The sequence below is a fragment of the Lissotriton helveticus genome, chromosome 11 (assembly GCF_964261635.1).
Source record: "Lissotriton helveticus chromosome 11, aLisHel1.1, whole genome shotgun sequence".
In the NCBI taxonomy this organism is placed as follows: Eukaryota; Metazoa; Chordata; class Amphibia; order Caudata; family Salamandridae; genus Lissotriton; species Lissotriton helveticus.
This window is the reverse complement of record NC_136072.1, coordinates 182,288,417-182,360,505: the sequence shown is the minus strand read 5'-3', so window position 1 is coordinate 182,360,505 and position 72,089 is coordinate 182,288,417. Positions and strand designations below refer to the sequence as shown.

Sequence of the window (72,089 nt, the reverse complement as noted above, 5' to 3'; positions counted from 1 at the left end):
AACTAGGTCTACTACTGTCGATACTAGACTTAATTTTTGGGTTTGCCAGCTAAGCTCAGAGTTCGCTAGAAACTTTCTCGAATGTTCAAGGAAGGAATTAACTCCCCTGATTAGACAAGAAGGGATTTAGTTTCTGACAACCATAGAACATGACAACTTTGCTCTCCCCTAATCAAGAGTCAATCTCAAGAGTCGTGTGAGCACAAGGCAATTATTTTACTCAGTCAGTACGTGCATTCTTAGTCTCATCAGAATGTAGAGAAAAGGAAGAGACGGGCGTGTTCAATAAAAGATGTTATTTATTGATCAGTCTCTTTTCTCGTACAAGAGAAATGGATCGATATTATTGTAATACTTATAGTTAAGTAAAGTGCATACATTAAAAGCAATAGTATAAAATAATACTGTAAAAACATTGATATGGTTTCTGAGCCATATGATGTTTAAAATGATTAAAATATATTTACATACACATATACATTTGACTAAACGTACTCAACTGGTGTTTCTAAATACGCCTACCCCGTGTACCTGACCTAAGTCTAATGCGTGGGCGGGAATAGAAAGTTACAGTTTAAGTTAAGTTTGTTTTTGCCAAGTGAATAACTAAAGAATTCTCTGTGAGGGGTTATTCAGTTCTGTACCTGGAATTTAGGATGGATGAGGAATGGTATCTCTTTCTCTGCTCTCGATATTCCAGGCTGCCTGCGAGGGCTGCCCAGAAGCGCCGGTGCTGGGTCTCTCGGCTTGAGATAGCAGCGCGTCTCTCAGCGCGTCAGGAAGGCGGGGCTGCTGCCAGCGGGGTCTGCTTCTGCTCTCGGCTTCGGCAAGTATGGCTGCTCCGTCTTGTCACCACGCGTGTGTTTGCATAGGGCAAGGTCGGCAATATTTATACCTTAAAGGTGCCGAGATTGACGTAAGGATGGACATAGGTACGTCAATAAAGATGTCATACGACTTGCTCGTTAGCACATTCTTTACTAAAGTTCTCTGTGAAATCAAAACAATGGCCGCACGGATTGTCCAGGTTGTCATAGGTTTGATTTGTTATGAGAACGTCGTATGCCTTATCAGGGGCTGGAGGAATGTTGCTTGTCTAATTAGATCTCAAGCGTTATGACCTAATCAGATAACACGTTCCTGTGCCGTAGTGTGACTGCGTCAGATAACGGTATCTGCATCATGGGGGTTTTCTTGCCTCATGGGCTGACTGTTAGTTAACTTGATAGTTAGTTTAACCAGAATAGGGTCAGAAATAGGGGGACTGATTCTGAACCTATAGAAATACACGACACCCACTCCACGCTAACTATGGTCATATCTACTAATCTATGCATAGTATAACATAGTACAACATACTATAGAGTATAGTGTATACCTTACCACCCCAAAATACATAAATGCATTTCGAAATTTTCAAATATACTGAAAAATTGCAGTCATATATATTGTATGCACTTAAGCTATGAATTAAATGCAAAAGTAAACACGCATTGTTATGCATTATTGCTTATTGGTATATGAGAAATACACATGAAATGGCTCTTAATATTGCTATACAGAAAGGAAGTTCGAGACCATTTCATCACATAATAAAATATTTGTGAACATCCCAGCGGGCAGCTAAAGTCTATAAAGTATCTAAAAATAGAAATTTTAGTTCTCTAGGAATAGTTTCTTACTTTAAGCAGAAGATCAGTGTCCCGGGAAAAAATATGTAGACATATATTTTAAGGGGCTTGCTGAAAAAAATTGCTGTCCGTGAACTGGAGTGAAAATTGTTCATGTGACTTTATTTTTAAAGTTGAAGGCCGAATTCAGGGAACGCCGTGTGCGAGTTTACTCAAAAGTCTCTATTTCTGTTCCGGAGAGAACATCATATCATTCAGGCTTTCGAAAAAACTGTCAACAGCTTCATGGGAAAGTTCCACTAAGTCGGAAATAGGGGTAACCATGCATTCGTGCGCATGATTGTCTCCATTGACATTCTGATTTGCATTGCTGACAGAAGGTCGTACCTGTTCGATGTTGCTTTCATCTTGAACTTCACTACTCTTCAATCGTAGTGGTGAAGATTCCAGGAATGCCGTCATCAGGATTGGCAGCCTTTGAGGGCAGCACAAAGCGTGAACCTTGGTAGGAACCAACAGTGTATCTGCATCCACTGGCGCATCCGATTGTAGCGTCAGACAGGTGTCTAACACGCATTCTTCTCCGCATAGCAGACACCTTAGTACAGGTAAAACACACCTTTGCCACATTGGTCGAAATGATAGAAACCAAGTCATGTTTAGGTCTCTAAGCCGGGAGAGTCCCAGGATTTTTGATATCCGGTCCCGGTATCCAATGGCTAGGATCGTATCTTCCATTGTCGCGAGAGTTTGATCTGTGACATGGGTTGCCATAACGAAAAATAAGGACTAGGAATAGGATTCCTGCAATTAGTCCCAGGATCAGGGGAAGTCCGCCAAAAATCGAATGGACGAAATCTGGAAAAATACCCAGTATGGCTTTGAATGGTGTTAATGCCATCGAAAATACTGTCTTAAATACCTTTGAGACCCCAGTGGTATCAGAAATATTTAAGATTTCGCTTAGGATTTCCGCGAAATGTACGGGGGAATTAGTTGATAATAATGTATGTATCTCTGCAGTCGTCCTTGCGACTTGTAGATCATACGTTTCTTTTGATGACGTGAGCCTTGTAGGCGTCTGAAGAAGCACTGTTTTCATTCTGCTTAAAGTGTCTATTCGAATAGAAGTAATTTTCAAACTGGGCCATGCCCTTGCCTCCCTGTCTGGAAAGGAGCTGGGGAATAAAGAACGTCCACAGCACTTGACCTTCGCCGTTGTAGTGACTAGATAAGGAGTCCCGGGCATAAGACTACAACATCTGCGGTCTACAATAAGAATGTAACTCCCATTATAGAGTCTTTGAAAGAATGGTTCTATTTCAGTTGCAGGTGCGCCTTGCTGGTGACATGAAAGGTTGTATGAATTCCCTTCACAGGCTCCGTGCAAACTAATACCGTTACACAGAAGCGTGCCGCTTAGTGACATAGCACAATTGTTGCCACTAAGAAACACTTTCTGTCCTTTATTACTGACACATGCATGTGAATAGGGCAGGTTCCAAGTTGTTTTAAGGTACCCCTTTCCCAATTTCTCGTACATGCCAGCCTGTATATATTTTTGGCAGTATTGAAACCTGAAGGTTGAGATTGGAATATTTATGATTCCGTGTATTATCCATTCACTGACAGGTCGTTCTGACATTGTCATTGGTAATCTTTCTAGTTTTTCAATGCTCAAGATTGTATAATCAGCACCCTTTTGCGCCATACCGATTTGTCTATCAGTAAGGTTAAAGATTTGGAATAGTGACGTTGTGTTGATTAAACGCCAAGGCACATAGCCTGAACGCAGATTTTGTAACGTCCAGCCAAGCTGTACAATGGAACGCAATTGTGACTGACCATGTTGTAATAACAGTAAGTCTTGCGATAATATATCGATTGCTGAAGACACAATGCTGTCCAATGAAAAAATTCTGGAGGACAGAGTCATTAACCCATTGTCCACTACAGAAAGTGATTTTTCCAAATTAATACGGTCAATTTCCCGTATTCTTTCTGCTGTCTCAATTTGAGTAACCTTCCAGGCCTCATTGTATGCTGCATATACAGAGGCTGCTATGAAACGCTTTTGACGCTGTTTGCGTGGTCCCAGTATGAAATCACGCAAGTCAGCACCATCAGTAAGTAAAGTTAGGTGTTGCTTAATTTCAGGCAGTGTGGAAGTCTGTAGCCATTGAAGGCATAATTTGCCCACACTGTAGGTTGTTATTATCCCTGGGTGATGTCTTTGGGGATATCTAGGGTCTGGCCTGGTCATTTTGAAACCCTGTGTTTTATTCAGGAATCTATCTTGACAGTAATTTGTATCTGTGGGCCAGATCAACCATTGTTTCCAATCAGGATGTGTTCTGTTTTGGTTTATTATATGGTTTACGTCTATCTCTTCATCTGTATCAGAGCTATTGCTAAACATTGTTGGCTTCGGAATAGACGGTTTAATTAAATCTTTGATTTTGGCTAAGCCAAGACAGGTGGTTTGTTGAACAGTGTCATTTAAAAATATCATTTGTTCTGGGATCATGCTGGCTCTAAACAAAGCTTCTATACCCTGTACTTGCCATTCTTTTGTACCCCAAACACTTTTCAAATCAACATTTTTGTCCCAATAATCAAATCCAAATGTATTCATTTTTTCGAAGAAAGAATCTGAATATATCAATTTTGTGTTGGTTATCATGGTTTTCATCCCTGTCTTGTTTGACAATTTAAAATAAAATGTTTCAGCATTACTTATGTTAAAACCTGAAAAATATGAATATTTGTCATACACGGTTCTAGAGCTCCCTTTTGGAGGTGTAGCACAATGTTCCCATTGATTATAATTTAAAACATTTCTAGGTTGTGCAGATTTATGTAAAAAATGGTTACCATAATGGTTATAGCAATACATACTATCATAATTTGTAGAACCTTGCAAATAATCATGTTTTGTAAATTTAGCAGACATTACTAAGTCCGACATCATATTGTTGATGCTTTCGAAGTCCCAATCATCAGCAAATGAGTTTGGTTTTGCAAAATCACTCAAGGAGATCTTGATTTGGTGTGGATATTTCAGGATCTCGACCGGACCATAAATTTCATAGTCAGTGTTGTCCCAGGCTACCCCACCAGGTATCGGATTGGCTGTGAAGTTGGCTGAAGAAAGTTCTGAAGAAAGTTCTCTTTTCTCGACGTGTGAAGATGTGTGTGGTTTGAGGACCAAGTTGATGTTCTGACTTGCTGTGTCCATTTTAGCATATTTTCCCTCAATGAAGCGTCCCAAAGTAAATACCATGATGAGCCAAAGTATGAGGATAAATGCACCAAAACCCACCCAAAATTCAATCCATGGAGAAACCAGATATGTTTCTTTCAGATGTTTCAAAAGTTCCTTAGCTTTGTCTTTAAAGGATTTTGATGATGGCTGTGTCTTTGATTCACTGAAGCCTTCAGAGGAATCATCGAAGTTGATGAAGTACCCGGATGCAGTTCTGTCAATTGTTCCAATTGCTTCAGGATTTTTGTTTCTTGCATTGTCACTTGGTACTTCATTGTAGATTGGTGTGTCTCTGCTAAATGTTTTTATTTGGGTTTTCAGAGGTCTTAGTTCTATTGCATTGTTGCATAGTCCTTGTTGTTCTTCTGTAGGCGTTTCGAATGTGATGAGCCTCTTTGTTAGGACCTCTGTACTGGTAGCAAACCTTGGTGTTCTGCTACTTATTGGGAGTCCACTTGGCCTACTGTTTGTTATCGGCCACATGTTGTGGTTTTACCAGGTCGATGGATACAACTCTGTTCTCCTTTTTTCCAGCAAGTGGCGGTAGTACAACTGATCTTGTCCCGTTGACAGACAAGACAGGAACTGCTTTTCTATAAGAAGGCCCAAATTCCTTCTTTACCGCGATCTTCTCCCTGACTAGATCCCCGACTTTTGGAATCCAGACAGGTCTTGCTGGGACAGGTGGTGATTCTTCAGTGGTTGTTGGCTGTTGTTTCAACTGTATGTTGCTCAGGTCTTTTCTTGTTTTGTTTAAGTCCTGCAAAATAGCCAAACGGTCTTTGACATCAAAGGTTTTTTCTATTACCACTGAAGTCTGACTATCAAGGTCAGAGATCAACATCCTAGTTCCGAATAATAATTCGTACGGACTGAATCCCTTCAGAGAATTTCTTGGCAAGTTATTTAGACTACGTTGGACACTTATTAGATGTTTGACCCACCCAGCTCCCGAACCTAATACCTTTGCCGTTATAGATTGCTTTATGTCACGGTTTTTTCTTTCAACAATTCCGTTCCCCTCAGGGTGAAATGGACAAGAGTACCGCAATTGCACGCCCATGCTGACCATGGCCTCCTTATAAGCCCTAGAGCTAAAAGCAGGACCATTGTCCGAATGCAGCATGCCAATTGCGTATGTGCCGATAAAGACTCGCAAATCTTTTATAACAGTTCTGGCGTCAGCCGTTCGCTGGGGCCACATCCATATGAATCTCGTGCATGAATCCACTGCGACCAAGATATATTTATAGTTACCATCCCTTTGTAAGGGACCGCAGTGGTCTAGATAAACACAGGCTAATGGTTTATCCGAGATTAGAAGGGGCGTCTGTGCTGGACGTCTCACCGTTGATACTTTCATTTTTTGACATATTTCACATGCTAGAACATAGTTCCTTGTTTGTCTTCTCATTTGTGGCCACCAGTATCTCTGTTTTAATAATGATACTGTGGCTGAGACGCCAGCATGAATAGAAGCAAGACCTTCGTGTGCCGCTATTATTAGTCCTAACCTATGTTCCATGTTTAGAATTGCCCTATCCCCCACTCCAGGGATTCGAGCAAAGGGAACATTGTTTGCATCAGTTATGTATGAGTATTTTACTGGAAAGCCTTTAGGGAGTGGTTCTATCGAATCCTTTTCTGAAGCGCTGACAGCTTGTAATATTTCGCTGTCTATTTTTGTTTTTGATCGGGTGACGGCAGCTTTGGAAGCCGTTTGCACAGCTGCCTTCGCGGCCTCATCGGCCAATGAATTCCCTGCAACGTGAACGCCATCACGTTGATGACTCAGTGTATGTATCACGTGAGTCTTTGGTAGTTCTTTTTGTAAAAGAGCTACTTGTTCCCAGAGCATTTTATGCTTGATTGTGCCACCTTTCGCATCCTTGAAACCGTTCTGAAGCCAGATCTGCAAGTATTCATTATAAGACTGAACGCAATAATACGAATCGCACACTATGAGTGTGGGGAATTCTCGATCGGTATTTTCAAGCGCCATCTTGAATGCTAGTAGTTCAGCTCGCTGAGCTGTACAATCTCCTAGGGATTGTGTTTTAGTGAGGGTTGGTTTAAATTTCCCTTCGTGCCAACGACCTTTAACAATCGCGCACGCAGCACTGTAAGCTTGTTTACCCCCTACTGCGGGTTGTGCTGATCCGTCTGTATATATTATACAGCCGTAGTGATCTAGAGGCAGAATTTCGGTTGGCGGAGGACATTCAAATTCATATTGGAGAAATTCTTGTGTTTTTAAATAAGGATCAAATTCGTACACCACGTCTGTTGCAGCAAGAGAGTTAGCCCATTGTATCCATCTCGGATGGAGTGCTTTAGCATTTGGAATGCTTGCCTTTGTTACCGCCTCTAAGGCTGGTATTGGTGTCACGATTACTATTCGTTTACCTTGTGCCAGGGCTCGTTCTTTTGCTATAGCTGTCTGTGTTGCTGTAAGAATTTTTTCCGTTGGGCTAAATTTCATTTCAGCCTTAGTGTACAAGTGTGAATTGAATGCAATTGGTACCTTTTCTCCCTCATTAGAGGTCAGGTACGTGAATCCGCATCTCCCTGGGATTACTCGGATCACAAGGTTGCGTGTGTTATCACGTGTTTCTAATTTTGTTTTAATTAGCATGTCTGTTTGTAAGGATCTCAAAATTTCTGTGTGTGTTTGAGTCCAATTGGATCTTTTAAAGTCTGGTTTAATTAGATCATAAAGGGGTTTGACCCTTTCTGCGTAATTTGCAATGTATGTTCTTCCGAAATTTAGGAAGCCTAGAATTGACTGTAGGTTTTTTAGTGTTTTAGGGGCTTGGATTACGGCACATTTCTCTAGGAAATTGTCTGCCAGGCTTTTGCCTTCACTTGATAACTCATATCCTAAGAATAGGACTGTCAGATGGGCAATTCTGGACTTTTTGAAGTTGAATTTGTAACCCTCTGCAGCGAACCCAAGTATTATGGTGTTCACTCTTTTCAAGTGAGTCTCCAAGTCATCATCTGTTAAGTAAATGTCATCGACATAGGATAATGCTTCATCATCATATAGTTGTAGTAATTCTGTTACTCTCGTTGAGAATACCCCCGGGCTGTTCTTGTACCCCTGGGCTAACCGACAGAATTGTTTTTGAGTGCCATTTACTGAGAATGCAGTTAAATATCTGCTCTCTGGTGCTATGTTTTGACAAAAGAATCCATTGGAGATGTCCAAGGTTGTTTTGTATTTTTTGCGCACTATGTTATTCATTAGTGCAGCACTGTGTGAGTTTTGCACTGCAAAAGTTTTGCAACATGTGTTAAGGTGTCGGTAATCCAAAACTAGACGATATGAATTGTCTGGTTTGGAGACCGGAAACAAAGGATTGTTCATTTGTGAGGTGCAAGTTTCAATCACCCCCTGGTATTCTAGCTGATCTAGTATTTCATTTACTTGTTTTTTAGCTTCTTGCTTAATTGGATACTGCCTTTGTGCAGTAGGTTGTGATTTTAACTGGATTTTGTGAGGAGGAGAATCCTCATCCCATCCTACATGATTTTTATATAAAGCAGGTGCTAAGGCCACTGCCCACTTTCTAGCAATTGTGTATTTTTTATGAATCGGGATTTGATTCGAGAAGGCAGGCATAATTACTTCTTCGCCATGAGGGCACTCCCTGACAAACTCTGGTGGCCAGTCTTTTTCAGCTAGAAGGATGTCATAACCCTTTGAGAGGTTATCCCAAAATAGTCCCCTAATTTTCCTAGTCTTATCTCCCTCTATACGTAATGTTATTTCGTATATCTTGTGGGGCTTGCTAACTCTGGTGTCAGCAGTTTCCACTTGAATGTATTCATTCGTGTCCACTGTCTCCAGATGATTCATAAGGACTTTGCGAGCTATGCTCACCTCTGCTGCGCTGTCTAGCATTGTCTGAGCCCATTCTCCGTTTTTCAGTTGTGTCCTCAGTATTCTCGGCATTTTTAACTACCTTGATACTGGCTACCTTCTTTTTTGGAAATTGTAATTTCTTTTTTTGTTGAGCAGGTTCCTTGTCTTTGGACTTGGCGTGCTCTTCTGATCGTCCTCTTCTTTCCGATTTCTGCGAGGAATTCTGAAAAGATTGAGAGGGACGTGTATCAATGTCTTGATATCTATCAGGTTTTTTAATATTATCCCTATTTCTAAGGTTATATCTATTCCCAGAGGGGTCACTCTGCGGTGACCTCTGTCTTTGGTTTGGAGATTTCTCTCTTCGCCTGGGAGACCTTCCTCTGGACTGGAATTTCTTTTCTTTAGGATTGGATTGTTTATTTCCATCCCAGTTCTTTTTTGGTGAATTATTATTATTAAAAAATATTTTTTCTGGACTTGTAGTCAGTTGCGGTTTTACTGGTATTCCACCTAGACTATCTCTGCCTAGTTCTTCATAGGATTTTTCTATGATTCTGGCAATTTCAGCTGGTTGGTCTGCTATATCTGTCTCTTTTAACCTCTGGCGGATGGCCACGTTTGCTGCTTCACCTTTTATGTTGGCTAATAATATAGCCGAGACCTGCTTGAAGTCTTTTAGTAATTTCATACCAAGAGTTAAAGCAGGTTCTGGACCGTATTCATCTTGAATTTGTTTTAGCACATCTGGTATTACCGAAATGGATGGAACACCGTGCGTTTTTGTGTAGATGGAAGTAAAGACTGTACCCCAAGTGTCACAGTCCTCAATGTGTGGTGCGATTCCCATTGGGAGACATATAGTCAGAATCCTGTGTTTTTCTAATGGGGTGGTGTCAGGAAACACCGCCTCTATTTGGGTAATTTTCTGTGCCAAACAGAATGGTATCTGTTCCCGTTTAGCTGGAACTTTACCTAGGCAGGATTGGATGTTCTGTGGTGTAATTTTATTTGTGTTCCCCTGGTGAGGGGTCAGCTGTGGAAGTTTAATCGCTGGCTGAATTGTTGAAGTCCGCATTACATACTGAACTAATTGTCTATGAATTTTTAGTAGTTGTTTTAGCTGTATTAACAGCTCTGCTGTAGACATTCCTTCGATGTCTGGATGTGGTGTGTATCCGGCCAAGACCGGCCACGTTGCTCCTGGTCTACCTAAAGGACCGAGCCTTGTAATGTGATTATTATGTTTTAGGGCGCCATCAAATAAGAGCAAATGCTCTTGGAATTTGAGTGGTACTTCCACCTCCTCGAAAGGAGTGTACTCATTAGGAGGTTCCTCTACTTTGTAATAGTGGAAGTACTTTGTTACAGCATTTGCTGCTGGAAAATGTATCCATGAATAGTATACCTCTGTCTGCCGATATTCGTGTGCCTCGATTACGAATATGACTGTGCCACCTCTAGGTGTCAGTCCATTTTAGAGTTATAGATCTCCTTTTGATGACCGGAATGAGTATTATTTCCGCGTCTGCTGCTTGCATGGTAGCATCAGCATCTGCGAGTTCAGTTGCTAATCTAACTGCCTCTCTTTCTTCATCACTGTCTCCCATTTTACAGACAGGATGGTATTATGTCTATTTGCAGATCAGGTTTCTTTATGGAACCAGAGATTAGATGCACAATATTTTGGAACTGTTTTTATCCTTCAACGTTGACTTGACCAAGAACCATACATAGGAGTTCCCTCCTGCGAGGTTTTGGAGGATATAACCTTTCACCCACTCCAGACGTCTTTGGAGTATTTGGGAAAAGGGGTCTGAGTGAGAAAGCACGACTGAGTTACTCTAAATGTCTTACGTTAGTTTTATCGCCCTTTCCAAACGCGTTGGGCGCCATGTAGTGTAGCTCCTATTTTCCCAATAGGCTCTGCGCATTGGAATAGTACCTACAGCAGTAAAGGCCTAGGCCAGACGTTAACTAGGTCTACTACTGTCGATACTAGACTTAATTTTTGGGTTTGCCAGCTAAGCTCAGAGTTCGCTAGAAACTTTCTCGAATGTTCAAGGAAGGAATTAACTCCCCTGATTAGACAAGAAGGGATTTAGTTTCTGACAACCATAGAACATGACAACTTTGCTCTCCCCTAATCAAGAGTCAATCTCAAGAGTCGTGTGAGCACAAGGCAATTATTTTACTCAGTCAGTACGTGCATTCTTAGTCTCATCAGAATGTAGAGAAAAGGAAGAGACGGGCGTGTTCAATAAAAGATGTTATTTATTGATCAGTCTCTTTTCTCGTACAAGAGAAATGGATCGATATTATTGTAATACTTATAGTTAAGTAAAGTGCATACATTAAAAGCAATAGTATAAAATAATACTGTAAAAACATTGATATGGTTTCTGAGCCATATGATGTTTAAAATGATTAAAATATATTTACATACACATATACATTTGACTAAACGTACTCAACTGGTGTTTCTAAATACGCCTACCCCGTGTACCTGACCTAAGTCTAATGCGTGGGCGGGAATAGAAAGTTACAGTTTAAGTTAAGTTTGTTTTTGCCAAGTGAATAACTAAAGAATTCTCTGTGAGGGGTTATTCAGTTCTGTACCTGGAATTTAGGATGGATGAGGAATGGTATCTCTTTCTCTGCTCTCGATATTCCAGGCTGCCTGCGAGGGCTGCCCAGAAGCGCCGGTGCTGGGTCTCTCGGCTTGAGATAGCAGCGCGTCTCTCAGCGCGTCAGGAAGGCGGGGCTGCTGCCAGCGGGGTCTGCTTCTGCTCTCGGCTTCGGCAAGTATGGCTGCTCCGTCTTGTCACCACGCGTGTGTTTGCATAGGGCAAGGTCGGCAATATTTATACCTTAAAGGTGCCGAGATTGACGTAAGGATGGACATAGGTACGTCAATAAAGATGTCATACGACTTGCTCGTTAGCACATTCTTTACTAAAGTTCTCTGTGAAATCAAAACAATGGCCGCACGGATTGTCCAGGTTGTCATAGGTTTGATTTGTTATGAGAACGTCGTATGCCTTATCAGGGGCTGGAGGAATGTCGCTTGTCTAATTAGATCTCAAGCGTTATGACCTAATCAGATAACACGTTCCTGTGCCGTAGTGTGACTGCGTCAGATAACGGTATCTGCATCATGGGGGTTTTCTTGCCTCATGGGCTGACTGTTAGTTAACTTGATAGTTAGTTTAACCAGAATAGGGTCAGGAATAGGGGGACTGATTCAGAACCTATAGAAATACACGACAAAACAACATTAAAACTGTGTCGCAGAGTCTGGAGTTGAGATTTTTTCTTGAAAAGTCAGAAGTAGATTTACAAGCTCCTTGCGTCACTTTACCCATGTTAAAAGTGACTCAAAAGTGGCATAATAAGGTTGTGGATCTGTTTGTCAGACTGTTGTAACCTATCTGTTGTCACTGCTCAGAGGTAATTGTAGATTTTACAGAGAAGCTGCTGTACACTACGCACTTTGGGCCATATTATCAAGCCTGGGCGATAAAATTAGGCTGAATAAAGGGTCTGCATTTTGAATTTGAATTAATTTTAAAATAATTCATAACTCCAGCCAAGAAAGGCAGTAAGGGGGTCATTATGATTGCGGAATTCCCGCATCCTCCGGGCCGGCGGAAGCCACCGCCGGCCCGGAGGACGCGGGAAAACCGCAGCGGAGCCTCCACAGACCCACCGCCAAATTAGGATGGCTGGTGGGTCTGATAATCTCTCCGCAGCTTTTCCGCCGCGTTCGGAAGGCGACCGCGGCGGAAAAGCACTAACATGTCTGGCGGTGTCTATCAGACACCGCCAGGCATATTAGGATGTCTGCAATTCTATGCTTTTCCACGGTGGCTTTTCCGCCGTGAAAAAACATACGGACCTTCACTTCGGGGGCCCGTTGCGGGCCCCCTGGGTGAAGGGGTGGTGGGGGGTGCACATGGGGGGTACCTATGGTACCCCCCTGCATTTGCGTGCACAATGCAGCAGGCACCGCGCGGTGCCTGCCGCTTTGTGCACGCAAATGCTGTGCATGCATTTTTTACATTGGGGCGGGTGCAGCTTGAAGCTGCACCCGCCGCAATGTTAGAGATAGAGGATGTGACCGCCACCCTGGCGGTCACATCCTAATCAGATCGGAAGGAACGCCGCAGCCCATGCGGACGTTCCCTCCTCCTCAGGGGTCGCGGACGGACTCAAGTCCGTCCGCGATCCTAATCGACCCCTAAGTGTGCAAATTTCCCACTGCCTTTGGATGGGGTAGTTTTTAAAACAAAAAAGTTTGATAAATGTCTAATAACTAATGCTAAGGACAGTGGCGCTTCTGTTTGTTGTTTTTGATTAGGTTGATAGTCTGTTTCGTGTAACACAAAAGTTATTCGCAATAAATGCATAGAAATTTAAGTTTACCAAATTGAAGATCAATATGTGAGTATGGACTGTTTGATGAAGATGCTGTTGCAGTAGTTGATGTGCTTGATGCAGCAGCAAGTGGGTTGTTCTGCAATCTCTTTGTTGCAGTGAAGCAAAGTTGTTGGGGTGCAAGTTGTTTAAATGTTGCACTATATTTGCTGTGCCAAAGAAGGATTTTTTTTAATTGATCACACCTTGAAAGAGTTGTTTGGTAAATTTAACAGGTTACTAATGGTTGGTGTGTTTCAGTTAGTATGTGTCTGGACTTTGCTGGAATCTTTAAGGGACACATTAGAGCTTTCATAATACAGAAACACTTTGTACTTAGTGACGTCCAATTCTAAGTTGTGAAGAACGGTTGAATTCTACATCCGCCTTTAGAATTAGTGGGAGGGTAGCATTTTAAAGTGTTTGACAGGTTACACTACATGTGTGCATGCAGCTAAAGAAAACTTAGCATTGTTATGCATGGGCATCCTTTCACAGAAAACGTAGCATTTAGGATTGTAAAAGCTTGACATAGGAGTGACTGATGAGTTTATATATGTCAGTGACAAAAGAAAAACAAGTATGATTGTTTTACATTACAGATATACAGACCTGAAAGACTATGCATGTGAATCCATGAAATCGTTTTTGAAGGTATGGAGGAAAGCAGTGAAAGGGTGTTTAGAAGCAACACTGTCCAGCATAAAAAGTGCATAAGTATGTTTTTAAGTAACATATGATCACATGCAAGATATCTAATTAGATATTTGCACACTCCTGCAGTCTAGTCTTGTGTCCAAATGATCTTAAAAAGTAAGGTTGAGACACACTTTTTTTTCACCTGTTACGATTTGCTCAATCCTTTTAGAGTTGGACCAGAGTTCCTCTAACATTCCTACTTAATTTTCTTTTTGAAATTTAGCAATTATGTTGTTTACCTGTTGAAATATATATTTAAATCTTCCTCTTTGAAGGTCAAGAAGCAACACCGCTCCTCTACACAATATTGTTCAATGGTAGTCTAAAAAGTAGTGGTAATTCCACTGTCACCAAGGTAGATATCTGACAATAGAATTAATTATATTTCTACACCACTATTTCATAGTCCTAATGCAGCCTTATAGCCCGCCGGAGAGGGCTATACCGGCTATTAAAGACCCTCTCCAGCGTTAAAGGCCCCGAGCCGAAGGGAAGGGCTTTTAACATGGGAGAGGGACTTTAATAGCCTGTATAGCCCAGCTACGAAGGGCTATAAGGCTATTAGAACATTCTGCCACTAGAGGGTAGAATGCTCTAACAAAAAAGAACAAAGCCTTATGGGAACGTGAGGGGATTGGAATCCCCTCGGGGTCCTTGAAGCCTTTGTTCACAGCCAGAGCTGTGAACAAAGAAACATTGGAATGTTGGAGCTCCAGGCTTATACCAGCCGTTATAAGCCCGGAGTACTCCATTGTTTTCAATGGAGCTCCCAGCATTCCAATGTTCTAATAGCCGGTATAGCCCTCTACGGCGGGCTATAAGGCTATAATAAAGATAAGGAACATTTTTTGTAGGGAAAAGTTATCTTCTATTTAATAAAAACTCTTGATAGGTCTAAATTTTGTTACTCCGAGAATCATGAGCGATTGTCTTTGTTAAAGGTTTGGAATTGTATAGAAAATATTATAGAAATATGATTTTTAGTATGGAGAGTTTACATTTTACGGTACAGATGTCTACATTAGATACATTAAAAAATTATTTAAAAAGATTACCCTTTAAATTATTTGATATAAAAATGTAGATAGTTTAAACTATTACAACCAGTTATATTTTCCTAGAATAACTTTAAAAACGGACTAATAAATGTTGAAAAACTTGCACTTACCAGAAGTATCCAATGACAGGCAGTATTTGTCGGACTAAGAAGAATGTCCATTTTCTCAAACGGTACCGGTAGAGTTAAAATGCAATCATTAATAGCTTTACATTACAACCCAATTACATTCATTTAGACTTATAAGTATTCGAAAAAGTGAATATTAATGAATATATTTTCAAAATAAACAATCTTCCATTGAAAAAGTTTTAAAAACATCTTACATTTGTCATAGTCTTCTAAATGTTACTCGATTCTACTCTTAAACATTAATTCAAATAGAGGTCTGAGAGGGCCATATGACGCAGCAATAACTATTACAACCATGTATGCATCATTTTAAAGAATACAGGCTTGGAAGTGTCACGTGACGCAGTAATAAATATTAAAACTAATGGGAGAATTAGGAGGGGGCAAATACGATGAACCAGAAAGCATATGTTCCACAAAAATAAAGCAAAAAAGAGCTGGGAGGGCCACGCGATGGATTAAAAAAAATAATACTATTATGAACACACAATTTATATGAATACAGGCTAAAGCACGTGACAGTTCAAAAATACGAAAGCAAAATTTTTGCACGGAGAATTTTTAAAAATAGAGGTCTGGAGGACCTCGTTGACGTAAATTGACAACAATTAGGTTAGCATTCGCTGAAGCTAATGCACCTTTCAATGTTATGTTGCCCGTTTTCAGAGGCCATTTTGTATTACTATCAACCGTTTTGTATGCCTTCCATTGCCTCTTGCTCGCCATGTGCTTAGTCCTACCTCTCTGATTACTTGCTCAAGTATTCTGCTTAGCAACAAGTTATTTTTAGCTTTCTATCAAATATGCGCATGCTCTATCGAGCCACATCTGTTTCTGATAAACCATTGTTGAGATGTGTTTACTCCAAACTGATTAAATTGTCAGCTCCTTCCACTTTTTGAATGTGCTTCGAAAATACCCTTATATGAACATGAATTTGTCTTCTGTTTGTGCCGCCTATTTTCCGAAACCCCTGTGTGGGTATAAAAGGACAATGTGCCTTCCTACCTGAGGGTGACTCTGGACTCTAAACTCAGCTGGAGAAACCACATAGAAAAGACCTGCCAGAAAGCAGCAGCCAAACTGGCTGCATTATACCCACTCCTGAAGACTAAGTTGATGCCCATGCAGAGCAAGGTGCGAGCAATCACCGCAATAATTTGACCAAGTATGACATACGCTTCACCAGTTTGGAGTGGTGCCGCTCGCAGCTTCGGAAAGACCTACAGAGACTACAGAGCAAGGCCCTACGGATTGCAGCAGGTGCTCCTATGATCACACGAACAGCAGACCTCCATAGAGACCTAGGCATTGACATGTTGGACGACCATTTCCTCAAACTCAACAGGGCATTCAACAAAGGATTGGATCAATAAGACAACCCACTGATCAGGGAACTCGCAGACATCTCTACAAACCCATTTGACCGCTACCCGCGGCCCATCGAAGCGCTAACCTTGTGAAACTGAAACAGCAACGCAGCATCCAAAAGCTCATCAGTGCCTGAAGGCAAACGCCCGGCAGGTACGCAAAACTCATCACTGCCTGATGGCATAATCGCCTCGGCAGGCAACCAAAACCCTTTCTCTGTCTGACGGCATAATCGCCTCGGCAGGCAGGCACCCAAAACTGAACACTATCAGTAGGCACTAGATAGACGAAGACGAGACTCTTTGAGGAAACATGCTGACAACTCTGCAAACTCAATTGACCGCTACCCGCGGCCTATCACTGAGCTGACCCTGTGATACAACCTCAACTGTAACAAAGCGTCACACATCAATAAGACAGCCTAAACAGCGACTAAAACATTCAAAATGAATGTGGAGTAATGAGGTTACTGCCTCGGTATCCAAAAACTCACCACTGTCAGAAGGAATCTGACAGACGAAAACAAGACGGTAGACGTTCAGTGTGTTACTTCATGCATTGCCGAAGGGTATTGTTTGAATGTAGTTCCACCCCATGGGGTCTTAAGAAACTTTGTCTTTTCTATTCCAGTTTCCGTGCCAACTTCTGTTTTAAGATTCACAGGTTTTAGCGGCATGACTAGGCCTTGCTGAAAGTGGATACAACATTGTGACGCAGAAAGAAACATTTATACTATGTGCATACAATTTAAAACCACTGAGGGGTAGGAAAGCCATATGATGGAGAAAAAAATAGCATCACGCATATACAATTTACAGCGGAGGCTGATGTTTTGATGGCTTCTCTTACCTTTGTTTCTGTCGTGTTTTGTCGTGTCTTGAAAGGCTGCGGTTTTGCTGAGTCTGGGGTGTTTTGGGTGCGGTCGCCTCCGACTCCGCGCCTATGGTATTGTGGCTGGGCGGCAGCAGCAGTGACACCACGTCAAGTGTCAGGAGTCCTCCTCCGCTCGAGGAATCAGTTCGTAGTAAAATTGATGACGACACTCTGTTTGTCACCGCAGCACAGGCAGGCAAAAGAGAGCGTGCTCACGTCAGTGCCCACATTATATGGGAACCTCGGGGGCTGACCAAACCAAGCCCAGGGCCTTCATTGAAAGAGTTTTCGTGGTGTATAAGAATGATGGTCTTGGGAGACATCTCATTGGCTAATGTATTAGTTTCCAGGCTTAGTGATAGCAAGCATGCTAGGTGGTGGCATGTGAGGAGTGTGGGCGGGCGTGCACCGCGCATGTGCAAGTGTGAGTGTGTGCACTAACAATTAACAACAGAGAGAGATGGGGGCGGTGTTATAATGTGCGCAGAGGCAGGCCCAGAATCGGATCTGCAATGAGTGACCACGTCTAATCAATCTCCTTAGCGCACCCTGAGCTCTGATTTGTCAGTGAGAGGGTGATCGCACCATACTTTGTTCTGCTAATCATATTCAGCGCGTACCCGCGCATACGGTACGAATATGCTTTGACGTTACGCGTCGCATTAAAGGTTCCGTGTGACGTCATGTACAGCGTTCTGTACGCGAAAGGCGGCAATGTTTCTACTTGGTTTAAAACATTTATTTATGTATTTAATGTAGATACTAAGGGCAGACATTTGGGATGACTATGATTTTTTTTATACTTTTAACAATCATATATTACTTTTAAAAACAATTACACAAATCGCGGTAGAACATCATGTGTACTCGTATCGAAAGAGCTGTGCAAGCGCATCATAAGCGTACGCAAAGCCATGTGACTTTAAAAGTAGAGATTTGATTGGTTTGTAACTTTTCCTATTGTGACTGTTGAAAGTTCCGTCCTATTATAATTATTCGACTTTGACTTTCTAAGAAGAAGTATTTCTTCTGAGAATCTTCTCAAATAGAAGGAAGATCACCATAATAAGAGCAATGGACTCATCTTCCAGCAGTTCTTCAGAGGGAGATTTCATTCCTGAAGAACCTCCAAAGAAGATAAAAGAAGCTCTAATTTGGAAGTTTTTTACTTTTCCAGAAGGGCAAAAAAAGGTTAATGCTCCAAAAGTAACCTGTCAAATTTGCCAGACAACTCTTTCAAGGGGTGATCCATGTAAAAAAAACTCCTTTGGCACAGCAAATATGGTGCAACACATGAAGAACTTGCACACCAACAACTTTGCTCGAGCTGCAAGGCGCAAGTTGCACACCAAGCACATCAACTGCTGCAGCAGCATTTTCAGCAAGCAGTCCACACCCACAAATTGATTTTGACTTTGCTAAAATTAAAATTGTATGCATTTATTGCGATAAACTTTTGTGTTATGCGGAACAGTCTATGGACCTGATAAAATGCAGGATGCAGGATCGTTGGTGTCCTCGACATTAGTTTTTTGTTTTTCATTCTTTTGTTCCGCTTGGAATTTGTTGAGATAACACAAAAAAAATACAAAACAAAAAAAAACAGTTCTTTTTAGAACTACCTTCACTGGTCAAAGAAAGAACTATATTTCTATGTTAGTGTGTAAAAGTTTGTCAGAATGAATGTGTAGTTCATAAATGAATGAATAAATATAATACTAGCGTATGGAGAATGTGAAAGTGCAGAACTATAAGGAAGTGCTACAGCATAAATCTATAAGGTGTTTACCTATAGTATACTGTAGTATGTCCGAAGCACTTGAATGTGACATATGTACATAAATATGTTACAAGTCCATGCTTCAATTTGCGCTGCTGGTGAAACTGCCTGGGTGAATTTGTATATGTTAGTGGCGGATTTACAATACCTTGTGCCTCTTTTACACAGCCATTGCATCACTTTTGTGACACACCGGTGGTGCAAAAGATGTGCCATGGTGTGTGCTATTAACAATGTGACGCATCTGGAGGGTGCATTACTTTGTAAGGCCCTGCCCCAGAAGAGGCTTTCCTGTGCAGAAGGGGGTGCAGCAATGCCTCCTAAAAGTGACTGAGCTTATGCTGCGTCAAAACCTTGCACATGCTTGAAGCAGGTGTAAAGATTGATACAGCATTGTGAGCATAGGGCCCCAAGAGCATTGCTGGAGCTGTGTTATACTTGCAACCGAAGTTAAGCAATAATTAATCCAAAAATTACTTTGCAATTTAGTTGTGTTATTATTTTATAATAAGAATATGAAATATAATCTAAAAAATAAAATAAATATAAATATTTATATTAAAAATATACGAAATTAGTATAAAAAGAAAGACATAATAATTAATACATTTATAAATTATCATTTACAAAACCTTTGAAATTCACTGAAAAAAAACATAGGTTTCACACACGTTATAGTTAGGAATTCCCATTTAAAAAACCTTACAAATTCATTGAAAAACCATAGGTTTCACACACGTTATAGTTAGGTATTAGCATTTAAAAAAACATGCAAATTCATTGAAAAAACCATAGGTTTCACACATGTTATAGGTAGCTGAACATTTCTCTGATACAAAACCTTTGAAATTCCTCCGTTATAGTTAGCTCAGCTAACTATAACTTGCGCGCCTGCAATGCACTACTGATGACGTCACCAAATTGCTCTGTCCCCACTCTTTAAGCATCTGTGGGTTGGGCTTGTCAAAACTGGGAGCAAGAATTATACGTAGCCCTCTGGGGACTCTTCCAGCGTTAGCATATCTCGTTAGTGAACAGTGTTCCCACCATTTTGTTATTTCCAAATGTCTATTTTTTCTAGATCTTTATACAGATTCTTGATATTTGTGTCTTCCCGTACCTCCGTAATATTGGGCATTTTGTTTAAACCACTCCCGGAGGCAGGGATTTTGTCGAACAGCTCCTCAGCCTCCGCCTCTCGGGCACAGACAGCCTCCGCAGACATGCTGTCAACCACCAACGAAACCCAACCACTCCGTAACAATTAGGAAGCCTCGTCATCGATATTACAACGGCTGCAGCTCCACAGAAATCGATCATAAAAACCTCTCCACCTATGCTCTGCCACTTGAAACTCACCGCGCTGCGGTCGCTTGATCTTCGGTAGGGTCCTCCGACCCAGCCTCCGTTCAGTTTTTTCGCAATACGTCACGACAATCTTAAGGCTGCAATAGGGGGCGTCCACTAGGGTTCCAAACAGGATACAGCAAGCAAGTGGTTTGAACGTGGACGCCGACTTCTGGAGAGGGGGTCCGTAACCGGAAGCAAACCTACTTCCGTATAATCATGCACAGAAAACTCCCAGCAGCAACTTCCCATCCGCAAGGACTAGCAAGCAGGAGACGGACCACCGGATCTGATCGTAGGTCTTTATTCGGTCAGGTTTCTGGTATAAAAGACAGCAACGACGCGTTTCGGGCTCGAGAGCCCTTGATCACATGCAGAGAATTGCGGCTTCAATACATTTTAAATAGTGCAAAGCATAAGCAAAACTCCACCTCTACTCAGGTCATGTGACCATAGACATAGAAAACATCCCCACAGAAAGAAGTAATATTACTTCATTTCTGAGTTTGCATATAAAATACAAAGATAGATGTATAAATATATAAATATATGTTATCCTAAAATCACGGCATAAATGTGCCTAGAGTAATATGTATAAATACATTTCACAATAGAAAAAACATAAGATAACTGAATCTTCCTATGTTGCCATGTACTGTCTGATAAGACATTTATAAAAGAACAATTTATAAAGTTGAATTTTAGGATATATAATAAAATACTTAAACTTTTTTAGAAACACGCAGTTACTGGATGATGTCATCAGTGATGTCATTTGAGATGTAATATGTGACGTCATCAGCAGTGCATTGTGGGGGCGCGAGTTATAGTTAGCTTAACTAACTATAACGGACACATTTTTCTGGTTTTGTATGAGTGACATGTCCAGCTAACTATAAAGTCCCTGAAACCTATGGTTTTTTCAGTGAATTTCAAAGGTTTTTTTAATTGCAATTTCCTAACTATAACGTCCTTGAAACATCTGTTTCTTTAGTGAATATATATATATATATATATATATATATATATATATATATATATATATATATATGCAAAAAAGACGGAGAGAACTCCGGGGAGTTCTCAAGTTTAGGTGGAAAGCAGCCTCTGTTAGAGCACTCTCAACACCAGCGACACTCTAGATCTGCTCACCTCAAATGTCTGTTTTTCTATCAAAGTTTCTAAACATAGGATTAGCACAGTGCTATCCACGCCGAGATAGAAAATGACAAAGTCTTTTGCAATTTATACAGCAAAGTCTTTAAGCATAGGACTGGTACAGTGCTGTCCTTGCCGAGCTGTAAACTTACAAAAGCCATTTATCACTCCAGGCACAATATTACAGCTTTGAATTAGTGAAATACCAACTCAAGCCAACCTGAAATGAGTAAAAGCAACCCCTGACACAGTGTTTCACTCTAATTAGAGCTCTTCAGAGAGGTATAGCTTTGTCCAGACACAAGGGAGCACCCAGTATTAAGTCAAAACAAAACCCTTTCAGGCATAAAGTGACGCATAAATTATACAAAAAAGAAGGAGAGAACTCTGGGTAGTTCTCAAGTTTAGGTGGAAAGCAGCCCCTGTTAGAGCACTCTCAACACCAGCGACACTCTAGAGTGGCCATGTCTGACCTGGGGTGGTGTGGAGTGCAAAAAAACGATGGATTTAGGCCCAGATCTCATTACTGGGGTGAATGTATGACATTGTTCTGCATTCTGTCCATCAATTGTTGTTTTTGCATTTGTCACCCCGAGTGGGATGGGTATGCTCAGACGTGAGTCCCATGCTCTCCACACCACTGGAGTCAAGCTATCCAGGCTGATGAAGGCTGATAGCCAGAAACCGGTCCTTTGATGCTTGATTCCGGTCCAGGAAAGACATGGCTTGGCAGTTCGGGCTGGACTGTTCCCATGAGGCACAGGGTCAAGGCTGATTTGCATTTGGCCATGTCTGACCTGGGGTGGTGTGGAGTGCAAAAAAATGATGGATTTAGGCCCAGATCTCTGTACTGGGGTGAATGTATGACATTGTTCTGCATTCTGTCCATCAATTGTTGTTTTTGCATAAGACTACATGTTATAACAGTTGTTTGGGTGACTGAATATCTTTATGGGTGTGGTGACGATAAATATATCTCTCAATGGTACATGTCCAACAAACTAGAAAAATTCAAGGCAGTGTACGTGACAGTTGTATATAAATAAGTATACATAAGACTCAGTGATTGTATGAGTGACTGTATGGATAACTGTATACTTGTAATAGTGATTTTATAACACACTAAGGGGTCGATTAGGATGGCGGACGGATTGCCCCCGCCGGGCTGGCGGTAGCCACCGCCGGCCGGTGGGGGCAATCTGTCCACCATCCTCACAGAAATGACCCCCCGCCACATTAGGATGGTTGGGGGGTCCGCGGCGGACGGGAAGACCGTCCGTCACTTTTCTGCCGCGGTCGCCTTGCGACCATGGAGGAAAAGGTCTAATATGGTGGCGGTGTCAATCAGACACCGCCTGCCGTATTAGTATGTGCTTTGGGGAATGCCTTTCCGTGGCGGCAATGCCGCCACAGAAAGGCATACGGTCTTTGCTTTGGGGGCCCGTTGTGGGCCCCCATGATGAAGGGGGGTGGGGGTGCACATGAGGGGTACCTATGGTACCCCCCTGCGTTTCATAGTACAACATGGCAGGCACCACGCGGTGCCTGTCATGTTGTGCTTTAAAACGCACAACATGCACTTTTGGCATTGCGGCGGACGGTGCTTTCAGCACCGCCCGCCGCAATGTTAAAAATGCGGGATGAACCCGACACTGTGGCGGGTGCATCCTAATTCGAGGCACGGTCCTCCGCCCTTGTGGCGGACGGTCCCTGCCCCCGACAGGATGGTGGACGAACAAAGTCCATCCGCCATCCTAATGACCCCCTAAGTATGAATTACTATCTATATGAATAAATTAAGTGGTGTTTGTCTAAGTGTGTAGCTGAGTACATGTAAGTATGATCCATTGTATGCATAAGTGATTAGAATGACTGCATAAGTGAATAGGATGTGTGCTGGTGTGTAATGTTGATATAGGTGTATAAGTATATTTGATAGTGTTCTATTGATCATTGACAGCATGTATGAGTGAATCTATAGGTAACTGATTAGATGTTTGTGTAGATCTAGGAATCACTGAGTGGATTTTTAGAAACTTGTATTGGTGTGTCAATGGATTCAAATATGGTACTCTATATTTTACAGAGAGTGATGAAAGGTTATACTACTGTATGAGGAGGTGTATCTGATTGTCACATGGATGATGTCATCAGGGATGTCATCAGTGATGTCATTTGAGATGTCATCAGTGATGTCACTGACCATGTCATGAATGATGTAATATCAGCAGTGGATTGCGGGCGCGCGACTTATAGTTAGCAGAACTAGCTATAACGGAGGAATTTCAATGATTTTGTACGCGTGAAATGTCCAGCAAACTATAACAGCCCTGAATCCTATGTTTTTTCAATGAATTATTAAGGTCTTTTAAATGCTAATTCCTAACTGTAACATGTCTGAAACCTATGGTTTTTATCAGTGAATTTCGAAGGTTTTTTAAATGATAATTTTTAAATGTAATAATAGTTATATGTATTTTTTAGACTGATTTTCTACAATTTTTTAACTTATTATTTTTAGATATTTAATTTTTTTAATTACATTATATATTTTTAATATAAATGGAAAAAATGTTTTTTAAAATATTGAAACTGAAAATGTTTTGTTTTATATTTTTATTTTAATATATTTATATTATTTTCTTAATTTTTTTTCAGTTGGAATTAACAATGTTACACTATGGAAGGAAATTCAATTTGAAGGTAAAGTATATTCACGTTAATTTTGTAATCCAGTGCTGGACTCCTAGGTTCAGCACTGGGACCTCTATCTAAAACAGGCAAGTAATTACGTTTTTATCGTTGACACGATTTTTAGAGAATATTTGTAAGTTTCAAAAATCAATCAGCAAAACGCAGGCAATGATATCCTATGGAACGAAAATTCAAGTTACTGGTAAGTACGGTTTGAATTACTTTTCAGGATCAATACTGGGCTCAAAGATGCAGCACTGAGGTCTCTCCTGATAACAGGTGAGTAAATCGGAATTCGCAGTTCGGCTGATTTTAGAGGAATATTTGTAAGTTCCAAAACTCCACACTTAAAAGAATTTCCAAGTGAAAACAGTCAATGTTAGCCTACGGAAGAAAATTCAAGTTACTGGTAAGTACGGTTAGAATTACTTTTCAGGATCAGTACTGGGCTCAAAGATGCAGCACTGAGGTCTCTCCCCGATAACAGGTGAGTAAATTGGAATTCGTAGTTCAGCTGAATTTGGAGGAATATTTGCAGAATGGTGAAGGAAGGGGGCGGGCCTGAGGTGACATGTCTGCAAACACGCCCTGTGACACGTTTTAAATTGGAGCATTAATTCCTCCTCAATCCCGAGGGTCCATAGGGGCCAACTAGCCCACCAGGTACCTCCAGTATGCGCCACAGATCTGCGTTGCAGAGAGGTGTTCAGAGGCCACGCTCAAGTCTAGGTTTGCGGTATTCACAAAGGGCATTTACGAGTAGGGGCATTTACGAGTAGTATCTTTACGTCTGCATTCGGGCTGGAATATCCGCACTCAGGGTGGAGCTCTGCACTTGGCCAGAATCTCCACATTCGGATGAAATCTCCAAACTTGAAGCAGATGAAGTTTGCTTTCAACCTGACACACCTGTGTAAATGACTATCATCCTGCAACCAACTCCTGGGGAAACTCCATAGCTCAACAGCCAATCCCAGCCTTGCATTCAGGGCGGAGATTCCGCACTCGGGCCAGAGTAAATGTAATTACACATACCCACAAACTATCAACACCACCTGCAATCCCAGCACTACAAACCACATAAAAGCAGCACACAATCAAGGCCCTGGTTTGGCCACACCTACGTTTTCCCTTCCTGCTCTGCGCCTTGCCTCCACCATGCTTCCTCTGAGGAGGAATTATACTGAGGAGGAGACCCCATGATAATCAAGTTAATAGTGAGGTACCACAAAAGAAAGCTGGGTCAACGCCTACAGCAGCAGTGCTATACAGAAGGCAGGCCTACGGAACCATTTGGCTACTGCAGACACTGCTTTGAGGGAGGATGTCCGTTCTGTCCCAGACTTCAAGAAGAAATGGAAGGGTGAGATAGGGCGGGTGAAGGAGAAGTACAGCACGATAGAGGTGACCAGAGTACTCCCTGGTGGAAAAACTGGACCCTGCCTCTGTCTCACCCAACTCAAGAGTAATGACCTCTCCTCTAATCCCCCCCAGCTGCTGCATGGACTGCCTGTTACAGTCTACCTTAATGTGGTGCCAGGTACAATGTGATGATTATAACAATGACACTAAATGATAAATGTCTGTGATACAGTACAAATGGATGTTGTCCCACATATGTGCAAATTGCATGGTGAGTCAGACTCTCATGTGTTTCATTTCGTCCACTGCACTACAAGTCCTAGAAAGGATTTACTGTATGCCCTAGGTAATCTGAATCTAATATACTAGTATTTATATTTGTTTATGTTTAAATGTGCACATGCATATTAAATGTGCATTCTTGCGACTATTTTAGGATTACATTTTAAGCCTTTAATTCTTCATGCTGCATTAATACTGGTACTTTTTTTCTGCTGACATGACATTTTTTCCAGGTATTAGGACACATTGTTTTTTGAAGTATAAATGCATTACTGTATAGTAATAGAGGGAAGGAGCCTGAGAAGTCCTTGACAAAAGAACATTGAGAGCCTGAGTATTAACTAAAAAGCCTTGTCAGCAATGTTACAGCCTGGCTTGTGTGTAAGAAGACGATGTTCCCATGTTCAGTGTAGGGTACTTGGAAATTGTTGCAGTCTACAATGTGAGAAGTGGAGAAAGACAACAGACCCCTGATGATGCGTGCAATGGGGTGTTGCCCAAGGAGACTCTTGTGTGTTAAAACTTAATGTTCACACCATTGGTAAGTTCAGATTCTTTGCAGAGTCCCATCATCCTCGATCAATGGTTAATACAGGCGAGTGATGTGGTCGCCCCGATGAGAACCATCAAAACCAAACGCCCGCATGACGCTCAGCGTTTGTTTACTGACCAACTCAAACTGGACAAATTAGCTCTCAGACAAGCTGAGCGCCAGTGGAGACGTAACTATGATCCTCTACTAAAAACGGCCTACATTGACCTACTAAAACTGTATAAAAAATCGATTCTATCGGCCAAATCCTTTTATTTCTCCCAGAAAATTCTTAGCTCAGCCTCCAAAACTAAGGACATTTTTTCAATCGTAGAAGAACTTTCCCTGCCCGACCGTGTCACTGCACAACCCCAACCCTCACAGGCTCTCTGTGATTCTCTCAATTCGTTTTTTATCGATAAGATCACCACCATCAAAAATAACATTCCTTCCCCCTCCTCAGCCAATGCTTGCTCCCTACCTCCCACGAACCCCTGCCGTTTTTACGAATTCCCCCCATCTCCCAGTCTGAATTCACCTCCCTATTACACGCGGTCAGTTCTGGCTCCCCCAATGACTGCTGTCCCCCTCAAATTTTGAAAGCTGCCTTCTTGGCCTGTCCGGGTCCCCCGCTAGCTCTTCTTAATCACTCACTCGCCACAGGCTCTGTCCCCGATGCTTTCAAACAAGCAGTTGTTGTACCTATACTCAAAAAGCCTGGTGCTGATCCATCTCTTTTAAGTAACTACCGGCCGATCTCCCTCCTACCCTATTTGGGGAAGGTTTTGGAGACCCATGTCACCCGTTGCCTCAGCGCTTTCATTGAAAAATCCCACTTTCTTGATGACCAGCAGACTGGATTTAGACCGGCCCACTCAACGGAAGCAGTCATCATGGCTGTAATGGATGCGCTGAGACAGGGTGCCGACATGAACCTGGCCCAAGCCCTTGTTCTATTAGATCTGTCGGCTGCTTTCGACACGGTCGATCACGCCATCTTGATCGACCGCGTCGGAAACGCTGGCATTCAGGGCTTGGCCTTAACATGGATCGGCTCCTTCCTGCACCAGCGCTCCCAATCGGTTCATCTATCCACCTTCTCTGCCCCCTACTCTTCACTCTCCTGTGGTGTCCCCCAGGGTTCTGCTCTTTCGCCCCTCTTGTTCAATCTTTATATGCAACCCCTCTTAGCCTCCCTCCGTCACACCCCTGTCACCATTTTCAACTATGCGGATGACTTACAGTTAATTTTCCCCATTGACTCCTCCCTCTCTTCCTGTACCAACTTCCAATCCACTATGCTTACCATTTCTGAGTGGATGCATTTCAGCCAGCTGAAGCTCAATCCCAGCAAGACGGAGTTGGTACTGACAGGAGGGTCTTCCAACCCCGGGAGCTCCAGTTTTTGGCCCCAATCTCTCGGCCCCCCACCCTGTCCTGTCAATACTGTGAGGAGCCTTGGCGTTACTATTTCTAGTGACTTATCCATGAGACCTCAAATTAACACCGTCACTTCCGCTTGCTTTTACCATCTGCGTAGAATTAGTAAAATTCGAAGGTTCCTCACTACAGAGGCTCTCACACTTGTCATCATGGCCCTTGTCACCTCCCGTATTGACTATGCCAACTCCCTGTATGTGGGGATCCCCGCCTACCACCTTCATCGGCTCCAGCTGGTGCAAAATCAGGCGGCCAGACTGGTCTTTCAACAGCCTAAGCACCAACATGTCTCGCCCCTACTGAGGAGACTGCACTGGTTCCCGGTTGCCTCTCGTTGTATTTTCAAAATGGGCTGTACTGTTTTTAAGTCACTCTTCGCTCTTGCCCCAGCCTTCACTTCCCTCAGCCTTAAACTTCACACTCCCCTGAGGAATCTTCGGTCTTCTGCTCACAACCTTCTAATTGTCCCCAGGTTCAAACGGAAAAAACATGGTGGTTCCTGTTTTTCCTTTCTTGCCCCTTCAACCTGGAATTCGCTTCCCTCTACTATACGACTTTGTCCCGATTACACCTGTTTTCGCAAACTTCTTAAAACTCATCTTTTCCAGCTAGCCTACGAATAAAACTCACTGCCTATCCTCCCTGCTTTGTCTATGAGCGCCATGAAACCGACTGGTGTCCGTGCGCAGTAAAGATCCTTTTAACATAACATAACATAACAAATTCCTTGCAGATCCCTTCAGGTTCCCTTACTGCATTTGTCCCTTGGACTTTGAGAGGTTTAGACCTCTATGCTTTACTTGATTCTTTGCGGAGTGTAGCTTAAGCTAATATTTACTTCCCTCACCCAAGAAGTCTCTTGACCGAGCTTCTGAAATGCTGACACCTTCCTACTTATTTTTCCTCACCAAGTTTTATTTCCCTTCATGGAATTTCCTGATTTTTTAGATCCTTTAGACTTTTAGAACCATCCTTTTAGCTGGGACTTTACTTTAGGGTGATTTAGATTTACCCATGCATTGACAACAAAACCTGAGACTTACTATTTCTACTAATCTTTTGTACTGCTGTGACTGAACTTCTTGTTTGCCTAACATTGCTATGCCTCAATTTATTTCAGAGTTTGGGCCTTCCTGTTCTTATTATGTTCCCTTATAGCATGGTGTTAAGAGTTGTGTATTTCAACTTGATTCTAAATGTATAATAAACCTTCTTAACCCTAGCTACTAATTCCTAGTCCTTATTGTGTAGCCAAATGTGTTAGACTGTTGGGATTGTATTGATGTTGTCATGGTCCTGGCAGGCAGCTTTAGGGGTTCACACCTGTGTCCATGCAAGCTGTGTTGCATGTTCCATAGTGCTTTTGCCTCCACCAAGTATTGGTGGCATTGTCCCTGAATGTCTGCCCCGAGACCCTGAAGACTTTCTCTGCTGCCCTATTTGATATTAGCCAAACATCTGTATTGTCATAGGTATCTAAGTATTGTGCCTTACTGTTGCCTTCAGTACCTTTGTTTTCTTTGTGTTTTGCTGTTTCTTCGCAGCAGCCAATTCTAGTCCATGGTATTTCTTTCCACGTGCATTGGAACTACAGTACCCAACCTCACTAGCCCAACGGCTATGTTGGGAGGGGCTCCTGTATAAAATGATCCCAAGAGGCCGTCTTGTGTTGGTGTTCCGGCTTCCTGCATCCGCTGGTGCCTTCCCTGGCAGCTTGGGTATATTCTGGCCACCTTCAGCTGGAGATGATGAGCTGTCACCGCTGACATTGCTGTCGACATTAACTGGGTAACCATACTCAAGTCTCAACGTTGGTTCAACATTCTGTTCTTCGGGGCAAATCACTTAACCTCCACATGTCCGTTGATAATTTGTTGGATCGATCACCTCGGGGTTGTATAGGTAGTCAGAGAGGTGTCATATGAGATATCACCACCAGGCATATCTTCGTGCAAATATGTAAGGCTTTTGCTGCTTCCGTCTATGTAGCATCTCGAAAGCTTTGAATATGTTCCACCGTGGTCTGTGCAGGTAACAGCAGTGAGGCCACGGGGGGAGGGGGGGTGTATTTCGAGGGACGATGCAGATGGACAAGTAATGATTTATTTAATTTTCCCTCTGCATCGTCCCTCGAAATCTTCCCCCCTCCCCACCACGCAGCCCACCGCTGTTACCTGCACGGACCGCGACTGAATATGTATTAAAAAGCCAAAATGTTGTCTTTTTCCATTTTCCTCTCATGCGTTCTCTTTAGTTCGTTTTCAATCCTGCAATTATTCCTTGCTTTTGAAGAGCTTTCTTTGCTTCTTCTATTACTGTGATGCTTTCCTCTCCCTTTCAATTCTCTTTAACTCGTATTCATTTTGTTCCACTTCCTTAAACTAATCTTTTCGTTTTCTTTAGCAATCTGGATCTCCGTTTATTCTTCTCCTTTGTTTTACATTTAGTTAATATCTTGGGTCCGTCAGTTCAAATAGTCAGAGGTCAGGGCAGGATAATCAAACGAAAGTTAAGCAGACCCTTTCAGAGGGATGGGTGTCTTGCTAGCAGGGGCTCGGCTGCTGCTTCTGCCTGCTAAAGCCGAGGTTCGCCTGTCCTTCGGTGGGCGGGGATACTGTGCAGTCCAATAGGCAAGACCTCCGAACAGCAGAACATTCACGAGCCCTAGGGGATGCCAAATATTACACAACACCTGGTGGCCCGTTTGCCTCGGCTCTGCCACAATTTCCGTCCAAGTCCATCCCCGCAGTGTGGTTTTCAAGGCATGCGCTTTCTTTCCAGCTTCCCTTGGATACTTAGTAAACCGTTGCGGGCACGTTGATTCTTTGTGTATAATCACGCGCCCCTTGTATTTTTTCAGCTTGTGTGTGTTTGGTCGTGTTTGAACATGTGTACTCCCACAACTGTACATGAATCTTGAGTAACCTGAAGCTGTGCCAACACCCCCCCCCCCCTCCTCCGCCTTCACACACACACTAAACGGGGAGTGGTTGTAGCACCAAGGCTAGACTGCTGCGGACGTTGAAACTAGGGAACCAGGTTCGAGTCGCGGCGTCGATTCGTCTTTCTGTGATCCTGGGCACACCAAGTAATCTTTACGCGCCTAAAAATAGAATATGATTGGGTAAGGAGTCGAGTTCTCGCTATATATAAAACTGCAAAAAAATGAACTCCGCTCTTCCTGGTGTGCTATCGTCAAATTATGAAAGCATAAGTTAGCATTTCAATTCAACCACATGTAAGAGAGCTTCCAGGCAGTCTCCGTGTCCTCGCATGGCAATGAATCATGTTTTAAAGTTCTGGCTAATAAGAGCCTGGAGGCAGCACTCTCCCCGCAGCCCTGCTGGTGGCCTTATCAGCATGTGTGTTGTTTTAAGGGGCAAAGCCGGAAAGCCACGCCTGTCAGTGACAGTTTCCAAGAGGTTGAACTCTGCTCCTCGTCCTCTTTCTCTCTCACACACACACTTCTTAATCCCTCTCCCTCCTGCCCGCCACACTCTCTATCTCGTCCCCGCCCACTTTTCTCTCGCAGCCTCTGTTTTTTTCCCTCTCCCTCACTCTCTGGAGGAGGCGTGCAGACTCGGCTCGTCTGGAGGAAGCTTTCAATGTGGGAAACGCAGCGACTTGCACTTTGTGCGGAAGGTTCTGAAGAATGCAACTTTAACTGCACTTTTTTCACCGCTGGTTACCGGAGTGTGAAATGGCAGCCCGAGGGATATCGTGGTTACGAGATCAGAGGGACGACCCTGTAAGGTAGGGTATGGAAAGAGGCGCTGGTTTGGGGAATAGCACTAGGAGAAGAGGCGCTCGTGTGAGGAGGGGCATTGGAAGAAGGGGCGCTGGTTTTATGTAAGGCAATGGAAGAAGGGTCGAGAAGAAGGGCACTGGTTTGGGGTAGGGCATTGGAAGAAAGGACGCAGGTCTGAGGTAGACATTAGAAGAAGTGACGCTGCTGGTTTTATTTAGGGCATTGGAAGAAGGGCCACTGGTTTGAGGTAGGGCACTGGAAGAAGGGGCGCTGGTTTGAGGTAGGGCATTGGAAGAAGGGGAGCTGGTTTGAGGTAGGGCATTGGAAGAAGGGGAGCTGGTTTGAGGTAGGGCATTGGAAGAAGGGGAGCTGGTTTGAGGTAGGGCATTGGAAGAAGGGGTGCTGGTTTGAGTTAGGGCATGGGAAGAAAGGGCACTGGTTTGAGGTAGTGATGGGAAGAAGGGGGCGCTGGTTTGAGGTAGGACATTGGAAGAAGGGGCACTGGTTTGTGGTAGGGGTGGAAAGAAGGGTCGCTGGTTTGAGATAGGGCACTGGAAGAAAGAGCACTGGTTTGAGATAGGGCACGAGAAGAAGAGGCGCTCGTGTGAGGTACAGACATTGGTGCAGATAGCCCGTTTAAAGCATGTAATAGAAGCAGGGGTTCTGTGTGAGGCAATGAACTGAAAGCAAGGGCGTTCGTGTCTGGAATGGCCTTGAACGCAGAGACGTCTCTCTGAGCTAAGACATAGGAGCAGAGACTAGTGTAGCGGGTGCAGTGGCAGCAGTGACCTGGGGGGTGGGGGGGGAGAGACAGAACCTGAAGTATAGTTCCATCCTACCCGTTAATTGGAGAGATGGCGGCATAATTTTTGGCTTGCACAGTTGCTCATTACATCTTTGCCACGCCAGAGAGACATGGAAAGCAGTGATGCTCGTCTGAGGCAGTACGTGGGGAGCGGGTACACAAGTGGGAGGTAAGGCACTGGAAGCAGCGACGTCCGAAGGAGGTAGGGAATGGGCTGCACTAAAGCACGTGCGGGTGGAAGATGACACCCTGGTGAGCTAAGACACGAGAAGCTGTGACGTCCTTTGGGGGTAGCAGGTAGGATACAGTGATGCTAGAAGCTAAGCAGGTGTTCGGGGCAGACAAACAGGAGAAAAGAATGTTCTCGGGGTGGGCAGCGAATGGCCCTGGCTAGAGCCAGCCACTGGCAAACGTTGTAATAATAGTGAGGACACTTATGTTTTATTACGTATAAACTTCTCTGCTTCACTGTTAAGCAAGTGCCTTCTAAAAAGTAGATCGAATTCCCAAGGTCACACTGCAGAATGCATGTAGTCCATCCACGAGCCCTTGGCAAGGTGGCTTTGTTTGCCGCGCGCCTTCCCCCCAAAAAATGAATGAATGGCACGCGCTACACGAACAGTCGTGCGCACGATAACCCCAGGCGCTTTCTCTCCCCTTGCAGATGACTCCGGCCATGCGAGACACCCACTTCGCCCGCAGATCCGCCTGAATGTTGAGGACCATGACCGAGGAAGTCTTCGCCTCAGCTTTCCTGAATGTCACCGAGAGCACGTTCCTGTCCAGCGGCTCGTCGGCGGGGAACGCCACAGCCAAGTGCTCGCTGACCAAGACCGGCTTCCAGTTCTACTACCTGCCGGCCGTCTACATCCTGGTCTTCATCGCCGGCTTCATCGGCAACAGCGTGGCCATGTGGATGTTCATCTTCCACATGAAGCCATGGAGCAGCATCTCGGTGTACATGTTCAACTTGGCGCTGGCGGACTTCCTCTACGTCCTCTCCCTGCCCGCCCTCATCTTCTACTACTTCAACAAGACCGACTGGATCTTCGGGGACGTGATGTGCAGGCTCCAGCGCTTCATCTTCCACGTGAACCTGTACGGCAGCATCCTCTTCCTCACCTGCATCAGCGTGCACCGCTACTCGGGGGTGGTGCACCCCTTGAAGTCCCTGGGGAGGCTGAAGAAGAAGAACTCCATCTACATCAGCGCCCTGGTCTGGTTCATCGTCATCGCCGGGATTTCGCCCATCTTATTCTTCTCCGGCACGGCCACGCGGAAGAACAAGACCGTCACCTGCTTTGACACCTCCGCGGACGAGTACCTGCGGAGCTACTTCATCTACAGCATGTGCACCACCGTGTGCGGCTTTTGCATCCCCTTCATCCTGATCTTCGGCTGCTACTGCATGATCATCAAGGCACTGATTTTCAAGGATATGAACAACGCGCCGCTGAGGAAGAAGTCCATCTACCTGGTCATCATCGTCCTCACCACCTTTTCGGTCTCGTACCTCCCTTTCCACGTCATGAAAAACCTCAACTTGCGAGCCCGGCTGGATTTCCAAGCCCCGGAGCTCTGCTCCTTCAATGACAGGGTCTACGCCACGTACCAGGTGACTCGGGGGCTGGCCAGCCTCAACAGCTGCGTGGACCCCATCCTCTACTTCCTGGCGGGAGACACCTTCCGCCGGAGGCTGTCCCGGGCCACCCGGAAGGCGTCTCGGAGGAGCGAGGCCAACGTGCAGTCCAAGAGCGAGGAGATGACGCTCAACATCCTGTCCGAGTACAAGCAGAACGGGGACACCAGCCTGTGAGGGGGCCCCCCGGGCTGCCTGGCTTTCTTACGGGTAAAGTAGCTCGCGCTGAAGACCGCGCGGAGCCCCCCGCTGGCCGCCCCGTGCGCGAGAGCGGGCGGCGCGCGGGCTGTCAGGGTCACAGACACGAGCACTTTCCTTTCAGCTTTTTGCTCGAAAGAAAATCGCAAGGAGCGTGTTTCCTGCAGACAGTTTGTGCCCTATCCGGCGTGCTAATTAAAGCACAGTAGTTTATAAAAACGGTTGTGCACTACTTTGGTCCTTTTAAAATGTTATCCTCGTGCTGAGGAGTCTGGTCATACGGAGGCTGAATGGCGGGGGGGAGGGGGCCTCTGCCGCCACCTCACCCCCTCTTAACACCCGAGGCTTATTTTGCAGACACGCTTGAGGATGGGTAAACTCTAAAACCGCAGCGAGGGACTTAACTGTTGCATAATTGCTAGAGAGGCAGGCAGGTTTTAGGATGTGCAATACTTTGTTTTTCATGTAAGAAGAGATAACCGCAGCTCCCGGAGTGATTAAGATGGGAAGGGACGGGTTAAGCTAGCAGGCCGAAGATGGGCTGCATAGTGAGGCGGGAGGCCGTGCTGGAAGTGGGAGGAGGCGGGGGCTGAGAACATTACGCAGCCATTTAATTCAAAAGGCATTTTAATCTGTGTTGTGAGGCTCTCCTAAATCATCGTGTTCATCTTCTCCACACTTCTTTCATTCGCTTTGTAATCTATTCATTCACCAACCACTAACTATTTCTCACATTTTATTTTGCCGCCCACCCTTTCCATAACACTTTTTGAGCCCTCCACCCTATCCCCACACACACACGTCTCCTTCGTTTCCTTCGCATTTCTCGTGGCCATACCCTCCCACGCATGGTCTAATTCTTTAGACCTACATGCGAATTCACAAGTATATTTGGTTACGTAAAATATGTTTTAGGCTATTACATAATTCAAGGGGAAAAAAGGGTATTGGAACGACTGTCACATTTCTAGGCTTCTCTGTGTTTCAAATCTATAATTTACAGGAATGATGTAATACATGTGAATTAGGAAAGATAATTCATAGGAACGAAATCCCCTTGGATCGATGTATCTATCTATCTAATGTCAGTGATGCCCTACTGCTGAAATATTTGAAAAACATGGACGTCGTTTACGGTTCGACCCTTGACTTGCCACTCTTGGCACAGTCTTTGCAACCCTTGGCTTGGCAGGGAACACAGGGGACTTGTGGACTCCTTATGGACTTCAGTTGGGGGCTCCACTTTACTTGTTTTCCATCAGTTTTTTTACACTAATAGTGAATACTGTTATATTATTCACTATTGATGTATTAAAAAATGGAGTACAAATAGCTGGAATATGACCCTGTCCTGCAGCTCAGGCAATAAAGCATGGTTTAAATGTATGTTGTGTACATGCTTGTGGGTGAGAGTGTGCTTATGTAAGAGACTGTGTTCATGTGTGAATGTATATGCATGTGTAAGCATCTGTGTGTGAGTGAAAGTGAAGGTCAAAAGGGGTGTGATGTCATTTCCGCTACCCTAGGCACTTTGGTGAATAGACGTCCATGTTGAAAAACTCACTCATTGAAAAGCCTTTCTGTTAAATTCGGATTTCAACCTCTGAGAAGACTTCAGGAATATCTTTCAGCCTAATTAGTCTCTAACCCTGACTTGGAATAAACAGAACTTCCAAAGGGACTGTCCATCTTTATGGAGGGTATTTGCTTGATGGTTATTCTCCCCAGGAAACATAAACATCACCATATTCTTTTGTAAAATCAGTTTCCCATTGTATGCTGAACATTGCAGAGAGCAGCTGCAAAACCCCTAATTCATACAGAAAAAAGATGCTCCCAAAACAACTTCTAATACCTCATTAAAACCAATCAAATTGAAATAGTTAACCACTAGTTTATTTTCGTTTTGGCTTAGTCTGCAGCCTACCAAGCTGTAAAGTGACCTATACAATCAAGACCTCACTTCTCAATGGAGTCAGAGAATCTTCATGGCCCAGATACCCTTAAGGGTGACAGTGCTGCACTATATAAATGCTGATTGATTGATAAAGTCCATTACTCATCTTAGGGCTTACTCTATTTTCTACCCTATGTTTCGAGCTGAACACTTGACAGAAAACAAATTACAGTGAAATGTATTATAACCCAACAATTGCATGTTGGACCTTCGGTGATGTTTACAAACCACTCTGTCTTAGGTCTTGTTAGATTTTTATCATGTCACATTAAAACCTTAGTGCTTCATAGGTCGATAATGTATCGGTATCTGTCAATTATAATAATGTTAGCAATAAAACATGTTGTAGGAAGCGTGTATAGCAATGCAGCAACATTCTTATATTTATAACGAGTGCGATGGTCAGATTGAATGTTACTATCATAGAACAGCTAAGACCGCATTAATACTCTACTGGTCCAAGGGATGTAAGGACTAATGGCTGAGATTTTATCTCATTGTACTCTGGACTCTGTGCTCTAGTTCTGATTAAATAGCTGTGTTTATAACTTACACACACAAATAAAACATGTAGGCATAAATCCTATGTAGACAGCCCCCGAAGACTAATATGTTGCTTATTACCACAGTACAGTCTACGAATCTGTACCAATCAAGCCATCTTCATGCTTCACACGTAGAAGGCACATTTCATGAGATTGCGCTCCTTTTCTGGTTAAATACTAAAGCCGGGTGTTTAAAAGCCTTACACACGAAAAAAGTCTTTAATAAACCAGACATAAAATTAACTGACTTTAATGTGCTATCACCATGGTTAAAAGGGAGAAGGGGGATCATGCCCCTCTCAAGGTTGGTCCCACCCTACATTTAACAATTCAAAGGAAGATCTATCTATCTACCTATTTATCTGTCTGATAAATAGATATATGTATTGAACATCAGTGCTAATAAATGTAGCCAAGTATCTCATTAGTTAGTGTACACCAATTTTGTTCAATTATTACTACAGCGAAAAGGTTAAATTCCATGTTGGCACATTGGAGCTTAACTGCATCAGAAAACCCAATTTAATGAATCACATATTACATTCTAGATTCATTTTACAGAAGAAAACAAGTGGGACTATACTGATGAGTCATACATATGGCAACTCCACCACACTGCACAAATGTAAACCCTTGTGCTCGCGCTATGGCTACATTTTTTTTATAACCACCACACTTGAACAAAACAGCATGGAATACACCATACATGCACATTCACTAATTGTAAGATGCTATTCATTGCAGTTTGTGAGGGGGTGAATTGGCATCATGGCTTGCTCAAGACTCTGCATCCTGATACCCTAGCCCCTCCCCAAACCTAACAATGGTTGTACATATCATATTTCACTCTGTGCTTCTACATGAAAGTGTCGGTTTGCTTCTATATCAGTGCTTGCTCACTGGATGTCCATGGGTCCGGCTGGGTGATAAAAATATGTGAGTCAAGAGTCTGTTCATTAGCTATACAGTGAGATACATCTGATAATTTACCCATCTTTATTTTCATTTTATATATCCTTATTGAGTCATTTCATTAGACATTTTGGAAAGGTATTTAACTAATGTTGAAACCACTCGTAGACTTAACTTATGTGGTGTGCAACAAAACATAATTAGTTTCCGTTTAAATCCCACCCCCAAACAGTACTCGAAAAAGGAAATGGTGTACAGACCATCTCCGACAACAACATGGCATTCTTTCAGACAGCGGTAGCAACACTGTTCAGGTTACCTAATAAGCATTGCAGGCGTGACATTTATTCAATTCAGTATGTCACATACATATTGGTTTTTAAAGAAAAGTGGCACATTTTCATGAATATCTGCTTTTATACACATGAACAAGAGCATACGTGGATATTTGTTATAAGAATAGACTGGGTGTCAGACATATCTTTCCTAAAATGGTTGCACCGAACAAAACTACCAGTTCTCCCCAATTCCCATCTCCATAGAAGGCAAACAGGTTTTCCATACTGTGGATGAAAAAATCGTATGAAGTCGCAGAAAGGCTAGAAACGACATTTCAAGGTTATTTCTTTTTTTTTAACAAAGCTATCCCCATCTCAATAGAGAATCACATAATAATATCCAGGATAACCTATATAATGCATGTTTTATACGTTTGCCAGGGTTTAAAGCTGTATAATGCATTAGTCAGACATCATGCTTGTAGATCACTCCTGTAGATTGCACAGGTCTGGTGTCCATCAATTTAGTATGTGGTACCATTCATTGGTGAAATGTGGAATAAAACACTCAATATGTAATTTTGTAAAATGCAAATTACACAGTAGTTTATTTCAAATTATATTCTTGTTGTGCTATTTTGGTGATCCTGTTAGCATCTGAAATCAATTGGTTGTTAGTCCCACGTTTATCATTCCCTCAAAGCAATTCAATTGCACTTTAAGACTATAACACACAACCTTATTAAGCAAGGTAATCTCAGTCTCTCTGTTTTTAGCTGTATGTTTCTCGTTGTCTGCTTTTTCTTATTTCTCTCTCTCTTTTTCTCTAGATTTTAACTCTGTTTTTTCATTTTTCAACATCTTTCTCCCTCTTTTTTCTCACTTATGCTCCTCCTCCCGCTTGTTCTGTCAGTTTCTTGTTTTTCTGTTGCTCTCTAGTTCTTTATTCTGCGTCTCTCGCTGTTTCTCCTACTCACTATCTGCCAGTTTTTCCCTCTCACTATGTCTCTCTCCACCCCTTCGCTCCACATCTTTTTTTCCAGTTTATCTCGCACCACTAAGGGTGGGTGAAATATTGGGGCGAATTTCGGAACAGGACAAATTGAATCTTTTTTTCTCCTCCTACAAAGTGGAATTAGGGTTGCTCTGCTGCTCCATGGACGTAAAATAAAAACATAAAAAAATCCGTTTCTGTCGGGAGCACTCTTTGGGGTCAGCATTGTATTTACTTTAAGAATAATTCATCTCTAACAGTGCTCATAAAAATGACTTTCCCTGGAGTAAAAGGTGTGTGTAACACCTGACTGTAGGATCCTCCTGAGGCCCTGGCAGGCAGGCACCAGGAGCAGGCTCCTCTGATGGGTAACTTGTTTTCAAGCACTGACATTGGGTGTCAGTGTAATTGGCTTAATGCAATTACTATTTAGGTAATTACACTGTCTGCACCTTACTGCTGGACGGTACAGGAATTCCTCATACTATGCATCTATTACTGTGCGGAAGAGCAATTTTTGCGCCACAGTGCATTTTACCTCTAATTCAATTGTGATAGGCGGATGCAAAATCAGCAGAAATGGGTGGAATCGCTGTACTTTGCTAATTTGTTTCTCAGTTATTATAACAAAAAAGGAATGTGTTGGCACTTACTCTCCACCTATCTCTGTTTTTCCCACTTTTGTGCCTTATTTCACAATTTCGTTCAATTTCACTGATTTTCTCCCGTGGTTCCTCATTCTTTGTCACTACTTTTGCTTTATCTGTCCCTATTGTGTTGTACTATGGCCCAATTGGAATTAAATGTCTAGCAGGAACACATGGCTGCTGAGGGTTCAACCCTGACTCTCCTCCTGCTGAAGATTGGTGATCTGTCTAGGAAGAATGCTGGCAGAAAATGGGGAATAACTGTGCGGATCCAGTATGATATTCCAGATTCGCCAGTAATTCCCCATGTCTCTAGAGACACTCGGACACCAACGTGCAATCCCACAATACCCCCACCCCCGACATTTGAATGACTTATACCCACAGTATTAGCAATTGCGGATTGGGGAGGGGTTTGATGTGAAAATACTCTTATCTAGAACATTTGTAATGAGCCTCTTGGTGTTCATATTCTTGATTAGTAATATCAAGAGATTTTCTTTAGATTATAACGTTCATCAGGGTGGAGCAGTATTTCCAATTATGCACATACTCTCAGTGAAGAGGTTCAGCCTTTCAGCTGTCATAGTGAGGTTTTCAACTCATATTAGTACCATTAATTAACTCCGAGAGGGCAAATAACAAGGAATTTATTGTTTTAAAATCTTTTTGGACATTTAGAACAAAAAATGGTGCTTAAGCAAGCTATATAAAAACCTGCACATGTTTACGGTTATATGTAGCAATGGCATGATGGAAATATAAAACAGATCAGTTACCATTCAGTTCTTCCAAAAGTATGTTGTTTGCAACCGATCACGTGCTGGAACGACTAGTTCTGCTTTCCCCACTCAAATAAGTGCTTTGCAGAAAAGTGTTTTTCCTTTGTTATAGAGAGCAGCGAATCAGTTGCTAAAGGCACATTTAAACTGCAGCGCGTTTCTCTCTGCTCTTCATACTGGGCAGAGCCCTTCCGGAGGATTGCTCGAATTCTCCGAATAGCTCGCCACCCCCCCACCCCTCCTCCTATAGAATTACTTCTGACCCTGCACGAATTGTGTAAGAGTGCATGGTCTAGCCACGTGGTAGCCTGGTTCTGGTTGGTTCTGGATCTCTTTCAGGTCGAAGGAATGCGCTCAGCCATGTTCTTTGGATGTCTGCCAAAACGTAAACATTCCTCTCTGCTTACTGAGTAGCCGACAGATTTGGCCTAATGCTTTTTAGCAGCCATGGCTCAGTTAAATCTGTGCGAACAGATGTGTTTCGCAGCACAGTGGGCGCAAGCTTTGTTCTAGAACGAGCTCCCTTTCGTTTTGGCATGTGATTTGTGGTTGATCAATGGCCTTGACGCAGCATCCTTCTGATGGCCTTACTATGTAGGAAAGAAAACGATAGTGGCACAGGGACAATAAATAATCATTGCAATTGTTAAGTGTTATTTAAAATGTGAAGATGTTTGAAACAGCTTGGACCGTAGCAATATTTGTGCCTGTGTTTAACAACTCATGTCTGTTTAACTTTGGCAAATAAAGCTTGAATTGCACTGCCAACTTATCTCAAGCACCTTATAATTCTAGTGCCAAAACAACTTTAAGAGATACATGTATGAGAAAAGATCGTGTCCCACCGAAGTATTTTTTTCAGAGGGCAGATAACCATTGCTTAATTTGTGCTGGTGGTTGCAGGTGGTGGGCAGCAGCATTTATTGTTGGGGACCTGGATTCATAGTTCTCATCTGACTCTTATCCAGAGTAAGACGGAAAGGGCAGAAAAGTGAGAAAGAAGGAGTAGGAGAAAGATACGTAATTAGTCGCAAAGGAAAGAAATCAGGGATGATAAAACCAATAGGAATGTGATGTAATGTAACCGGTTTTATAAAGCGCATGGTGATGAGAGTCAGGAAGTATAAGGTGATAGAAGAAAGGGGGCTGAGGTGGAATCTAGGCATTACAGCTTTGGTATCCCTGAACACCAGCATTTAACAGCGGTGGACTTCTAAAGAAAACGGTGGTTCTGCTCACGTACGTTTTTTTCCACATATGAAGTACTATGCAGAATTGTACAAAATTATAGACCCCTTCGTTATGAACCCATCCCACTCTAAACTGGGATTATCTTGAAAGAACTGGCCCTTATTTCATGACAAATCCTGTAGCTATGGGGATATTTTCGAATAAATAGTGCATGCACGTATTAAAATTCCTGCACATTGGAGCTGGTAATCTGCTTAGCCAACTGCCCCCACCTACAGGTTGTTTTACGTCTGTCTTTCATTAAAAGCAGAATGTGTTCTCTAAATGTTTTAAAGTACAATGCACTCATTCAGTCACACCCCCACCCAGCTTTCATGTCCTTACCTGACCACGCCAGACAAGCAGATTACAATGCAGCATAGTCCCACTCCAAAACCTGGATTTAAAAGTATTCTAGGTGATTTTATTCAGAACTGGGTCACAGCTGCTTGTAGTAGCCTTAATTTAAATCCACCTAGCTTCTGTTTTGAAACGAAATATAACACAGGTCGTCTATGGGAGTCTGCGCTGCAGTGTCACAGCAGAATTCGCACTGTGCACAAATACACCTGATAAAGAATTCCAATTCTGACTCGAAGTAGAAAATAAGCAGTGGTGGTTGGCTCAAGTAAATGTAGTGGGGCGAGGCGGGGCACGGCAGGGGGAAGTCGACAGACAACAGAATAGGTATTATTTATTTATTTAATTATGCCTATTCCATCGTCTGTCGACTTCCCCCCCTCAAACACCCACCCAACCCCTGTCCCGCCCCACTTCACTTACCTGTGCCGGCCACCGCTGGAAATAAAGAATAGGCTTTCTCATAAACAAACCCAGAAATTGTCATTGAATTTGTGGGTATAGCCCCACACACAATTTCTCACATTACCCCTGATCAGTAAATTGCGAGGTGCAATTCATTGATAAATAGTAATTTTTCCTGTAGAGACCCCAAAAACCTCTAAAATGACAACAGAACGGCAGCACTGAGAAAACTCGGCATCTCTATTTGAAGATTCTTTCAGAAAGCACATTTTTGCTGAAAGCTAGCAAAGCTTACCTTAGAATGTGTTGAAAGATAACACATTTAATTCCTTTACAGTTCCAGGTGATGTCAATCTCGATCTTTATCAAGCTAACACTTCAGAAGCTATGGCTTGAAATACACAATTGAACCCATTCTGCTGTATTTTAAGACACTTTTTTGTCTTTAGAAGTTAGTTGCCAAAATAAATATAGATTTTTGAAAATAAACAAATACCTCATATTTCTAGATTTGTTATTTAAAAAAAAATTACACACCATTCTCCACCTCTTTAGGGCAGTCTCTTCCTACCATCTTTGGGTTTTAAAATATTATTTCATTGACAGTGCTAAATATACATCCTTTAGGCTAATCTGCAACACATATGAATGATTCCAGCCACATTAAATTTAATACGAACATCAAAAAAGCAAAATCTTCACTTTTTACTTTTAAGTCTTAAATGCCTGTTTATGTTGGAAATGCATTTACAAACTTGCTTATGTCCTTTAAGTCAACTACAACCAAGCACGATTCGTTTCTCCTTTACTAACATACCATTTTAAATTAGTGTGGAATTATAAAACTTAAACACTATGTGATGTTTTGATATCTTAAAGAAAATCTCGCTCCCTTTCTCAGAGGCATATAGATCTATTGAAAGTAACACTTAGACTAGGGGCCTCCAACCTTTTCAGTAGTGAGAGCTTCTGCTGATCAGTGCAAATCATCATGAGTTACTAAAGGGCAAGCAACTCACACAATGTTCCCAGAGGCCCACAAGAGCCATCTTAATTAAATTTAAGCCTAATTTCCATGATGTCGATATTGTGGTTTGAACAAAATGATAGGAGTTCCCTAGAAAGACTTATACGAATGACACATGATTTGCGTTGTCACCATGCAGAGATTGTTATGAGCATTGATACCACATGGGTGTCAGTACCAGTTCTGAAACATGTCACAAGACAGTACTCTCCTCTGAGACATATCGATCAACCATAAATGGTGCATCATCCAATAACACCACAACGTCTGTCCTTTGACCTAAACATACATTAGTTGTGTATTCTTGAGGGTCTCTACTTTTCAGGCATACGCTCTTCCCTAGTTGCTCTCCTGTGCCAGAACTACATTTGGTGGAGCAATAGGCAGTTTGTTTGGAAAAACACCTGACAAAATTGTCTGGCCGTAGGAGGACAGTAGATGAAGGGTCAACCGCGACACAGCACTGTGCAAAGATGGGGTAGTGAGATGTCTTTGATACCACAGCGCCTGTGACATCTGGTGCATTGGGTAACTGGGAATTGTATGGAGAAACTGTTAGGTAAGGGTAAAAGAAAATAACAGAGGTACTCTTAGCAATGCTAAGCAGTATGTCAAGCTGCTCCACATGTCAGGTTATTGGGAGAACAGTCTGGGATGGATGTGGCCCCAGCAGAGTGATGAGTAAGAAACACCCTATTAAAGTGTTTTAGGTCAGGAACTCTCCTTTCTCACTGACCATGAAAGCACTGTTACAATTGGCTTTTCCCTACTCAGCTGTCGTCTGTTATGTGGAAAAGGAATGCTTCCTCTCTCAGAGCCCTCCTGACACTGAATAACGATACTCGAGGGGTCTTAAAATGATCTCTGAAACATGGACCACACAAGGTGCAAGGAAGGGTGGGTTCCTAAAATGCAGCAAATAAATCCAATTATATAGATTTGAAAGAGGGCTCATAAAAAAGCAGACAGTTTAGCTATCTCACACACACAAACACACATACACAGACACACCCACACACACACACCCACACACACACACATATATATATATATATATATATATATATATATATATATATATATATATTGAATACTAAAACTGTAATTCTAAACTTTCACAGGGGCCATTAAACAACCAAAAAATAGTAATACCTCTCGTAACTTGCAACCTTTAGCTGGTCCAGGGCCTGACACTGGTTGTGCCCCTCCTGCACTGCAGTGTGCAGCTACTAAGTCCTCCGGAGTCCCTATCCTGATAAAGGCTGTTGTGCCCGCGATGCAGATCAGCAATTTTAAAGCGCGGTTGCAGGTGGCAGAAGGCAGGCGGCATCGTATCCAGTGGGTAGTCCAGTATTGTACGTGCTGGGCTTTCTGCATTGACATCACCCGCTCTTCCCTGCCTACTCTATTCAGCCGATGGGAGCAGCTGGTTTGGGTGAAAGCGAGTCATAGCCAAAATTGACCGGTTGGAGAACCCTCACTTAGACCCTCAATATAAGTTATGTAGAAGAGGTAAGGTGTTTATCACAGGTGGTTAATAACATAAGCCCAGAGTGAGGTATTCATCACATGTGTTAAAAATCTCCTATTATGAATTGATATTTAACACACCAAATTCAGCATGCGTTGTCTTTTATACAACCCGTTTCCCCCGACTAATTTAGGCAGGTTTGACCTGCCGGAATTTATCAGGTGAGAACTCCATGGGTGTAATGAATATCACATAACTTGTACTTTCTATTCATGTGCAAAAACGTGTTTGCACCATAACCGAGATTTATCTCTACACTTGTAATCAGGATCTTTATGAAGGAAAGAATACATTTTTTCCTAAAAGTGCAAACATAAATTTCATGTAGATTTTCTATCCATTAAAACTCATTAGATGTTGCATTATCTCATCTGTCACTTGTGGCTGACTCATGTGCAACTTATTAAAGTGGATCAATAATTGTTAATATGTCCTTTCCTTTCTTTTCCTTTCCTTTCTTTTCCTTTCCTTTCCTGCCTGTCTTGACTATTCCTATTTGACTGAGTATACCAAGATTCCATTCCTTTCCTTTCCTTTCCTTTCCTCCCTGTCTTGACTATTCATATTTGACTGAGTATACCAAGATTGACTTAATAGGCTATTGATAGATTTATGGAACTTTAATGAATGTGCCATAGGGAAGCAACCCATTGGAGACATGATCAAATTGAAAGTTTGATTGCTAACTTACAGTTACGACTGGACTTGTAGACCCACCAAATAATAAAAACTAAGACTTCAGGATTGTCACAATGAAGATATATGAGGCCAATGTACATAAAAATAATCCCAGTGAGAATTATTTCCTTTTTTTGGTCTTTTTGAAAACCCATGTGCATGCTGCCATTCATGTAGCTTAACGTTCCCGCCCTTTTTAACTGTCATTGAAGGCCCCAAGCAGCGAAAGCCTGAGACTACATCAAATGCCATAAGAATTCCTTATAGGAGATAGCACACAGAACTACTTTTTTGGGTTTCTTTGAAACTGCCAAATTTTGTTTTGAGTGAAATCAAATAGAAGGGAAACATTCTGCCTTCCTGAATAAGTGCAGTGAAGCAAAAGAGGCAGACACATTCTTACATTGCAACACATTTATGACATTCATTGACAGGGCACATCAGTATTTCCAATACAGTCAGCACATTTTCAAACTTGTTGAACTGATTTTGTGTGGATATTTTGGAAGCACTTCCACGTTCACATCAACACACCACACATTTAAGAACTATATACCAGGATTCCAGGAAAACAGTTACACCAACGATCTGTAATGAAAGGATCCTGCCAGTAGATAACCTGTTCACAGTATCCTAATGAGTGTCAATAGCCAGTTTCCTCTTAATTATGTAAATAGTCTACCTTCATTTACCATGGCTTTTATGTCCCTTCAAAATTTGGACATGGACCTTTTCCTCCAAGAGGCATGTATATAATCTTAAATAAAGTTTTACATTATTAGCAAAGCAAAACCTCCATGTCTAGGCTTTTTTTATATAAGCATCTTCACATATTCATATGGCATAAGCACGAAGTTTATAATTTCACCACTGTTTAGTTCCTGGCACAGTGAATGACATAGGTATTTGCCATCCACCAACAATTGTGTTAAAACATAATTGAAAAAGAAGTGGCAACCAAGTAACAATAGTTCCTGAAGGGGGAAGTGTAACCTCAACATCCTCAGAATGCTAGTCAATAGCCATCAACAGATTGGTTTTACTAGAACGCCTACAATTATGTTCACATACAAATTATTTATAATCATAGGAAAATGAACACATAGAGCTCTGATATCATGTAGAATTTAAAGAGGTGTATCCCAAACGATGCAACGGTGCAGTGGATGTGAGGTAAGTGAGTGAGAAGTCCGCTAGTGCTTAGTGCTATACAATATATATTTATCAGTAGTGACTGTGGAGGAAGCATAGTTGTACAATTAAGACTCTAATATAGAGTTGTAGACTCCTGCATTACATATACACAGTACACTATTATATTGTCACGGTTTCGACCATTAAGTGTTCTTTGTACATGGTCATCTTTAGGACAGAAGGGGACGAAACACCAATTGCATAGAGTTCATGCAGTAACTGTGAAATGTTAAATACTGGAGTGGATCCACAGATCATAGGTCATAGAACCTAACAACAAACAAAAGACTCCTATAAGTGTATGTTGGGAGACGGGTCCATTAATAGTCAAGTGACTGTGGAGCCTTCTCACAACATACACTTATAGGAGACTTTTATTTAGTTGAAGGTTCTATGACCAATGACCTGTGGATCCTCTCCATTATTTAATGTTTCACATTTACTGCATGAACACTATCCAAAAGGTGCTTTCCCCCCTTCTGTCCCATCCTGATGAAGACCCTGTACAAACAACACTAAATGGTCGAAATATTGACACTATAATATTTGACTGTGTATATGTAGTGCAATTAGCCTACAACTTTATATTAGAGTCTAGATTATGCAACTTTGCATCCTCAACAGTAACTATATATATATATATATATATATATCTCACAAATGCACTTCACACTCACTTACCTTACATCAGATGTGCGTTGCGTTATATAGGAAACACCACTTTAAATTGTACATGATATTGGAGCTCGATGAGATCTCTTTCCTGTGATTATGAATAATTTTTATGTGAATAAAATTGTATGTGTTCTTGTAAAACAAATCTTTTGATGACGATTGACTAGTTTTCCGAGGAAGTTGAGGCTACATTTCCCCCTTCAGGAACCATTGCTTTCCTTTATCATGGTGCTAAAACAGGCATTTCGGTGCAGCTTTGTCTTTGATTTAGGGATAACACTCCCCTAGAGCTCTGGTATCTCATTTACATCAACAGAGACCAATCTTAAGTCTTTTCTTTAGGTTGCAACTGTACCTCCCATTAGGTAGTGAGGCTACTGTTTAAGATTATGCTAGCCTATTGCTTATAAAGCCTAGTCATTACTGTGAGGTTAATAGAAGCATTGGCTTATAAAATTTGACATATTTGTTTTCGATCAGTCTGTAAATCATCTGCCAGACTGATCTGAAATGATACATTTGTAATGTGGTGGCTAACATTCTCAACTCCTAGTAGTTTTTTTATAACCTTTTTGTCTGTATATACCCTTATTTATTTTTCCTACATATCAGTATTTGCCAAAATGTATTGTTCTGTGTAAAAAGACACTTGTAATTAATATATCACCTATGTGTTTATGAGATGAGTTTAAACACATGCTGTAGGAGGTTGATGTTATAGGAACTTCTCGTATAGAAAAATGTTCATTATCTTTTTTTGTATACAACATTTATACCTGATCATTTCATTTTTTTGTCATTTACATACTGCCACACCAAGATCACAAAGTATTAAAAATAAATAAAAGGGAGGAGAGCAACCAATTGTAGTGCAACTTGTGGCAGTTTGTAGCCTTGTCAGTGAATGGCCACTGATAAATGAGTTGCTTATTACTTTGTATTTTAACTCTTTTTTTTTTATCAGCAATTTATAATCAAGCTAATTATTGGTTGATAGAGATTACTGCATATACCTTAAACACAATAATTCAAACCTATCATTCTTCCATACTATTGACAGCGGCCCAAATAATCCCCCAAAACTTCCTAAAATGATTACGTTAGTACACTGGAGTTCAGTTGATTTTAGCGACTATCTTCCACTATCTAATAATTCCCACAAACCTAGGTAGGTGTTCTACTAAAAACACTTTTTGTCTAGTGAGAGATATAAGCCAAAACAGTCCTGGACTTCCATGTTTAAATCTAATTAGTCCTAGAATTCCTGTTAGCAGAACTTCTTTGCTCTATACCAACAAATCGTCTGGTAAACCTGATGAGGTAGATATTTGAGTGAGATGAATCCATTATCCAAAGCTATAAATACACTGACATCATAATAAACCATCCATTTGCACTATTTTATAGCACTGTTGCCAATTGGGGCGTTAACTGCATGTCACTGAAAAGTATAAAAAAGAACAAGACTGTATTAAATGTATAAGTGGTTGCAGTCAGGACTATACCGTTCTGCTTCTTAATTTAGACATTAACTAGAGGTTCAGAATATATGTTGCAATACTTGAGTGTGTAAGCCTTACCAGTGACTGGCTGGTGCACATCATAATTGTTGGTTACCGCAGTTGAGGATGAGTCGCAAACATAGATTTTGAGAGTTGTCGTTCTCGAAGATTGAATACGTTTTAGGTGAAGCCTGGACAGTGCATGCACTGCTCTGCAAGGCATGCTGTATTTGAGCATGGACTTGAAACTCTGCCCACTCTCCGCCCATATTTTTCATTGACTTGTGTCATTGTCCTTTGTAAATACTGCCTTCTGATTCGTTAATAGGCTTCTTTGGCCCTCCTTAGTACTGCCTTGTCGTTATTTGTACCCTACCATGAGGACTGGCCCTTTTACTTCTGTTGTTACACAGTATGTCTTAGTTAGTCTGGAAGCACTATTTTCTTCATGCTTTTCTCCTACTGCAGGCACGACATGCTTTCCTGCAACATTCAGCACACCATGCGCGTTTTCACATTCAAAGCAGCCCAGGGCAATGGCGGACGCTTCTTTGAAATGAAATATGTCTCGCTTTTACAGAAGATTGAGCTATTGGCATTATAAATCAAAATGCCTTTTATTTATGTTTTTATTATCAAAACATAAATAAAAGTAATTGTCGTTTACAATGCCAATTGTTTAAACTCTCACAAATGCAAGACCTATTGCAGTGCAAATGCTTGTTTACCATGTTCCTAGTTACATGCAAATTTGCACTAGATGATGTGGATAGTTTAAGCATATTCCTTAGGATAGGCACAGCAGCTCTAAAAGGGACCGCACTACCAAAGTAGGATTTCTTGAATGGAGGATTTATAGTTTGATGTTTACCTCTTTCAGTGGAACATACATTTGATATCCTGTGCAAGAATAGACATGTTTTCTTTCAATAGTTGATATGTGGCAGGGCTCAAAAGGAGGCTTGTGTTTTATGAAACATTGAAAGCTTTGCATACATGTTCAAGACTCGTGACAGGAAAAGAAGAGAAGTAAGATTCATGGATTAGTTGAACACAATAGAAAGGCTCTCATTTGTCTTAGATATTAGACCAGATGTTTAGGGTTTTATATACTCAGAGTATGAAAGCAAGGCCTTCATGTTCTTGGTTAGCTTCAGAAGGGGTTTTTCTACATTACCTCTAGGTCATGTACTTCACCGAAAACAATAAATAACCATTTTTTGCTGATTTGATTTGTTTCTTTGTTTACTCAGTCAGCATACTGCACCTTCTTCACTTTGAGAGAAACCTTCTCATGTGAGCTTTGCAGATAAAAACTAAGGGCCATGCGCCACTTTTACACCTCCGGTGCGTCACTTTTTGTGACGCACCAGCGGCGTAAAAAATTTGCCTTTTTGCACCATATTTACAAAGTGACGCATCTAGGTAGATGTGTCACTTTGTAAACCCCGGCACCACATTATACCTGCACTGGGTATAATGTATGCAAGGGGGGGCGGTCTGACGCAAGAAAGGGTCATAGAAGTGACGCAGTGAAATCTCTAAGATTTCACTGCGCCACTTCTAGGATGCAAATTCGTCAATATCTTATGCCTGCCTCACAGCAGGCGTAAGACTGACGCAGGCCCTTTCACATGAGGCTTACCCCATATGAAAGGACACATTACTGGAGTTGCGTCACTTTTGTGACACACTCCAGCAATGCGTCACTTTTGCGCCTTACAGATACGTCAGAAATGCTGACGTATTTGTGACTCCTTGCGCCATGATGCTCCATACAGTAAATATGACGCATCAATCATGTCGCAATGAGGGCGCACTGAGAAGTGACGCATCGCTGCTTTCACGCAGTGATGCGTCGCTTCTCATAAACGAGGCTCTGAGTACATAGTTTACGTAGGTAGCGAGTTAAACCCAGACACATGCATACACACACCCATGTCATATATTATAGAGTTAGTGAGCTATGTTGGATAATATTTACTCACAATCTTTAAGGGTTTTGAAGGAAAAAGTGCATTCGGTTTCTTTAAAAATCTGTGTTTTTCATAAGTAAAGTTAAAACAGGGCTACCACCCCCTTACTGTGCAGTGATGACATGCCCTGAAGTACTGTGCGTGAGTTTCAGTAGAGATTGCCAACTAGTGTAGTGGTACCTACTCAAGTTATTCACTAATGCACCTGAATCGCTGAAAAGGTTAAATACAGGGGATTATTTAATTCGTTTGCATGAAGTCAATGTACCCCACTGAATAATTCACAAGATACACTAGAAGCTTATTTAGTCCCCCAGTGCCTCTTCAGTGACCATAGTACACCTTAAAAGGAGTCATCAAATAAACATTCAATTATCAATTTTCAAAAAGAAGCGCATTCTGTCTGGCTGTACTTGTTTCAGAGTTTGATCAATTCATAAAATTGCATTTTGCGATTTAAATATGGTGCTTCTCTCCTGCATTTTATCAAATTTTGCAGACTTGTTAATAATTTTTCCAATAAACTCATTTTATAACACGTCACCAACTAGCTGCTTTAAGTAATACTAACAAAAAGCAGAATCGAAAGGCAACATAAAATACATGCTTTGTGATTTAAATGTAAAAAACTGCCAGTGCCAACGAAATTATGTTTGAAGCCGATAACAAATAAAGCTTTAAAGATTAGCCAATAGCCTTATAGATTAGCCAATAGCAAAAGGGTTGTAATTTCAAACTGAAAATGGAACACCAATAATGCTTATGTTTTACCAGTTATAACATTTGAAGTGGCAATATTTCATTTAAATATGATAACATGCATAATATTTCAAGAGATTGCTAGAGTGTCTTAGAGATCCACACAGAAGATTCCAGTTTTAACTTTTACTACCTGCATAAAAGGAAAACCCATGCAAAAAACTTTAATGAATATACATTTATTTAAATGCATAGTTCATTTCCCCAGCAAAATCATTCCTGGCCTTGTACTTTGTGAAGACCAAAAGAGCCTATGTCAACACAGTCCTGTCTCTATCCATTTTAAACACCCAGGATAACTTCACGCTGCTTCTACATGCATACAATTTACTTAAGAAAAAAACGTTCACCTCAAAGTGTCACAGGTATATCAAGCCTGAACATTGAAATACTAGTTCTGCTACTTCTATTTTTTAATCCATAATGTTTTCATAGAGGTATAGCTCCCCAGCATATGCACATTTACTATTCATGTCCACTGCCATGGATCTCAATCAGTTATTCTTCCCTACTATCAGTTGAAAAAAACATGATAGATCTAAGCATTGTTTTTTCCCTCGGCTAGAAATGCAAAAAGAGTAAAATTAAAACCAGTGTGCCCCTATAACATGTTTGAGGATGATAATGATAAGCGGGCCATGTAGACCAAAAATGTGTATAAATCAAAATAATTATTGTGATATACATGACATGAATCTATTCAGTAATGCTGCCTCTGTTCAAACATTTCAACATCATATTTTTCTAAATGTTTTGTGGCTATTAACTATAGGGCTGAGATGGTCATTGAAATAATGAGTGATACACAGATTGAAAACCTTAATATGGTGCGCCCTGATTTAAAAAAAAAATATATAAACATATATTTAAGAAGATGTCATTGTGAATGTATGAGCAAGAAAGAGGTTTGACAAGTCTGCCCTCAACCTATATCTAGAAAATGTCAGGCATAAGGAGAGAGAAGTATTGGATAACATAACACATTTTGGCCTTACTGTGTGAAGTCATGTACAAGGCCCCTTTGAAGGTCAAATGCTTATCATGGTTAGATAACCACACAGTTCAAAACAAGTTACACAAATAAAATAAGTAGAGGTCATACAGCGGCATTCCATAAACATAACATTGTTATCTAATGGAAGAATAATCTGTAGTCATAATATATTACTGACTAAAAATAACGAAATTCTTACTATAATCACATTGTTCTAAGAGTAGACATAAATGAGAACACTGAAGCAAAGTGTCACTGGATGGGATGCAGCAATACATAGACATCTTTACAGTGTAAAAATGAATAAGATTAAGCATGGGGAACTATTAAAATCTAAGATTGGGCTAGAAACAGATCAATTTGTTGTTGGCCTGTATAGATTGGAATGTTTTCTCCATAGTAAAAGATCCTTTTAAAACAGATGCAGGAGTACTCAAAATCCTACAGAGCCAACCTATCTGGGCCAAAGATCCACAGTTAATGAATGTCATTAAAGGTGCTAAGAATCACTTTTAAATGTCCTTTTAATGAGTGCCCTGCTAATTCTTAAGAACCGAGTAAAAAGAGTTTCTGACCCACCAGAAATATAAAGTCCCTGAAAACTTCACAGACCTCTCTTATTTCCCCCAGATCTTTAGGATTTTCAAAACAGCCAAAAACTTTGGGGGAAACTGTGTGGACAAATAGGGAATTGACAGATATTTTGTGCACACATGTTTCAGTACTTCTCCTGTTCTTTGGTCAAAGCTTTGCTAAAGCAGGCTGAGTAGTTCCAGATTTCAGCAAATATATTTCTTAAGGATGGCAAGTGGGGTTCCCTCCATGTTGCCCCATGGCTTTAGCACTATGATAGTTCCTTAGCTGTACAAAATGTCGTATATCACAACACTGAAGGATATATGGTAAAAGGAAGCCAACACTCATTTTTAATGGCCTGTTGCAGTATTCAGGGACTGCTCTTTGGTGGTCCACATGCAGTGCACGAGATAAAACATGATGCCCAGACACTGCTTAAGGAAGGGTATGTTTATTTGTTTAGTGTGGGCAGAAGAGCGCTCCTCTGGTAATCTGATAGTCTGTTCAAAGAACAATTCAGCACCTTAGATGAGTTGACTTTTCAATGAGAAAGAGTTCTCCAACTGTTCAACTTCATGTATAGGGCATAACTTCAATGACAGTATCAAGGCAAATATTATAGAATTCTAAAATGTACTCAGCAAGCTTCACCTAAAATACTTGAACATTTTTATCTCAATATCCGTGAAATTTTCTCTTTCATACCCCAGCAATTAATGAAGGCCTGGGGTGGGTGTGTACTGTTTACAATAACCGTAGGAACATAAACAAACGAATGAATAACTAACAAATACATTGGGACCTAGTGACAAAGGTATTTTTAGCTTTAGAATGTTAATGGCAGAAAATACCTCCTTTGTACTGGACAAGTGTTAAAACAAATCCTGGAAAATGGATTTGCTAAATCGGATTTCTCTGGCCATGAGTGTTGAGGCATCTGCAGTAGTAAGGGATTGAATGTGTGTTTTACAAGGATTGGTTTGCTTTTAGTATTGACAACATCCACCAACAAGTACAAGATAGGCATTCACAAATTTGCCTTCAGCCTCTTCCCACATGGTTGTAGTGCTTACTCCAGTAAAGTACATTTGCCTCAGTGACATGGAAAGGCTTTCACCACGGGGAAAATGTTTTGCCTGTGGAGTAAAGGAAAAAAATGTGGATTTGCCCAGTGGGCTTTAATGCCCCTCTGCAGAAATCTACTTTGTGTGGAATGTTACACTAGGGAAATAGGAATCGAAGGAAGATATCACATGATATTCCCAGTAGTAAACCTAGAAACCTGTGCCTGCTATATCTTTTCAGGTATACTTCTTGGACCGTTTGTAAATTGAAAAAACAGTAAAACTACATTCAGTTAGAGATGTAAATATCTGCCTGTACTGTTAAGTGTTTTTGTGACTCATGCTTATTGTGAATTAAGGGATTTTAGGTTGGAATGAATCTTCTTGTGTAAATGAACCGACGTGCACCAGGATTTGAGAGTAGGAGTAGAACATAATGCACAACTTCCCGCCTTCATATTTGATAGCTCTCTGCCCAACTCATACTCTAGTCCAAAAACAGATTCAAACATCTTAAACATTCCTTAACTACTGATGTTGTGATTGTAATGCAGCCATCACTTGAACTTTACAATTAATCCTTGTGTATGCATTAAATACCTGGGATCTCCTTCCAGGCAAAGCACGTGCTAGACAGCCTATAGCTGATTTGCCCATATTGTGAACTATTTAAATCTCTTTACTTAAAAACATATTGAAATGTATGCACATTAGAATAATGCAACCCAAATATTTTGCTTTCATTTGGGAAAGAAATGTGCATTTTATGATAGTGTTATATGTATTAATTTATATTATGAGTTATAGCCACTTTTAAACTGCTGGAGGAATGGCCAACAAGTTATATACACCACGGTATACACCTGTTACAACGCATTTTTTACTCCGCACTACCATTACAACGCGACTTTTACTCCGCATACCATTACAACGCATTGCGCTGGGGGGCGCTCTAGGATAGGGAATAAGTATAATTTACTATCCAACACCTTCCCTAGGGTCCACGGGGACTGGAGTTAGAATAGTAAATTATACTTACCACTATCCAGCACCTCTAAGCGCTATGCGTTGTAACGGTATGCGGTGTAAAAGTCGCGTTGTAACGGTCTGCGGAGTAAAAGTATGCGTTGTAACGTCATACATCCATACACCACACATTCAGTTATAGCAAACACCTATGCCTGGTATATGCCATTATTTTAAATCTTCTCCCTGTGTTACAGCATACAAGAGTTAGTCACCCAAAGTAAGCAACTGTTCAATGCTTTGTGTCAATAAAACTTAGTTGTTTTTATGTTTTGTTATAAGAGTTGGGCAGATCTAAACAAAGTTATGTCTTATCTATTGTATTTGACCTTGTGTCTACCCATCACCAACAGTCCTCACAAATGTGTTTTGTGATCTAAAAAAACAAGATACATGATAACAAAATCCAGTTAGGTAAATAAATCAGCTAAAAACAATCAGACATTCATCTATACAGGGGATGGGTTCTGTTTATGTATTTTTCTTGATTTTTCATGCTCCTTTGTGGTTTGTAGCTTTTTCCTCTGAGAGGGAGAGGGAATGCATATTCTGTGCAGCCTCCAACTGCTATTGTGGGGGATTTTTCTTGGTTCTAAATAGGTGTACTGATGGAGTACACTTTTTCCCTTCTTTGGCATTTCAACCTTCCATATTATAATTTGTTGGGGTCTGCAGCTGGACATTAGGGTGCTGGCTAGGTGCATAAGCCTTTGTGGGAATGTTGCTTATATGTTTTCTCAGGGCGACTTGCTTTTAATATCTCATCGTCAAGTTATTTCATGTGTAGGGCCATCTCTTTAGATGTGAATGGATATATGCATGTTCTCGTTGGCATGTTTTCATTTCTGGCAGGTCTATTTTCTTTTTTCTGAGTCATTATTTCTTTTCAACCCATTTGAGCTTTACATCTTTTATTTTTGGCTTAGATGGCACTGGTCAGCATTTGTGAAAATTTCTACTTTGAAAGGATAGAACACATGGCCCACCAATTTGAAATTAAATTATACACATCCATATTTCAGGATCATTACAGTAGGGCTAGCCTGTTGTTAGTTATTCCTCAGACATTTCAGTATTCTAACCTGATATAGATCACAGCTCTAATATCAACGTCAAAGTGGTATAATGAATATTGTTCTTCAAAAAGAGGATGGGATATGATAACATGCCTCCCCAAATGACCCTTGGACTACACCAAGAGATGATTGCCCAAGCAATGTAAGAACTAGCTCAGCAGGGTGGATATTATGCAATCACAGTTCATCCCAAGAACATCTCTTAATTGTTCCCATTAACAGGCCGATTACGATGTCAGGCCAAAAGCCTCCGACGACAGTCGGATTCTCCTAGACCGTTTCAGAACCCATCCGCCCGATTACGATGCTCGCGGTCGGAAGGGAAACAGTTCGGTCATACCGAATTGGTTACCACCAGCACTCAGAGGATCCAAGTCAGTCGGAGCCATTTCGGACAGCTCTACGGACACAAAAAGGCTGTCGGAAACTGACTTGGAGGAGGCCTATCAGGCCCCCCTTCATCTTGAGGCCTCAGGTTGTGGGCCAAGGGGTTACCCAAGGGACCTCCCTGTAAAACCATGCACTGTGTGGCACACAGGGTGCTAGGTTTTCTGCAGACACTTATTTTCCCCAAAGAAGCCTCTGTTGTTGGTCGGAACACAGTCTCCCATTGAAGTCAATGGGAGTCCTTCAAATAGTGTGAGGGAGCATCATTATCAGTCGCGTGGAACCGCTGATCGCAAGTTGGTCGGAGTCCAATCCAACAACTAGTCAGACGAAAAGTTTCCGCACAACATCGTAATTGGCCCTCAGGTTGTAACAAAATTGTGCTTCTTCCAAATTTAGACTTCACTGCAACAGCATAAGAGCACTTCTTTTTCAGATTTAATCTCCTTTACTCAGACGGGTTTTGGGTGTCCACAGTATAGTAATCCAATTGTAGTTTGTGCATTCTGATGACATTCACAAGAGGATTAGGAATTGTACTGAAAAGACAGGTGATCATGGAGATTCCTTTGGTAGATGGCTAGATCAAGGTATCAATTTGTACACACTGACTTCTACAACTAATAAAGGAGGAGAACTGCATGACACTTTGATCACTCAGATGGCGACCATATTCAAGTGCTAGACAAATTCATACTGTGCCATGCCAAGGGCTGCAAAGAGTTCACGGATTATGAATAGGCTATTTTGTTTTCCTTTATCTATTTTCTCAAAATATCTATCGTTTCTGCTAGGAAAGGTTCAGTGCATGAATTCCACAAAAATCTTGTTGCTTTTACCAAGTAATCCCCATTCCTGAAGATTGAGTAAAAACTGATGTGTGACTATTTGTTCTCCAAAACTTGCTAACTAAAGGAAAACATGCAATTGACCAAAAGTTGAGTCCAAATTGAATTTTTAAGCAATGGCCCAATAGCTCTATTTTCCAGTTGGATGTAGCCACACCTTTCTCAAGGGAAAATTAATGATAGATTTATTTGCTAGGGAGAAAATAAGGGGCAGAATTATACTGACAAGTCTGTTTTCTCTAATTTATGAAGGAAACTCCCGACCTCAAATTGGTTGCTTATTTGTGTAATGTCTGGAGCTTGTGAGGCTTATCAATAACCTACAGAAAGCTAGGTATTATATTGATTTTTATCTTAGAGTTATTCTTTTAAGGTCAGGATGGAAGGTTTTGGATGATATTTTTTATGGAGTCAAATCCAACGATCCCACACTTATGTGCCCTTCCTATTACCATCCTGACGGAATTGTGCTTTTTTCAAATGACATTTTATACATCTTTATTCTATAGTACTTGTAGTCAGTGCCATTAGTTTGAGTTCCTCTCTGTGCCAGTTGTTTAAGTGAGTTTGTTTTCTTGTTGAATTGTTTGATGCTAGTGCTTTTTAAAAGTCCCTGCATGTTAAGTAGAAGCATTGCATTTGTTAAAACAACTAAGAGCAAAATTGAAGGCCAACGTGAAAAAAAACCTTTAAATAACACAACGTAATAGATGGAATATCAGATGTATATAATATTCTGGTGGTATTTATATAAAGAAGGACAACAATAATACTGAGACTCAAAATTAGGTTTGTAAAACACCTTCTCTAGAAAAATGTAGTTAAAGGAATCTTTTGAGATGTAGCTAAAATAGCATTTAATTGCGAAATGTCCCTAATGTTGGCAAAAATTAAGCCAAGGTATTTGAATTTCATGAAATTTCCCATGGTCGTATCTGCCATGAAAATTGATATGAGGACATACTTCACACATAAGTCACCCAAGATAGTGTTTGGAGACTGGTTAAAGAAGAAGCTACCTCTCACTGTGATTACATTCATCCTACAAAAGGTTTTATTTTTAATCCATTATCCAGAGAAAGAAAATTACATGACCTTTCATGTTGTTAAAATCTCATTAATGTGATATACAGAAAGTTTGTGGAATTGGCCACACTTAATGACAATGTTGTTGAGGCCTAGAAATATTCCACAGTGCTACTGTCCATCATGCCAGGAAGTATGTTGAAATAATTCAGCCTGAGGTTCTACAATCTACACTAATAGTACAAGCTAGAATGTATCATAGCAAATGTAACCATAGTAAGCGTGTGCACTGAAGTGACTTTACATAAGCTTGCATCTACGTCTTGATAATCAGATTGATTAAAGGACGTTCTCTGCAGCACACATCTTTGAAAAGGTTGTGCAGAATCCTTTTATTTGATTACAATTGGCACACTAAAACAGTGCACAATGGAACTATCCATTCATGGTTCAGGTCACACGTTGATGACTTATCTTGCATTAAAGCACATTATGAAGCACATTGTAAAACCCATAATAATATAAAACACATAGAGCTGATATGATTTTAATGATGTCAGATTGCTTTAATTTGACATACTGACAATGAGAAGTATCACTGGTCTTGTTCTTGAATATTGCAGAAGATGAATGTCCTGCAGCTTGGACTCAAATTTGTGCATGGCAAAAGCATTTCTGTAACATTGTTTGACACAAGTCAGTGATAAAAATGTATTAACTCTTTGGTATTACTTTGTACAGTAAAACTGCAGTTTGTGAACCTTTTGCATTAAGTCTAGGATCAGGCCAGATCCGATAATGTGTTTATTTAGACCGTGGTCTATGAATCACTCCCCCAAATACATTCTAAAATACATACAATAAAACAGTTAAAAAGAGACACATCCAATAAATAATACATACAATGAGAAAAGAGGAACATATCGTGATTAGGGAGATCTCTAAAAACCCACCTGTTCCCTTACATATTACCTAAGAAACCTTTTAAAATCCCCTATATCACAAATAAAAATCTCCCAATTGCACATGTAACATCCATGAACCTCATACTCACCAACAATCTGCAGGCGTGGTCATGGTTTGTGATTCCATATTAATAAACAGTGGTTTTAAAAATGGTTTCCGCTCATCTAAAAACCATAAAAAATCTAATAAAATGTGTACCCCATTACATTTTGTCTGCCACCGACCTGTGCACATACCCTGCTCATCTCTCATTACTTCTATTTTTTTCTTATCTAAATGACATGGGTTTAACCCAACTCTAAATTTTAAAACTGCACCCCTGATCATGAGGTTAGTTAGGGCTTTGATATAGGGAAAGCTATCCTCATTGCTCCAACTATTAAACAAAAAAGTAGAGAATTCTCCCCTCATATACCGCAAATCCTTGTCTTTCGAAAAGTTAGATGCAAGAGTGCATAGCTCCTGTTTGGAGAACTGTCTGGCTTTTTTGTCAGCCTAGTGCAGAGTTTTTTTTAACATATACCTGACCCGAGCTGCCCATTTCAATTCACTCTTTTGGGTTTGCATAGTTGCGATATTTTATAGGGGTCTTCCCTTGTTAAACTCTGCCAAATCTTCAGAGTGGCAAGTACCGCCAGTAAGCTCCAGATCGTGAGCTGGCACTCTACCCTTATAACTTGAATCTTAGCTGACGGCGATAAAGAAAGGAGTCTTTTCACACATTTGCCCTCTTCGGGATTCCCATCTCTTTTGCCACTTAAAGTGAATACCTCCATCCTGTACTGGAATTGGGTGCATACCATTGCATTAAAAGCAGACAGTATGGGTCTTAGGGAGGGCCCAACATACGTCCGACTAACCTGTTTTAAGCCCTATACCGAGGTCAGTGCAGTTGCTTTCAGTGATTCAACATGACTTCTTCAATTTAACTTTGTATCGAAAAACATGCCTAGGTATATATATTTTTTCACCCACATCCACTCTAGGTTCCAATTAAACTCTCCCTTACCTATCCCCATTATTTTAGTCCTGTCTAGATTACCAGTGAGACTTTTATTCAAACAATAATTATAGAAGACGCCCAGTTTCTTTTGTAACCCCCTTTCCATCATGTCCACTATCACCAAATCATCAGCGTATAGTAGACATGGGACATGGGTACCGTTCATCTTGGGACAAAGACTTCTTACTTTACTTAATTAATGAATCCTAAGTCCCAGTTCCAATGGGTAATAGTGAGTGAAAGACATTGACTTTTGCAAGTCTAACAAAACTGTAAATAGTTTTTCATAATGTATATCTTAGCTTTTCAAATGTGTCTGCTATAGAATTTACATTGAGAAGCATTGTAATTTTAAATTAAACTAACATAAACAACCTTTTAAAAAATCCTCTTCTATTAGAGTACAACGATAAAAAAAACAATGGAACTGTCCTATTAAACCTCCACATATCCTACCTTTAATAAACTCAGACATATATCTAAAAAAGATGATTAAGTCATTCAGGGGAGTAGGGAATCTTGTTGTCTTATATTAATACTAATTTATCAATTCCTTGCAAACCGTGGATACAAATGTCACTTCTTTTGACTGTCCAGGGTAGCAGATTCAGGAAGATTTTGCTGCTCGATAATTTCTGTTTGATCTTCTCATTTTTTTTAAATATACCATGATAAATGATGCTTAAAATTGTTTTAGTTTGTCCGAGTACTTAATCTCCTCTCTCTTTAGAATGTTGGTACATTTTCTGGAAAATTACTTGCTTCATAATTTTAAATTTCACAAGAAATGTAACCAGCTTTATGTTGAAATATATTTTTGACACAACCCTAAAATAGACATTTCCCCACCAATAATGTAAACAAATAAACACAAACATAAAACCAAGGGTCACTCATGCTAGTTTCCAAACTTTTCAAGACATGTGGGACATGAAATAATTTAACTAATTTCAAATTGGCTTTAATTGTCTTTTAGTAAGAATAATATTTAATTTGGAGAAGTATTGCTTGTAAAAATAGTAAAACCTTTTTTTGTTTTTAAATGGGCAGTAATTATATTCGGCCACATGCTTTAAGCCAATCTTATCCTGCTGACAATAAAATACCTTTTGTTATGTGTCTCAGCACTGGAATAATATATATATTACCACTGACTTTTGAAAGAAAAGCATTGCTCAGGCTGTTACTGTGCCTGCAATTAATATCTATAGTGATATATTGACTGAAATTACATAAGGTAAGGCCAGATTAGTGCAGCACTGCAAAAACGCCTTGAGGTGTGACATGTGATTCACTTAAAAAACATTTAGTGGTGAACTGTGTTAGAGACCTGCCTATCCTTCCCCTGATGCATGTCCACTTGCTCAAAGGCACCTGCCGGAATCTATCGCCTCCAAAAATCCCAGCCATATGACCACCTGAATAGGACACTCTTTAGATCACACCTGGTGTTGTCTGAAAGTTTGACCCCCCTAGCACCATTGTAGGCTAGCTGGCACGTTATTCTTAGTAATAAATGTCCCAACAAATGGAAGATATAGCTGATATGATATGCTCTCAGCTCTTTGCATGTATGCTCCCCAATGCAGTCAATGTTCCTGCTTGAACGTAGATAATCCTTTCCCCCCATATTACTAAAAGTATATCTGATGCGAACAATAATGCAAAGCCCAATTGGAAGATCTTGCGCTATAATGTAACCTTATGTTTCAAATCCATATATTTTAACAAAAATCATTGGTGAACCTAGGTATTATACCATCCATTTGCTGTGTATTTTATCTGTGCTTTTCTTTTTCTCTCAATATCTTTACTTTAATGTGCATTTTCTTATCAGTTTTGGCCTGGCCACTTCTCCCATTTGCCATTCTTCTACATTATCTCATTTGTCTCCTTTACCTAGCAACCTTTCTTTTACAAACAACCTTTGTACTCTGTTTGCCTCTTCTCAACTTTTCTCTCCTGTGTCTCATAATGAGTTCACCCACCTTAACATACTAACTATATATGTCCTATTTTATCTTATTAATTTGTGTTATCTATCTATCAACCATATTTCTTGAGTGCCTACATATTTTTAAACTGCGATAGTTATGAAGAGATAGAAGAAGAAGATGATGGAGATAAGACAGAGAGAAATAGAGTAAAGGCAGAGTCAGCATGAGATAGGGAGAGGCGAAGAGAAAATTTGATTGGTAAATGGATAGAAATTTAAATTGTTGAAAAATAAAAAAGCAATAACCATGCATATAAAGAAGAGGTTTGCATAAAAGTAAGTTTCCTTCCTTTTACTCATTTTTGTAGTGATCAAACAGGGTCTGAACAGCAACATACCTTTCAACTTTTAATTCCATTTATGGTGCTATAAGAGCCTTTTACTGAAAAAGACTTGTATTTAGTAAAACAGGTTATTCTATAGTTTTACCGATGAATTTACACAGTGAATTGCCAATCGTTAATCATATAATAAGAGTAGATGCAACATACATAATTGTCCAAACAGCAGGAATAAATCAGGTTTTCCAACATATATATTCATGAAGGTCTATGTTACAATGACAAATAGATTCACACATTTCGCCTTACAGATACGTTTAGAAGAATAAAGGAATTCAGCAGCAATCCCAAGAATATAAAACAGCATGTTAAAAATAGAGTAAAAACGATGTATGTTGTAAACATAAGACCTATGTGAGTTTACCACTTTTAAACATTGGAAATTACCAGAATGGAATCAAACGTATCAAGGATTCAAGCTGTAAGAGAATGACAGTGAGTCTGTTCATACCATCTGATACTATTACTTAATGTATAGAGGCAGATACGATTCTGATTCTTCCCAAATGCATTAAGCAAAGCTGTGCCTTTCGGAGATCATAACTTTGGTGGTTAATACCAGGCCTACTTATTTTCATGCCAGTGTCAACACAGCTATTATGGATGGCCTTGCACTGAACAAAGAAGAGCATGGCAACTTAAAAAATATTTGTAGTGGACTCCCTCTTTGCTATTTTTCCTACCAATAGCAATGTATTGTAGTTTACTGTGAACTACATTTAACTACTGCACATAAAATAATGCGCTCTAGCTGTGCTACGTATGACAATTGAAAGTGTTAAACATAGAAAGTGTAGTTATTATTTCAGTAAATAGTTTAATTGTAATAATATATAGAGTGTCTTACATTGGAGTGACTGAGGTATGACTACCAGTAGAGGAGATATTTGCTAAATTTAAAACAGGAAATATTTACTCCTAGGATAAAGGTTGTGTAAATCTACACTGCGTATTGTCATTCCCAGTTTCTGTAATTGACAGTTAGTGAAATGAATTGAGCGTGATGCGCTGTATTCATCTAAAGTCCAACAGGATTGGCACTGCACATGTTGTGAACTTTTTTAAATAAGGTACTTAGTGAACAAAGTTGTATGTACTTAGTATGGAATCTGTGTCAAACGTATGTGAAGAATTAGAGTACTGTATGGATATACATTTCCAGTGTGAGAGATGGCTGTACGCCGTTGAAACTTTTTTACAGAATCAAATAGGTGAGCAATCTTCTTTACTAATCATGCAGTCCTCATGGGAAACACTAAACAACTGCAGCAAGGGTCTGTTCATGTTTCTGAGTTGTATCCTGTTTTCAAATTTGCAAGGGCTGTGTCCAACTGAACATGGGTAGTTTTGTCTCATGGTGACATCACACAAAAATTTAAATTATAACATACACAACTTTATATTTATTCATAACTTATTTATTGGATCATTAAATACAAAATTACCCATTGATGATTGTTATGTGTGTCCCTTTTCCATGCTTTGCAATGTTGCATGTGAAAAGCAGACATATACTGACCAGTGTGCAACAAAATGTCTGTATTCTGTATACTTCATGTAACATAAATGATGAACCCTCAGTTCCTCCTCTAGTACCACTAATTACTGGAAATATGTATGTAAACTACCCATAAAATTTCTAAGCAGATTTATCATCATCTTGGAGAATCTGTAAATATACCATGGTATAATATTTTCTTGAAACAATGTTTTGTGACTTATTTTATACCATGTTATTATAATATGAAGGGATAACATATGTGTTTTACATGTTAGGTGTTTTGTGTGTTTCGATTACAGTGTGTTTGTGGTACGTATGTGAAAAAATATATTTTTGTATCTATATTTGTGATTTAATATGGTTCTGTAAAACACATTGTTGTTGTGACTAACAGTGCCACTGAATTTGATTTGCTTATGGAAACAGTGTTACTTGACTTAAGCTCCTCCGGTCATGTACGTGACTTTAGGAATTGGCTACAAATAATTAACTGTGCATTATTCACAGGTTCAAAGATTATCTATTTTCTATTAGACACTGTGTTGTTTGCATGAATTTTCGTGAATGGCATGGCAGAAATATGCTGAAACTATCAGCAATCAAATTACTGCAATGCAGCCACAATGAATTTTGACATTGTATCTAACAATTTAGAACAGAAGATGACCCAATAAAATACTACAACAATAAGTGTGTTTTTCTCTGTTATTATGGACATGTTACATGTGCAAAAAGACTTACTGTGCAGTAAAAATGCTAAAGCAGGCTAAATCACATGGGAATAGGTGCAATGTGGAAAGATAAGTCTGAATAAAATGGGCCGCATTATGCAAAGAGTGGTAAGAGTACTGCCAGCAGGTAGTGTCTCACAAGAACTGATGTATTTGGCCAACTATAAAAAATTCTACTGGAAGTATTTCCAGGTTACTGATGATAAACATTTGTCGCCAACCATAGAGTGTGTAATTATTTCTGTTATTGTTTCGGCAGCAGTCATTTTGCATGACAGGTAGAGATATATAATAATAATAATTAGCATTTATTCAGTGCTTCATACCACATTTATGACAGTACTATGTGCTGTAAATCACAATGCTTACTGTGACCAAATACAGCGGCACACAATGGCTGAGTCATCCTTGCCAGGATTCAAACGTATGAGTGCTGTATCACCGTTTATCTCAGTGGCAAGTGTTCAGTTCACTAATCTGTACCACCGTAGCAGAGTGGTAATCTGAGTCAAGCAGGAACACTCTACTGTACATATATTTTCAGTTATTGGACCAACAGGTTTTCATTGGTAAATGGATTAAACCGCATTTTCTTCACAGATTTGACTTTACATTTGATGGCAGCTTGGTACTAACATCTAATAGCATCACTTCACATCAAATTAGAATTGCTTCAATATTATTAACATGGGTCCAACCAGCATGGTAAGTATGCTGTCACTAATTACGGCATGATAGCTGTCTGAAGGCAAACAAACCACTATTAGACAGCGAATTATGGCTTTGAAATCAGTGCAATGATACAAAAACAGCACTTGTGGAAAAACAGGGCAAATCTGTTTTCCCGTTTGTGAAACGGGGAATGCAGCAGACACATTTTTACTACATTCCATAATTACAATGTGCATGCGCCCTGTATAAGACACATGGATTACAGGCTGATTATTGGACCTGAGCATTAGCACATTTAACAAATAAACAATAGTGCAGGATGATTCTAAATATATAGCTCTACCTTTTTTTTTAACTGTCTTTGCTAAGCAAATGAGGCCACTATTTTTGCCTCATAATTTGCCCTATCATTCCTGATTTTTCGCTGACTTTATTTGTGATGAAAAAAGCTAGTTTAGAGGAAATACTGTACTTTATATAATACACAAGAAGAAAACATTGTGCCAATGGATGGGATATCAGTATTAGTATTGATGCAAATGAGCTGCAAAATGTCCCTGGCTCCTATGTTATGTTGGATGATTTTGATTTGTTCTGAATGCTTGCCGAACTAAAATAAACATCTTCCATATTTCAATGTACTTCCTAATCTTAAACATTCTGCACAGGTAATTGAAAGTGGCATGAGAACATTGGCATTTAAGCTCACAAATTACTGATACATTTCCAGGCACTAGTGGCATATGATGCTTCTTAAAAGTTGCCCTTTGACCAGGTTTTGCAAAATCATAAGTGTGGGTTGGGTGTGAGAAAATATAAATTTCAGTGGGAGAGCTATTTACATCAGCATTGGTAATGTTTGCACAGCCACAGGGTTAATATTCGGTGGGTATTTACAAATAATGTCAACACTGGCATTTTAGAAGTAGTGTAGGAAAAGGCATTTTTCACAAGGAAATCTGTTTCTAAGATATAGAAAAAAAAACAATGCAAGAATGATTGTACATTTACTCCGTCAATTGAAATAATAATATAAGTGGAATTACTGCTTTTTGGACAATCCACAGTTAGGGCTAAGAAGCATTTACAAGGACATGCATAATTTCCACCTGTGGGTTAGGATTTGCAAAAAAAGATCTACTTAAACCATGGGTTAACTTGTACTTCAGCTTTTATTTAGTAATGTTTGTGTGAATGGGCACAATGTGACTTGGAGACGTACTTTTAATTCGTATTGTTTGCAAAGACAAGCATAAATGTTTTTTCCTGGAATATCATTGTATCTGCTTTGCTGAATTACTCATGGTTTTGGGACTAGACTCAAGGCATATCCACTCCAATCTCCTTCCAAGGCATAGGCATACATCTTTAAAGAGGAACTTTGTCATATCTAGATAACAGAGACCGTCATCCTCAAAACCCTTACTTTTTTCTCATTGGTAAATCAGTAACCAATAACCATTGTCACTGGAGGGCCATAAGGACATTATCATAGATCAGAATATCCAATCAGTTTTATTTTTAGCTGTTTCAGGTGAGAATAGGTAGAAGTAAGATGTTGGTTAGTTTGAAATTTACAAAAGAGGTAAAGTTGATTTATTTTCTCTTCCCTTGGAAATATCACTGCAACTACAACTGAATCAATGCATTGTACTGATAGCCTATATGTACCACCTCCATTTTACCCACTAGATTATAAGGAAAAAGTTAACAAGAATTCCTCTTTCATTATTATAGATTAGTGTACTTTCTTACGTTCTGCAATCCCATAAAATGTTTGTCCACTTTATCATAATGTATTTGATTGATATCCTAATGGAAATATTGTATACGCAGTTATACTTATTCTACTGAGTCAGGTTCTCTACCTTTTACCAATTTCTTGAATGTTTATGATTTGTCATCATATGTAATCTCTCTTTCCTGATTGAAGAAACAATAGACTTTGTGAATATAAAGGTGGCATTGTATTATTTAATACGTTGCATTTTGTTATATATTTTGTAAAATTACGATAGCTTTTCAAAAGAGATACTTTTTTCAACAGCTATAAAACCATATCTATGGGATACATGATGCTGCATTTTGGCTTGATCATATTCTGTCATTATCTACCTGTAAGAATCATGGTCAGAAGCTCACACAGGCGTCACTGGTGAATCAGGCCCATACCGTTTATAGCTACATTTTGTTTATAAAACAGATCTTTGAAAGTCAGGGTATTATATTGAAGAATTGAACTGCTAACCTAACTTACTCAATATACTAAAACGTGTTGTGCAGGAGAGCAAGCAAGTTCTCAAATTATTAACTTAGTGATACCGATGCCTCAATATGTGGAGGGAACACAACGTATTTGTTTGTTCCATCACATGTTCTAAAAGTATAGTAGACCCCCAAAACATTCTCTTTCTTTCCATGAGCTAGTCATGAATATTTAAAACACTACCAGCCAAGTAAAATTCTTCCAAACTTGAGCAATCCAATAAACTGAAAAAAGTTAACATGTTGTTCCAATTGTTGCTCACATGATTATGTTAAACTGAGCCTGCGTACAGTTTGTTTTATTAGTTCATTGTATATTGTTTATTCAGTAATATTTTACTTTCTGTAATGTTGTAAGTAAACTGAAAACAATATATTGCATTGTTGTATAGTCAGAAACAGCCTCAGTATTTAGTAGCTAAAGCAAGCATGCATTGTACTAATCATTTGTTTTAATACCCAATGTACAACAAGAATTTAATAGCAACTGGTACTCATTGTTTATAGTCCAAATTTGTGTCTATTTCTCTGTGGCCTAACAATGCAACATTTCTTTGAATAATCAATGTAACCAGTTTTAGTCAAGGATATTCTTTTTAAGTTTTAGAATTTACCTTAATTTTTAAAACTGTTATATACATACTTTGGTAAAGACATAAACTTTTGCAATCAAGCAAGTGAGCCTTTCTGAAAATTTTCAAAAAAATGATGTTAAGGCCAATGCACTTTCATTCAATTGAGAAGTAAGATGAAGGATCTGAAAAATGGAAGTTACAATGCAAATGGAAAAAGTAACCAACTGCCCTCTTAAAATGACTACTCCATTGCATTGCAATGGGAGACAAAATATGCATGTGTTTTACAAAGTGTTTCAATTTTCAAATTGTAATATGTAGGAGGTAAGAAGAGGGAGAGAAGATGGGCAGTGTGAGGAAAGAGGCGCGAAAAAAGAGTGTGGATAAAGGCGGTCACATCCATCATTAATCCTTTAAGCCATTTGGCGTAGATGATACAAATGACTAAAATATACACTTCCACACATTTTTAAAACAGTATGTTTTAAGTTTACAGTAACAAAAGCAGTGAAACTAATTTTACTTATATACTGTGCAGTGCATCAGAGGGAATACAGTTAATTCAATATCTTTTACTCAGCAGTATAACAATGAGTGGTTATTATTAGAAAACAGTAGCACACTAGTTCTTCATCAGAACTCCAGCACAGATGCTGTAGAACACTGTGTAATTAACCTACAACTCCTTTGGGAAGTAATTTTCTACTCAGCATGTCAGACATTTTTTAAATAGGTGAGAAAATATTGTATGAATATTTACAAAATATTTACCATTATTATTATATTAAGGGCCATTTGTTATATGTTTCATTTGATCATAGCATACGCAGTTTACTCTCACAGATTGTGCATCAGTTCAAAGGAGGTCGTCAAAACCTTTGACATGCTGGTGGAGAGGTGTGGCGCAACAGCCAGTGCGACTTACTCTGGAGCGCTAGGCTCAGAGTTCCATCACCGGCAGCAGCTCAGCTCAACATCATGTGACTCTTGGCAATAGCTCACTTAATCTCCCTGACGAAACCCTTATGGGGTGATATGTTCACACTTTACAAATTACGAATTAGTATGCTAAAATCACCTTAAAAAAACAATCTGAATCCTAAAATCCATTTCACCACCTTCCACATATAATTTAAAATTTGCATAAAAGCTGTCATCCTTTTTTGTGTGCTAATTCTTTACACACAAAACCACTCAATCCTTCCACTGTCATTGGAATTCTGAGTTTGTGCTACTCCAGAATAAATAGAAGTCCCTAATTGTCAACTAAATGCAGTTGTTATCCTGTATGTAACGTCGCACTTAATTAGTACTGTGAAATATATATCTCATAAAACATATTGTATAATTTATCTCAATCTAAAGTCCCTTATGTAAAGTAGCAATGCTATGCAAAGGAACTACTTCAGATACATTGGTGAAATAAAACATAGCTATATATCAACATTTTTCTTCCTACTGTTGGGAAATGCTAACTTTAGATTCCGAGCAAGCAAAGCATATTGCTGCTTTGGATTTAACACCTCAGAATAAGGAAAATTGTGTTTCAGCGCCATGGACCTTTACAGATCTTAAAAACACAGAAAGAAAGCATAAGCATAAATATTTCTTTATTTTTAAACAGAGACTGATATTAGTTGAAATATTGGAACTAAAAGGCTATTGAGACAACAGTACTCAATCATAAATCTCAGAAAAAAGTGTTCTAAAAGAACAAACTACTGACTGATATTAAAAAATAAATTATTGCGATTTTGCAAGTCTGAACATGTTTTTTGTGACATCATTGAAAAATAGTTTAATCCCCACAGGTACTTATGAGATAAGAGCCCACAGGGCCCAAGTAAAAAACGTGTCCATTTCTTACTTTTTCTGGATGAGCATTGAAAACTTGCATCTTGACCTTAGTGATCACAATTTTTCAATGTATCCTTGGGAGCACGTAGGTTGAACTTGGAAACCACTTATGCCTGTAGATGATTGTTTTAGATTTGGTTTAAAGGCTCAGTGTGTAAGTGTTTGCATACCCAGTGCATGTGCTTACCAACAGCCTAGAGCAGTGGTGAGATCACCTGGCCCTTGTTTCAGACTACTTTGTTAAAAAAAAAAACAGGCTAAACACTCCTACTAATTATGGGGGTCTGACCTGCCTTACAGTCATAGATGCACAAAAGACCTTCTCAATATACAGATCAAGACAAACATTTTCGGACCGTGCTAGTGCCTTGTAAAAATAAACTACACATGGCGAGCAAAGGGTAAATTGGTATGTTTATGTATGTCTTTGTGGAAATGTAGTGCATATGTCTTGGGTACAAAAACAACAAAAGTTTTGTTCTACCTCTGAAGGTATTATGAAAGAATACACAAAGACATGCACTTTTGGGGTATATGGGCAGCTGTTTACACTCCAAGTAAAAAAGAATAGGTAATAATAAAAACAATACATCGATAAAGACATTGGAAATAGGTGACCTTTCCATTTGCGAATGTGTGGAGTTTATTTATTCGTGCATAAGAGATTGTCAAAGTACTCAAACCCCCAAAGTTTATCTCTGTACAAAAAATTGCTCACAAAACCACCCAAACAACCCCCGCCTACACACAGATGAGCACATTAGTTGTACATATACCTATGAACACATAACCAATGAATAGAAAATATGCATGAGTCTGGCTGTGCCAGTACTGCTGTCACCTTCAAAGGGTGATTATGTACTTGCAAAAAGTTAGTCACCTTGAAATCTGCTGCAAGCTATAGGCATTTAGGAAAAGAATGTAGTTTTTCAAGTTGCTAAATATGGTTGAGGAGCAAAAACAACCCTTTGAAGATAAAACTATTGCCTAAACAGATTGCTTATTAAAATGACATGCAGATTCCCTTTCCATAACCTATATCATGCCAGACACTCAAATACAGGATCAGAGATTCAGGGTCTCCTTTAGAGTTTGGCAGAGGTGGGCATAGTGCCATAAATTGGCCTCTCTCATGGTTCCTCTCTTTTACTATCTTTAGAGTTAGAAAAAGCACCAGGTTTGCACCAGTGGAACCTCTGATGGCACAGACTTTCGACCTGAATATCACATCCTATTAATATTAGTGACAGTTGCCCCACTCTATTTAGGGTGTCGTGAATGTCACTCATATTCGGTACCTAGAACCGCCTTGCAAGATATGTCAGAGCTATTTTTTTTGTTTTCAAGAAACAAATGCCTGTTCTGAAATGTGTTTTTTTGTTAAAGAAAAACTTTACTGAGTGTGTGCAACAAACGTTACGCACAAAATGTGATGG

General features: G+C 40.4%; 1 protein-coding gene across 1 annotated transcript; it reads left to right on the top strand.

Annotated features, from left to right (window-relative positions):
* Positions 1-31,463: 31,463 nt before the first annotated feature.
* P2RY1 (purinergic receptor P2Y1) lies at positions 31,464-34,516 on the top strand. Its single transcript, XM_078666615.1, has 2 exons — positions 31,464-31,660; positions 33,125-34,516. The coding sequence occupies exon 2, from the start codon at positions 33,173-33,175 to the stop codon at positions 34,274-34,276; it is 1,104 nt and encodes a 367-aa protein (XP_078522741.1). The 5' UTR covers positions 31,464-31,660; positions 33,125-33,172; the 3' UTR covers positions 34,277-34,516.
* The last annotated feature ends 37,573 nt before the right edge of the window (positions 34,517-72,089 follow it).

Excerpts from the sequence above, each read along its gene's own strand:
- P2RY1 (XM_078666615.1), top strand. The coding sequence starts at position 33,173 with ATGTTGAGGACCATGACCGAGGAAGTCTTCGCCTCAGCTTTCCTGAAT.